Below are 69,371 nucleotides of genomic sequence, written 5' to 3' on the forward strand. Positions count from 1 at the left end.
TTACACTTTGTCATAAAGGGTGTAGAGGCAAATATTCCCAGATACATATTCAGACATATGGTTCATCAACTCAGAGAGAGTCAACTGAATAAAAGGTCTTGGGTACCCTATGGAAGACTACTCTCTGAGATTTTCCATCAGGGAGGAATTATTGAGATGCTGAAAGAAGCTCAGATCTTCACAGATGAACAGTTGGGAACTGTTAGAGGGAAGATTATCAATGGTGAGACTCTAAGGGCTATGCATCTGATTAAAGCAAAAGATGTGAAGAAGAGTCCTACTGACTTGAAACCTTCTGATGCCAAATCAGATCTTATCCCAAACTTTCCTCCCATCTGTAAACAAGATCCCTTGGAGGTTCAAAGGGCATATATCATGGATTTCTACAAATCCTATAACCAGAAAATCAGCTTGAAGGATGTTCCTGACCAGATGTATGGTGGTGCTTTGCCTGTGGCCAAAGGCAGGAAATCCAAGACTAAGCCAATCACCAAGGAAGAATACCTTGCTGAAGATGCTACTGAGGTGGGTGCTCAGAAGCATAAGAAAGCTAAGAAGGAAAAATCTGCTATGTCCACCATTCTTGAGGAAGTGGAGGATTTGGATGATGTCCCTCTTATCAGAAAAAGGACAAGGAGTACTCAAGAAACAGCAGAACAGCCTGCTTCTGAACAAGCTGGTTCTGAACAAGCTGCTTCTGATCAAGCTGCTTCTAAAAAGCCTTCAAGTCCCAAAAATAAAAGAGAAGCTGCTCTTCAGACCATCAAAAGGAAGAGGTCTAATTTAACAAAAAATCTGAAGACAGCTGAAGGAAGGAGGGAAGAAATGTTGAAAGAAATGGAAGAAAATTGGGATGAAGACTCAAGCCCCAAGAAGGCAAAAAGGACTGCAACTTCTGAGCCCATAGTCATGCCCAGTTTCGAAATGACTGAAGAAATGAGGCAGTATGCTAGGGAGGTTTCTGCATCCAAGATAGCAGAAAAGAAAAGGATGAAGATGTTGTATGAAAAAGAAAGGGATGAGCATCTCAAGGCTGCAGGGTATGTGCCTACTCCTGACATTGCTGCTTTAGCGTCTGAGTTAGAAACTGTTCAGTATGGAGCAACTCTGTTTTCTCAAGCCTTGAAGAATAAGCAAGCTTCAGGAGCAACTTCATCAGAACCTGTTTCAAAAGCTCCAGAAGCAGTTCATCCAGAAGCTCAATCTTCAGGTAATTCATCCAAACCTGACATCTATACTCAGATTCCATCTCTACCCTCTTCACCCTCTTCATCATCCACAGAATCAGATGACCAACCCCTTAGCCAACATATAAACAAGCTTCTAAAAACCAAACCTACCAAACTAACAGAGTATGGAACACTTGACTATGAGAGTACTCAAATAGAATTTTCAAAAAATAGGATAAAACTTTGTGAGAAATTCAATTTGCCTACTACTCATCCACTATATCCAGATACTCCAGAACCTGTTAGTATACAACAACCTGAACCTACCCAAACAAACTCACCAAATAACCAATCTCCACAAAAAGCCTCTGAAGTAGCTTCAGATGCAACTACTTCAGAAACCCCCCAACACCAAGAATCCTCAACCCTTCACAACTTAGAAAAACATCTAGGTGGTGAAATTCAACCAACACCCACTAAGGCCTCTAAGACAGTTTCTGAGAAGACTGTCTTGGAAACCCAAACAGAAACCCAAACCATCCCTGAGCAAACTGTTCAGGAGCAAACTGCTTCTGAACAAGTTGCTCCTGACCAAACAACTTCTGACCAAACAACAGAACAACAACAACAACCAGACTCACCCACTATAATAGACTTAACCTCTGACCAACCTTCCACATCACATACAACTCAAACTGAACCTTCACCCATCCCTGACCATATCCTGGAGTCTGAGTATATAGAGGAACAGCTGATTAGACTTAGTGATGAGATTCAGGCACTGATTCTTCGCAGAACAGTTCCTGCACCTCCTATTCACTATTATGATCAGTGGATGGATCTACAGAAGAGCTTTGATGAGCTGCTGGATCAGCTTAGAACTAAATGTGTGTCATCTCACTCTGCTATGCTGAAAAAGCTTTTGGATGATATGCATGAAGCAGCTAAGGAGAAAGAGCTGAATTTTGTGCCTCTGCTGGACATCACTCCTTTCTATCCAGAAGAAGAGTACATCACTAGGGCTGCTAGAATTCAGGCTGGATATAAACGAAGAATGAGGGAAAAGGATGAGCTACTTCAGAAGAAGGATGATCAGATCAAGTATCTCTTAGAACAGTTGTATAAGCAAGCCCAACCTTAGTTGCACACCCAACTCTAGCTTGTTTTTTACTTTTGTTCTTAGTAGCTGTGTCCTTGTATCTTAATCTTCTTTATATATATTATCATTGTTTCTGGATCTTGTGCTTTTTCACCTTCAATATGTTTTACAAGCTTTAACTCTGATGATATTTACTGTTTTTAATGCTGCTTGCTCTGATACTCTTTCTTTTGTTTCTATTCTTTTTGTTGATGACAAAAGGGGGAGTAAATGTATAGTATTTGTTAAGGCACTGAGCCCTACTATAACCACTTCTAAATTTCTTTTAAATACTTCTGATTTGATTTTATAAGTATTTTATTGAAATTTAATTAATAAGAATAGAACTTAGGGGGAGCTTACAAACCTCACCTTAAAGAACTATTAGACTCAGGGGGAGCTTACAAACCTCTGTCCCAGTAGTCAACTTATTAATTAGATCAACAACAATTGAACATTTTAAATACTATTGTTTGTCATCATCAAAAAGGGGGAGATTGTTGGAACAAAATGTGTTTCACAATGAACCTTATTAAGTTTTGATGATAACAAGGTATTAAAAATTGTCAATTGGTTATTACTAATAATTGTTCAAGTGTACAGGACCAAAGGCTACTCAAGTTATTTCAATAGGTCTTGGAAGAACAATGGAAAGAAAAAAGAAATTCTGAGCATCTGAAGAAAACTGCTCCTGAAGCTAAACTGCTCCTGAAGAGATGACGTCATCAGAAGCAGAAAGTCATCAGAAGCAGAAAGTCATCAGAAGCAAAAGTTTTCATCAGAAGCAATATCTTCACCAGAAGCTACTTTTGATCCTTTAATCAAACTGAAGATTCAAAGTTGCTGATTCTCAATTCAGTCTTATCAAAGAAGAACAAAGAATTGAAAGGGAGGTATCAACGGATATATAGATAGCACTGAGCTCTTGTCTCTCGTTAATAGAGTTGACAAAGTACAAGTGTACAACCACTACCTCCACTACTCTGTTTTCTGTCTACGCTACAAGACAAAACAACAGCCATGCCTGCAGAATTTGTTCACTCAAGATGGGAATGAATTTGAAGCTTATTCTTCAAAGGACTACACCCAAATCAGGCAAAGGATCACTGGTGGATAATCAAAAGATTTCAAACGACTCTTTAGACGTGCTGATTATCTCAACGTCTCTTTCACACCTCTATATAAAGGAATGAAGACTTGAAGATTTTAGATAGAGATACATAAGTTCAAAAGCGCCAAAACTCTGTCAATTTGATTCTACAAAGCACACTGAATTTCTGCACTGATTTGATACATCTTAGAAATTCAAAGTCTAGAGTCTTTTCTGTATTGTATTGTGAACACCACTGATTGTATATCAAGTGTTCAATTCAAACTCAATTCTCTGTATTTTTGTTTGATTAGAAGTCTCTTGCCTGCGTGCTTGAGCATTAGAAGTCTCTTGCTTAGTGCTTGAGCATTGGAAGACTCTTGCGTGTGTGCTTGAGCATTGTTTTGTGAAGTCTCATACTTTGAAAGTATTGAGCAGTTGTAATCTTGTGATTATAGTGAAATCTCCTTGGAAGTGCAAGGGGGACTGGACTACTTCCGTGTTGTGGAAGGAACCAGGATAACTGCCTGTGTCTTTGTCTTTCTTTTCTCTGCTCTGTTCTTTTCCGCTGCAATCTGACTCTGATCATTTCATCAGAAGCAATCAAACTGCTTCTGAAGTTTTATCAGAAGAAGAATCCTTTTTTAAGAGAAAAAGAAAACACAATTCAACCCCCCCCTTCTTGTGTTTTTCACCTTCAGGGGGATCTGAGTAGATCCGACGGTTTAAGGAACAATAGACCAGAGAAGAGGACGATGGTGATGGTGGTGGTGGTGGTGAGAGGTCGGTTGGACAGTGACGACGTGGTGAGAGGAGGACGGAGGAGGGAGTAGGGGAGGCAAAGAAGTTGACGGAGACAACGATGCGACAGGGCGGGTAGGACGGAGAGTCGGAAAAGAAGTGGGTCGGCGGCGGCGGTAGTGAGCTTTAGGGTGAGGGAGAAAGGAGGAAAAGGGAGAAGGAAGAAAGAGACAGAGGGGAACACTTTCAATTTATTATTTTTATTTTATTTTCTGATTTTTTTTATTTGTCACTATTTATTACTTTTTATTTAGTGACGGAATTAGAGAGGGATTTTACGTTTTCCCTCACTAAATTTAGTTTTTTTAGTAGTGTACCTATACAATTGATCGCATTGCTGTCAAGCAAATGAACCTCTCTTCGCCTTTTTCTTCGATCTCGCCCGAGTTTGATGTCTCCATTAAGGCTGATAATGGTAACCACAAGCTTGGAATCTACTACGAGAATGATAGCAGCGTTGAAATATTTTACAGAGACGTTAGTCTCTGTAACGGCGTGCTACCGGCGTTTTATCAACCATCAAATAACATGACGGTGTTTCACTCCGCGTTGAAAGGTAACGACGTAGAACTTGCGGAAACAGACCGAAGAGCGTTGATGAATGCTGTTGCGAAAAGGAGGGTGCCTTTAACGTTCAACCTTAGGGCACCGGTAAAATTCAAAGTGGGATCCCTTGTTAAGAGTTGGAAGATCATGTTTAGGTTTGAATGTGATGTCACCGTTGATGAGTTAACAGTGGAGGCGAAGATTCTTCAGAAGAAAAATTGGTGGTATGGATTTGATCTTAAGGGATGAAAATCGTTTGTTTGGATTTAGCCTTTAGGGTTTGGATGATTGTTTTTAGGTTTTATTGAAACTAACGAAAATGACCAAAATGTGTAACGGAGAGAAGTTAAAGGACCAAAATAAATCAAATTTTAATTAAGGGACCAAATCGATACTACCTAAATAGTTAAGGGACCAAAAATGCAATTTAACCTTAATTCTATTATTTGATTTTTGGAATATCATGTAACCTTTCTTAATTTTAGAGAACCGGTCATATGACCATTTTTTTTTCTCTAATATCTTTAAGTCACTACATTTGTCTAATAGTTTTCTTGATTTGGTTCTTCATGTGATATATTTCAAGTCAAGTATCATGTACACCAACATTGTCCCGTAACTCGACATTCTCATCAAGTAAAAGAAATTCTTCACAACTTTTATAATTTCTTCTAATTAAACTGTGCAAAGTTATACAAGAGCTACAATGATACGAGTCATAAATTTCAATAGAAAACGAGGTATGCTGCATAATATTTCTATTTAGCTTTACAACACCCAAATGAGCAAATGACATTTTAATCACTTGAGTCAAAATGATCGACACAGTTTCTTCCACAAGCTCAAGTATCCCCTAAATTAGGATAGCCATTAGCCAACATCACCAAGTTCAATTTGGCATGACTTAATTGATATTAGGTATATGTCTTTGGTAAATAAATTTATAAACTCAATTATATATATTAATGACTAATTAAACATGAATGAAAGACAAACAATTAACAAACTCTGTCGTTATACTTGATGAGCAACATGTCAAGGTATAGTTGAAACATCGAAAGTATATAATTGATTAAAATGATACATTAGATGTATAGCTCGTGATGTCAAATCCTAAAACGATTCTCTTTAAACATGTTATTTTCATTAATCTTCGCGGTCGATCTTTACAAACAATTTCTCAACCAAACCATTATCTTAGAATATTAAATGTTTTTGAACAGTTTGTTTCAAAAAAAAATATAAAAAATGTTTATGAACGGTTAAACAATTACAAAGTCTACGTGGACGCAACAATAATCTACAATACTTTGATACCAATATATAGAGTTATCACCCATACCTGTTTTGTACAAATGTAAAAGAAACATCAGTCAAACACAAAAGGGTTTTTTATTTTTGTTAATTTTCTCTTTATATTCAGATATCTGTATAAATAACTTTTTTCAGGGGAGCATAAATAAAATAACTTCATTATTGTGCAGTATTTATTAAAATTTTGGTTTAACAAACTTCATAAAACTACAAAAATCGTCTTTTTTTTTTTCTTTTTTTCCATCAACCAAATAAAGAAAAAAGAAGGTAGAGATTATGTTGTCCTGTTTATTTTTCTACAAATTAAAATGGCTTTTATTTCTTTTTAGGAACTAAGTTGGGTCTTTCAATATTTCTTAGGTTCTAAAATGGACCACCTTTAATTTATATGTAATGACAATGTCAAATAATTTTACAAAAACATTCAATCAAACCTTAACAATTAAAAAGATTTTTTTTTTTAAATGAAACAAGAAATCTTTTTTTTTTAAATCTTAAAAAAAACGAAGATATTTTAAAAATGATGATGAAACACTAAACAAAGATATCTCAAAAAATAGTATTTAACACTATTGTTCCAACAAAAACAAACTAATGAAAAAAACGAAAAATGCTATTGATAGCAAATTTAAGGCTAGCAAATCATTCAAGATACGGTTGGCATTGACATATTTTCATTTCATACTTATTTGTTAACACCATGTTTTCCGCCATACCTCCAACAGTGAGTTGTGATTGGTTTGTTTCTTATTTTGGATGATTTTGCAATGCATATTCCTGTATTTGAATAGTTCATAGATTGATTTCTTAACACCTAATTCACATTCACATATCCAAAGTGTGCAAATTATTACCCTCACCCCAATGGATGATCAATTTTACACCAGCAACACTCAACCCAAAAGCCGTTGGATCCGGTATTGTTGTGGTCTATGTGGGATTATCGGCCTCATTTTATCTCTGATTGTGCTCCTTCTCCTTATAGGAGGCACTTTATACTTGATTTACCGACCTGAAGCACCTAAATTCGCAATTGATAACGTCTCTGTCAAGGGAATGAGCCTCACGTCTTTGTCTTCTATTTCACCGGAGGTTGACGTCTCCATTAAGGCTGATAATGTCAACAAGATTGGAATCTACTATGAGAAAAATAACACTGTTGAAATGTTTTACAAAGATGATCAAATCGGTAACGGCTTGTTGCCCACATTTTATCAGCCGAAAAATAATGTGACAGCGTTTAACATGGTGTTAAATGGTAACAACGTTGTACTACCGGATGCTGATCAGAAAGCATTGGTGAATGATATTGCGGTACGGAACGTGACCTTAACATTGAAACTGAAGACAAGACTGAGATTCAAAGTTGGATTTATTAATATGGGGAAGGTCGAATTTATGATTGAATGTAATATGACGGTTGATGAGTTAACCGAGCAGGCGAAGATTGTTGACAAGAATTGTTGGAAGAAAAATTATAATTACTTGTTTGGAAGATATTAAAGCATAACTTCGTTGTGAAATTAGAATCGTTGTGTTTACTGAATGTATATTTCCTTCTTTTTTTTGTTTGAAGGAATGTATATTTCCATTTATAATTTATTTTTGGAAAATGTTATGATTCTAATTGAAGAAAACTGGAGTCATCAAAATGTTTAGAGAAAAAGGACATGTCACTTGATGCAAATGATTAAGGAATAAAGTTAATAAAAATATTCTTAACTTTTCTATAAAATGGAACAATGGTTGACAAAAAGTGTTAAGAAAGTTTGATGAAATCACTATTATCACTCTTTGATACACCCTTCAGTTTTTTGTTGCACCTTAAATTGACAAAAATACCTCTAACTCCTTTTTAAATTTTCAACCATTATCCTTTGTCTCTTCTCTTATGTATTTTTTCTCCCTCTCCCTTTTATTCTTTTTTCTTCTTTGTTCTCCCTTTTGTTTTGAATATGGTGCGTTCCATTTTTAAATGTGATAGGGGATCACATAAATACCACCCAATTTTAAAGCCCTTGTAACTCAGACGAACAAATTTATTTGGAATTAAAATTCTTTCAGATCAAGTATCCTAAAGACGAGGCTTTGAATTAAAAAGGAGCACAAGATGGGTGGGGTGGAAAAATTGTCATGGGGAATCACTAACTCCCAATTGTATAAAACTTAGGTTATTTGAATTAAGGTCTGTTTGGATTGATTTATTTTTAAGTTTATGGAATTTTTTCGTGGTTGAAGGAGATTTTTTTTTCAATTCTCTTTCAATTACCATGGTTGGTGGCTTAGTCCCCTCGCTATGTTGGGCTACACTTAGTTGTTATTTTCTTTCGTTGTTTTTTCTTTTCCCGGTTGTAAATATTGTACAGATTTTAGTGTTTTTCCTTTGCACACCTTGTGCTAGAAAAGACATTTTGTGTTGATAATATATTCCATTTTAGCTACTTCAAAAAAAAATGTAAATAAATAAATTTTTATGTTAATTTATAAGTCTTCACTAACTAAAATTGTATCTTCATAACCTTTTTTTTTTCTTTCATAAATTACATTGACAATCTTATAAGTAATACCAAAAAATTCATTTATTTTCATAAACTATTTTACATAACCTCAAAATAAGTCTTATCCAAACGGACATTTAATTCACTAAAGAACATTTAATTCACGGAAGTTTTACCCTATACCCCGACATATGTACCTTCACCCCTACAAATTTTTAAAAATTTCAATTTTACCCCTTTTACTATATTATCTTTTACACATAAATTTTTCACCTTCATTCTCAACATCTCCTAATTTAGGATAAGTTCACCCCCACATGATATTTGTCCAGGTACGTATTTCCGCTTTTATTTTTTCTCACTAAAACATTTCCGAAAATAATTCGGAACACTCATATATACATTTCCGAAAAAAAATCCGGAATAGTCGTATGCTAAGATTTCCGGTGCATGCTAGTTTCTTACAATACCAAATAATTTTCTCTCTGTCGAAAACAAAAATAACCGGAAACGTTTATAATTGTTTTCCGGTGCATTTTATTCAATAGTTTCTTATTAACGTTTATGCTAGTTACAGTTTAATAGTTTCTTATTCTTGATTCTGTATAAACGTTTATGCTAGTTACTACAATACCAAATAAAATATTTTTTAAAACACTTAGTCACATTAAAACAATAGCAAATATCACTTTAACAATATCACACACTCTTAAACAGTAATCAATTACTAGACCAAAAAAAAAACAGTAATCAATAAATTATCCTAATAGTTCTCTTGAAGAGCTTCGAATGTTTTTAAACAGTATCAAATCAATGACATATTGACCATTATCCCTAACTATCTTCCCATTTGATTAGTACATGAGTGATTTAATATGTTTCTGTCTTGAGCAACAGTGACACAGCTAGAAAGTTCAACAACATTTGCCCATTCATACATATGGTCTGCATGCATCCAATCTACTCTTTTATCGTAACAGAAGTGTTTACTATGAAACACACCTTTCATCATTCACCCCAATCTTGTCACATATATGAAAACTTGTGATAAGCATCAAATTTGGTGGGTAAAGCACAGATCCTAAAAAAAACATTTCCTAAGCCTCAAACTCAAACATTTTTTGAACTCATTCATTCATTAAAACAGATTTGAGTACAAAGAAAAAAATTCCTGAACCGGAAATCTTCACGCAACCTTTTCGAAAAGAAATCGAAACCATTCCGGAAAGAATTCGAAACCATTCCGGAAGACTCAACCGGAATGCTTTGCATGCGATTACCGGAAAATCAACCGGAACGCTTTGCATGTGTTTTCCGGGAATCAATGATTCAGAGATGATTCTGCAAACTCATAACAGGATTCTATGAAGGATTCCGGTAACCCACTACCCTAACAAATCCTAAAAACCTTAAACCTCAATCAATTAAAAAATATTAACAGAAATGTGTTTGCTGGGAGTGGGGATCGAACAATTAAGAGCAAGAAGAAAGAAAAATGAAATGGTTAAACTTAATCGATTGGCTAGCTTACTGTTTCCGTTTGTTGGGATTGGGGTTTTCCTTTTGCAGCAACCGTTTTTTTTTTTTTTTTTCTTTTTCTTTTAGAGATGTGGGGTAAAGATGGGGTGAATAAGTGAGAGGGTGAAATGTGTTTTATTTTTTATAAAGGGTAAAATTGGTAGTTTGTTTAAAATGTTGGGGTGAAGGTATAATAGTAGGGGTATGGGGTATAACTTCCTTAATTCACAGAGAGATTATATGATCAAGAACATTTTTGGTATTCTAATTAGATTTCAAACTTTTTTGTTTTGGATGTAATCGTACATATTTGGGGTGTAACTAGAAAAACGCTTAATGTTATTAATCACAAATTTTTGACTAAATTATATCAGAGGTTCTTTAACTCATTTAATTTTTTTTGTACCACTTAAAACCTAAGTGGTAAAAAAATATTGTTTTTATACGCATTAACGAAATAAAATAAAATAAAATAAAAAGAGGATAGATAGACACGGAGTATAAATAACAAAATTTAGTAAAATCTTTATCATCAATTTCTTTATCTATAGAACAGTTTCCTTCAAAACATTTTTTTTAAAGGAGTTTCCTTCAAAATAGTTTTTTTAGAGGAGTTTCCTTCAAACCTTTTTTTTTTTTTTGAAGAAATTCAAACCATATTTTTATCTTTTCAATAACTTATTTATTTTTTAAAGGAATGCATCATTTTCTTGCTAACTGAAAAACTTCATTTATTGACTACCCTAAAAAAAACTCCATTTATGGCAGAACTCAAAATCTTATTTTAAAGGTTGCATATATAATAATAATAATTTAATTCAAATTTAACTTCCAAAATATTAAGGTCAAGTTTGTTAGGCTCAGTGTGCAAGTTTAAATAAGAGGGGAAGGGAGAGTAAGGAGAGAAATAGATAAATCTACTATATGTTTTAAGAGATTATTTTTTGTAGAGAATGATAAATGAAAGTTTATCATTAATATATTTTTTTATTTAGAGAACATAAATGATTTAAAGAATTTAGCTAAACCATCCTTCAATAAAAAAATTCAGTTGCCCCATTTTGAGGAGATTTTGTGTTATTATGAAAAACAAACCCCCTGTTTAAGTTTGGGGAATATCTTTTCTTCCATTTCTCTTTTCTCCTTCCTTTTACACAGTCATCCCCACAAAACTCGCAAACAGATACTAATAGTATTTTTGACTTGCTCCAAGCCTCCAACCCTCTGGTTGACTGTACTTACCTTTTGAAGAGCTTTATTCTAAAAAACTGTTTTGGCGCTATTTATCCTGTCTTAGGAGAAGACAAGTTGAGGAAAAACTTGGGCATACATACCCTTAACTAACCTGTACATGAACACCATGAAAGCAAAAATTTATATTTTTATATCGGTAACGAAAATTTAGTACAAGACATGCTGTGTACAAAAATGACACTTTACAAGTTCCTTCTTTTTGTATACATCTCTGCAACAGAACCCAGTAATTACAGCATTTATCTACCCTGTAATTCATCACTCCCTTTTACCAACCAATGAAGTTTTTATTCTATCCTCATGTGCAAATGCTACATCCAAAAAGGCTTATATGAAAGTAAAAAATGCATTTGTTCATTGTAGAGCTATAATACTACAAACTCCCTTGTGTCCAATGCAGTTATCTTTTTACTGTTAGGAATTTTTATTCTCAGATTGATCAACTTGAGATTCTTGCTTTGAATGGTCATCTTGCGTCTGAGAATTAGATTTATGATGGTAACTCTTGGAATGCTGAATGGCTTGTATAAGTTCTGTGTACATCTTGACAGAAGACCCAGAAAAATTATTTAACTGACCAAGAAATCTTATAAAGCTTGCTCGAAATTGATCAAAACCCGACATCCAGTCCTCTGAAACGTCATCTCTCAATAGATTGTCTGATGACTCGTTTCCGATGTCAGCATTCCAGGATGCTAGATGAGGATGTTTTGCGACTTTCGCATGATTCTTCTCTTGGCGCGGTAAGAACCGGGAAGTTTCATTTGCTAAACTCTTGATGGAATCCACAACTTCCTGGGTAGGTAATTCTCCAAGCTTTTCCAGCCAGATATCACATGTGGCATAAATTGTAGGACCATACATTCTGAGCAGTGGAAGTTGAGGCCTCCTTTTTTTCTTGGTTGTTTTTTGTTGAAGAGAAACACATTTGTTTAGCCATCCATTTATAGCCTCTAGATAAGTTTTTTGAGCTCCAACCCATTTGTTAAAACTTGATGCCAGATAATCGAGTTCACCTTCAAGATAGGAAGCAAATTGTTTACGAAGTTCTGAATGCATGGTGATTCTAGCATGGTTATTGTAATATGCTGTTGACATAATCTGAAACTGGAGCTTGTGGCAATCAAACATCACTTCCCACATCCGACTTAACCTGGCACCAAAGGAAAATAGGAACATATGAAACAACAAGCTCATATATAGCACACAAGCAAAATACATTTTAAACTTACAAAAACACAAGTAACATGCTTATCCATATTCAAAGGTATTAGCAATTTAGCATAGTTTCTGAAAGGTCTTACTAATTTATAAAAACAGAAAGCTAGCAGCTTTGTTCAACCGATTACTGAATTAAAACTTAGGGTGTGCTTTGTGATAGCATAAGCTTTAGCAGAAAAAGGGCTGAAATGTAATATAGTACAACTTTTTAGAGCTTTCTTAAGTCCTTTAGTTTATGATATAAGTATTGATCCTGTGTGTTCCTTTATCTGGTTTTTACTTTTTTCCTTCAACTTCTAATTATCATAAAAACAAATTAACATGTCAGTTCAATAAAAAGGTTTTTCCTTTTCTCATAAAATGCACTCCTTCCGTCCCTAATTATAATATCCCTTTAGAACATTTGTTTGGCCCTAAATATAAAATCCTTTGCAATTTTCAAGATACAAGTATTTTTGTTTTTCCAAATATATATCTTATAATACTAACAATTTGTATTGGAAAACGAAAAGTCAACATTGGATAGATCTATACACAAAAAAGTTTATCGTTACTGATATTTTGTGAAATTTTTATTTTTGTATATATGTTTCCTAAATGTCGTATCATATCATTTCCAATAAACCACATATTATCTGATACGCGTATCATATCGGTGCATGTAGCTAATAAGCTATCAGATTACTCCTATTTTAGGGCCAAAAAAGTATTCTGCTGTTTATACAAGCAGGACCCATTGCCTAAGTGTTGACACCTGTGCTGTATCCCTATGCAACCACTTGAAAATCATAGAATGATAATAATCATTTGACAGTGGTGAGCAGAAAAAGAGAGGAAGAAGTAGAGTCTTTTGCATGCCAGAATAACATGAAAAGGTTTGACCTATATAAATTATTTTTCAGTGAAAAATGGATAGGAATTTGAAACAAATCATCATGTTTTGTGAGCCAGACCTAGAATGACTGTCACCAGAAGCAATAATATATATAATTTGGTAACTGATCATTTTGAGGCATCCCTTAAGATTGAGGAAAATAGCAATTTGAAAAAGTTTCAATGAAGACATGCATAAAATGTTTGCAACATTTACCAAAAAAAAAAAATAGAAATTAGAAAATTCCTCATTAATTTTTTCTTCAAAAATCTTGTTTGTCACTAAACATAATTTCCAATAGAATATTATGAAATTGATTGATAGATGTAGCAAGTCTACCAAGCTAGTGCTAAAAAACTGTTTTACATTTAAGTTAAACGAGACACCTCAATTTCTCTTCTTTGATGCTGAACCTTTTACTCCATAGAAAATATAGTGTACTATGAGGCTAATACATAACCATATGAAACAGAGTCTTCGTAAAAACAAGAGGAATCTAAATAATCATACCCGTCAATTAACTCCTCAAGTTGTGGTTGAAGCTCTCTGTCCCGTAATTCCTCAATTCTCTTAGATATAGAGTCTATCCTAAGAATAGCAACTCTGATTCTTGAATGCAGATCCTTGACTACAGCACGGGTTTTATCAACCGTAGAGGTTTTTTCTCCTTTTGATTCCAGTTGCTGTAAGATTTTACACTTCATGTCATATTCCTTTCTGATCACCCCACTAGCCTGCAATTACCCGAAATGAACAAGGAAATTAGCAAATATATAGAGAAATGTTCCTCTTAAATCAGATCACGAAGCTATAGAGAATTAAGAAGGTTCCACTTTCAAGGCAGCATACCAATGAAGAATAACAGCTATTTTTGTGTCAATTAAGAGTTTAGTAGTGGAGGGTAAAAGTATTAGCTTCAGCCACTCAAGAGTCATTATTCTATGTATGTATGTATTGGTAAGTTAATTAAGCCTATAAAAGTTGAGAGAGAAAACTGGACAAGCAGAGAATAGGCATAAATGAATTAGGTTTCAGACAAGGTTTTAGTAATTACTGCCGAGAGAGCAAGGTATGCAAATCGGACAATAATAATAGAAAAATATATAAGACACTGTCCTATTTCAATACGAAGTTTTATGATTTTATTTTGTTACAAATATTTCGTAGTAATTGATTATTCGTAACATTACCATCCCGTTTTGGAATGAAAAAAAAAAACCTTCCACTAAGCAATATAAAGAGTACACAATACCTTGACTTCATCATAGAGTTTCTTTTCCCATGCAAATAATCTATCCAAGGTCGAGGCATGGCTACCAGAGTTCATACAGAAATTATCGAAGAGATTATTGGTATGGTCGTCTGTATCATCTTTTGAGTTTGCTCCCAAAGGGTTTCTGGATGAAGAGGATCGAGATGACATTGTCCTATGCCAAGTTAAGTACTTAACCGAGTTTTGAGCAGGTTCTAAGAAAATTGAACGAAAATGTTAGATACGGAATTCATGTAGCAGCTTTCAACAAACAACAATGAGTATGATATACATTGCATTTTATAAGCTTCTATTCTCTTAACACGTCACATCAGAGAGCAGTTAAATACCAAGATGAGCATGAAAAAAGTTAAGAATATGAATCATATGAACAATGACAACCAAGGTGGAAGAGAAACACTCTAAGATACAAATTTAATATAAAACTTCCAATAATATTTTGAACAATTCCAACAATATCAATATTTAATAAAAGTAAATGCAATGCAAGATGGTTGGCAACGTGTTGGTAACTTGAAAGAGCAAAAGCAAAAGGAACGATAAAATACCTTCTGGAACTTGACTTGGGTCTTCCCCACATGAGAAACAGGCCTTCAAAAATGAGGATGTCATTGAAGCATCTGTTACAAATAAGAATTTCATGGTTAAACTTTCATGTTGAAGTGAATTACATAGACAAGTAATGAAAAAAAAAACCTCACATAAACATGAACTGTTTTTAACCTTGAGAACAGGATGTTTTAGTCTGACACACATCAGGATCTCAATAATAGACATTCATGCAATATAACCTATATGGTAATTCCCTTTGAATTCTTGTAGCCAAATATCTATATAGTGTATCTTAATGTAGTCTATAGAAGTGGCATAGTTTATAAACTACAAGCAAAAGGAAAGTGTATCATAAAAAATATCATCAATTTTATATTTATTGCACTTCTCTGCAAATGGATTTGGATGTTCTCCTGCAAGCGCAGGGCTCTGTGTCCTTTCCAGGATCTCCATCACTATGTCACCTTTCAAGTGCAAAATTCAGAAGAGGGGATCCATGACTAACTAAAGAAATGCTAAAAATTTAATATTTCCCATATGAAGACTGATACATAGACATAAGAAGAATAAAGAGCTATAGGACTTACTTTCTTTGCCCGGAAATATAGGACGAAAGTGCAACTTATTTGCTTCAAGCATTCTTGGAACCTCTTTGCCAGATTCAGATGCTCTGACAAAGAGAGATTCAATTTCTTTCATGCTTGCAAAGAAGTCCTTAGGTACAACTTTATTTTCAGGGTGATTTTCTGTCTCCACTGACTTATTTGTTTCAGCTGGAAGCACTGACACAGTAGTTGCTGTCTTTAGTGGTGAAACATAAGGAGAGGCCGAACTCCCCTTCTCACCATTCACAACCGAATCCCCTGCTTGAGGCTTATTTGTACCAGGAAATCCATTGGCTTGAACATGGTCATTTACTCTATTAAAATTTTCAAATTTTCGGACGAGGGTATCTGTGGCAGGCTCATCATCAAATTCATCTTCAGAGTCATGAGAGACCTCACTTTCTTGAGAAGAAATCTTCTCTTCATCATCCTCCAACTCAGGAATTCCTTCCTCATCCCTTAATCTTGTTATATCACTGGCAATTCCCATATCTTGGCGCATGCCCTTTCCTTCTTGAAAAGAAAATTGATGGTCAATAGGATGAAAAAGACCAAAAAAATCCCATGGAGTTTCATTTGGAAGAGAAGAATCTTCATATGCTGATGTTTCAGGCCTTTCAGTAGAACGAGGTGTGGCATTTTGCGGAGTGCCTGATGATGTTACTGTTCCTATAACAGGTACCGGTGGTTTTTCTTCTACCTTTTTAGATGAACTACTGCTAAACCTCATATGATTGGCTTGGAACTTAATAGAGCTGGGAGGAGAGGGCGTTGGAGAGAAGGTTTCAGGTGGATCAATGCGTTGTGATGCAGATGGTGAGGAGAATGAGAACTGAGATGGGGTCTTCTCATTAAAAGCAAGTGGCTCGGGCGTTGCATTGGTGGAAGTATACAAGGAAGAATCAATTGGCGCTTCAGGTTCTGTGAATTTCCTCAGAGCTGTTCCTGTAATTTTCAATGACTGAACATATGAAACATAAGCAGCTGCTAGCGAGCATCGCCCGTCAAGTGCTTGCCTAACAAATTTCTTCCTTTCACGGCATAGTTGAAGTGCCTTATCATCATCCAATTTGGAGGTGGAGGCCCCCATTATTAGCCCAGATGCAGCTTTCCTTTCTCTTTATGCAAACTTTGGAGTGAGACGTTTATCTGCAGATTAACTCAATATCAAATGTATTCGAGAAGCAATAAATATATTATATACACGTAGGAACAACACGAAAACTACAGCTCAGGACGTGTCTTTATACGACTGATGTGTTTATCAGATTTTTTCGATCATGAAATATTAAGCATTTATAGCTCAGCTGACGTGTTGGTCAGATTTTGTCGATAATGACTGGTTTTGTCGTTTCAGAAACATTCTTTATATGACTGATGTGATGGTCAGATTTTGTCAATTAAGAAACATTCTTTAACTAGTATTTTGTCAGATTTTGACTTTATAGCTCAGAATGTCTCTCTCCAAAGGCTTTTTTGTCGATTATTACTTGTGGAGAAAAGTTTTAACATTCTCCACGACTAATAATCAACAAAAAAAAATTAAATAATGTTAAAACTTAAAATAACTCTGCGAATTTAAACATTAACTTCTCATATAAGTTGAAATCAGCCTTTGCATCTTAATTTGTTTAAAAGTTCTATAATCTAACTTGTACACAACATAAGCCATGAGTGAACAACCATAAACATATTTTAATTAACAAGCTCCTATATGCTAGAATTTAAGTCAACAGCACAACAAGCACCACCATCAATTGCTGAAGGCAAACAACCACAATCAAAGTAGAAATATCACCCGCTCCCCCATATCCCAAAAACATATTTTCAAGCAATGTTTTTAATTTATCTGAAAAAATATCAAATAAAACAGATTTTTTTGGAAACTCAGTATCCGAGAAAAGACTAATCCAGATGACCAATCCCGTGATCCACTGACGCGGCCAATCGAAGTATGGACTTGCCCAACACAGTAATTTTAGGCACCTGGGGGACTCAACCTAAGACCTAAGCAAACTCCTAGGTCTCAAGCCTTCTTAAATAACACAGATAACTAATACGCTCTGACAAGAAATGAATATTACCACAGCCGAATTACCCAATCTAGCATAGAAACAAAGACCAAACACGCATAACAACAATTGCAAATCAAACATGCATAAGCAATATCACAATCATCTTCTATAAAAACTACTAAATATGTATAGTGATAAAATAAAAAAAAGGACAATCCAAACCAGAATAGCCAAACAAGAGAACACAAAATTTGACAACCCAGTAAAAAAGTACAGAGAGCTTGAAGATGCATAAAGAAATAAAATTTTACAGTAAAGGAAGCAACTTTAGTTAAAGAAAACACAAACCCATTTACAAAATAGGAAAACAAAAAAAGGGTAATCTTCAAAAACTTAAAAATGTTGAAAATTTCAATCAAAGTTAAATGGTACAGTACATGTATTTATTGGAACAAAAAGAAAACTGAAAGAAGAAGGAATGGAATTTGATAAAGTTAAGAAATTTGAGGTACCGAGAGAGTGCACTGAATCAGAGGCGCATGCAGGGGAATTTGATTCCGGTGGTGAAAATCATGGACAGAGAAGTGTTTTTTTGTTCTTTCTAGAGAGAGAGAGAGAGAGAGAGAAAATGAAATTGTAGTGAGAGAAAGAGAATAAGATGGAAGAGTTTGATGAGTGAGTCAGCCTTTGATCGGTCCATGCAAAAGGCATATAAAATTCACATCTCATGTTATGTTGTAGAGTTTGTGGAACCCACAAGAAGAGTATAAAAAGGAACTTAAGATCATAATCACACAAGCTTTGCCCTTTTCAATCTCATAAAATGGTGTTACTTTGTTTAACCATCATCTATCTAATGTCACTTTCTTTAACCATTCATTTTCATGTATGTCTTTTTTGGAAATGGATTTTTAGTTGTAAATGTGTGTTGTTGGTACAGTTGTCAATCGTTGAATCTATATTAATAGATCATATTGTTTAATTGTGTGATATCAATTATATTATATGGGTTGTCTGATCTTGATCAAAATCAAACTGTGTGAAACTGAATTCGCTAAGAAACTATGCCCATTTTTTATGTGTGTTTGAATTTAGGTTTTTTTTAGATTATCTTTGAAGAATGGTGGGTAATTTACCCACCAATCAATAAAAATGAGCAATTTGTTGATGGGGTCAAGATAGTTCATGGATATCACTTAAAAATATGCTTATGTGGCTAATGTGTATTAGTTGGGATAAATTACCCACCATTCTTCCATGGGTACCCTAGTTGTTACCTTGAATTTATTAATTAATTAAATATGAGAGTCAGGCAACTAATAATACATGAGTAGTTTTATTTGTTTATCTCACGATAAATTTAACAAAGTTTGAGGTCAAGCTTTGTTCCGAACAATCAAGTTTTAACTTGTTTGAGAGCAATGCATTCAACTTGGTAGGGTTTCATTATTGTAATATTTAGATATGTTAATTTACGTACTACTAGGTTACTGTTGAAGAAACACACGCCAATGTTGAGTTGAACAGACAAAGAAAGTTAGTGCCTTGAATCAACTAAAGAGAACTATATAAATGATACGCTAAGTTCGACTAGAAGGGGGCACAACATTTCGGGGAGCCGAGTTGAAGAAACAAATATAACTTCTGTCGTTTATCGTTATGCAAATTGCCATACTTAGAAGACACCACAATGGTGGATAGCAAGTAGGGCAAACAAGGTCCCTCATAAGATGCCCTATTTGTTTGTGGTAGAACCTTCCTTTAGCACAATGGTGGAGCTATGGCCAATTTACGAAGGTTTGGAGCTGGTTTTTGTTAGGGGTTTTAGAATCATTGGTATCATATTTGACTCTCAAGTTGCAAAGTCCTTGATTATAAAGAATTATCCTTTTAGACATGTTTGGTATGGTTTAGTTTCTCACATTGTTGAGTTGTTTGTTGAGTTCTCTTATTATAGAGTCCCACATGTCTACTATGAAGTCAGTTAAGTAGTAATATTATTTTGCTAAGTTTGCTCTTAGTTTGTCCAGTACTTTTTATGTGATTCGTGATTTTTCCTCTTTCTCCATGTTGGTTGATATAATTTATGTCACATTTCCAATAGACTTTGATTTTCCTTGTCGTTTTTTTTATTTGGTGTGTTTGTTTTCCGTTTAAGTTTTTCATTCCTTAGAATACACACGTAAGGAAATACTTTTATACCAATGTTTGTTACAATATTGATAAACAATTATTCACTGAGATAATTGTTTCCGTGAATAAAATAACTTCTCATAACTTTCAATATTTCTATAAATGTATTTCCATGTTAAAGGGTGGGAAAGTAGATTTCTATGGAATTTTATATACTTTTTTAAATAAAAAATATAACTTTAAATTATCCTAAGAATATTAAAGAGGTGCAAAACCAATTTTTTTTTAAAATATTTAGGAATCAAACTTCCGTCTATATTCTCAGATACCATTATTCCTAGAAATGGTTGCTGAGCCTGTAAAACAAACGTTCACTTTAAGGCTTGACACCTTTTTTGTCAAAAAAAAAAAATCACTAGATAAAAGTGAAAGTAAGTTCTACTAATTTTTTGTCGAATGCCTGGCATTGATAAAAATGTGGATTTGGAAAATGTATAAAAGGAAAGAGTTCTTATACACATACCATCTTAGGTACCTTAGGTGGCAGAACCACTCCATACCATCCTTGTGTGGCATTTATAACAATAAAAAATGAGTGTTGACCACTTTGACCATTAATATATAAAAATAAAAAAACTGCCAGCTAACAAACAAACATATTATTCATCTCTCTCTGCCTACACTGCTCCACCGGCTCTCTTCCGTTTCTGACTTCGGCGACGGTAACAACGACGATGGAATACGACATCGACGACAACAACTATTCTCATGTATTTCGCCACCACAATACACACTCAGATCTGTAACACACTTTGTCTCCCCCGTCGTCCTTTTCATCTCGCCGCCCCTCACCACCACAGCACCGCCATCCACTGTCCTCACCATCACTACGACGTCTCATCCCCACCACACACACTCAGATCTGTCACAGAGAAAGATCCAAAGAAGGATTGAAGAGGCAAAAAGAGAAGTGAGTTTGAGATAAAGGAAAAAAGAACGGGAGGGAGGAGAGGAAGAAGACGACAGTGGGTGAGGAAGGGGGCGGTGGGTGGGGAAGGGTGACAGAGGGTGGAGGAAGGGCTGAGGGAGGGTGATCGTGAAGAGAGAGGAGAGTAAGAGAAAAGAGGAGGGTGAGAGTGAAAAGTGATAGTGGGGTGAAATTTCTATATTACCCCTGCCACATCAGCAGTGGTACAAAGAGTGTACAACATTGAGATGTCTATCTATCATTTTCCAAAAGAAAAATAGCTAGCTATATCTATAGAATGTAGTCCTGCAGAGTGTTCTGGTTTAGTCATAAAAATGCCCACGTAGTGACATTGTTTGGCTATGATGTAACCTTGCAAACAATAAACCACTCAGAAGTTTAAATTATCAAAATCATCAACTTAAGCGATGTTTGGTATCACGATAAGTACTTCAGTATCACGATGACCTATCGTAATTTAGATATATCTACCGTATTATCAAACATACATTTAAAAAAATGTAAGTATTTTGTGTATTAAAAAAGATTTTGGTAAAGGAGAGAGATATGTTTGACTTGTGGATGACATTCCATTTAGTTTGGCTTTTCACTATGTTTAATCAAAGGGTTGTTTAACTAGTGTCTCTGGGACACTAGTTAAAAAAGTAAAAAATAAAAATATTTATTTGAAAACAACAAATTTTTTGACTTTTAAAAAATTGAACATTTTATCAAAAAAAAAAGTTAAACATATCACTTTTTAACATTTCCAATGGAAAATTTTTAAATTAGTCTCTTTAACTCGTGTTCGAAGCAATAGTTAACAAACCATACTTTAGAGGTAAAAAACGACATGTAATTAGTAGCTAGAACCGGATGAGAGGAAAGCTGCTCTGCTAGAAAAGATACAACAAAGTATAAGAGCACGTGGTTTAACTTTTCTTTCAATCCGCTCGTGAGATTTCATTATTATGTTCAAGAAATGTGCCAGGCCGTAATAAAATAGACAAACAATCGGTCTAAGGAGTTTTTTTTTTAGAAATGATATTTGAACAAACATTTTTTACAATTTTAGTGACAACTTTCTCTCTCATACTCACATTATTTTTTTACTTTCTCTCTCTATTGTTTTGGTTTTTGTGTCACTACCTCGTTTCCTTTGTAAAATTTTGGTTGTCACAAAAGTTGTCACATATATGAATATTCAAATAACACAACTTTTTTTTTCACTCTTTTTACCTAATTTGGATCATAAAATTCAAAATATGATAAGGTATTGAAGGGTGTTTTTAACTTATTACGATGTTCTTTAAAAAAAAAAAAAAACACTTTTTTTACACTGTTAAATTATATAATATAAAATATAGTTGAGTGTACAGAAAGTCTGAGTAAGAAAATAAAATCATTTGTTCATGGAGCAGCTGGCCATTTTGCCTACGATATTTTTCCAATCCTATTTTACTTTAAATTTACGCCAAGGCAAGGATACAATAAAACACATATCTTCTCCTATAATGTTCAAATTTACTTATCAAATGTTACCTTAGTCCCGCAGTATTCTTAAACAAATGAATGTCATTAGACATCTATTTTTATTGTTTAATACAAAGCAAAATAAATAAAGTAAGGGTAAGCTTTATAATAAAAACTAATGACACGATTGAAGATGCATAACACTATTAAACAATATCAAGGCTGTAACAACAAAAAACAATAGCAAAGTTGAGCATAACATCAATGCCCCTACCTCAATGGCATTGACACGAATATACAAGCTGATATTTAGATCACTAGAAGGTTTGTGTTTCGAGCCACAGGTCAGTCTACCACAACAAGATATTGCTAAATTTTAAATAGCTACTCAAAACTACCTAACTGCATCACTAGTAAAAAAACTAGTACAGCACAATTATACATATCAATGAAGCTCCCCCAAAAAATTGTCAGCAGCAAAATATAGTGCATCGCCTAGCAATCCCTAGGGCACTGTTGTAAGTTTAGGTCCGACCGGAATATTTTCGGGTTATTCTTCGCAGATCAGAGACACCTGATGATGATTGAGATGCATCAGGGCCTACTGTATCTGCTTCAAGTGTGCTACGTGACCTAGTCCTTGTTTGTGCCCGTCCATTGTCATGCTGGCTCTCAGTAGGTCCATTCAGCTCATGCTGATTGCTGCATCCAACTCCGTCATCCTCAACAATTGTATTGGCTCTTCGCCTCTTTCCTTTAGAACCAGTTGCTCGTTGACTTTGCCTAGGTCCAGTGTCATCTTCAGTCTCTACGGCTTCTGCTTTGGGTACTGCAAATGGCCATGAAGTGCCACAACTTGGGCAAGCTTTTGCAGCCTAAACACCAATGAGTAGCAGCAATAAGACAGACGGGAACAAAACATTTCTAAGATGGTAAAAATGGAACTAGACTTCATACCTTTATCTGCGAGAAAATTTGCTTCAGGCAGTAGTGATGAATTCGTACAGTACAATTTTCATTTTTGCACAGCTCTGCCTGTTAGGTATTGACCAATGAATTATCAGACCCAGAAATAGCAACAATTTAGCGAAAGTACAACTGGTACTATCTGCTTATTACAAATTTTCCATCTGTTCCTTGTAATGGCAGAAAAAATTGGTGATTGTTTGTCTTAAGGTTCTCAATGCCTCCCTAAAAAGATTACTCCATAAAATTAGAAGAAAGCTATATTTATGAAAAATATAATTCATGGTCAATATATTAGTTTAAGAAAAATAAACCCTTGAACTTGTTAAAGATGTTTAAAATGTGATCAATAAATAACCACACCACTAGTCTCTTTCAACATTTTCCCTACAATTTCGGTGGTACAGAATATTTAACACCCAACAGAAGGAGTAAACAGAAAGCTCTGTTAATTCAAAGTGGTCACAGCTAATGATGTGGAAAGGAAAAAGAAACTTATAGAGTAAGATTGTCAAAATGCAACAGGGACAACCTTTATTCCAGCTTCATTGCAAACGTGACAGGATGGAACATCATTACTTCGAAACCAACTGCGGAGATCAAGGAATGATTTTACACCAAGTCTAACATTACCATCTGCAGGCATGTCCAACCACAAGTCCCTCGCAAGTTCTCTAAGAGTATTTTGCTTTTGAGTCAAACCAAAATTCTTCAATGCATGTGGCACATGTGGTTGGCTTCCTTGAGATTCTGAATCAGTCACAAGTGTAACCTGAACATAGATCATAAAACTTGCTTTTGTCAACAATCACAATACAAAACAATAAAGTTAATTTTAACGGACACCAGCACCATCTATGTTTCAACAAATGTACACAAACATTCTGCTCAGTAAAAGGTGTAAAAGTTTTCTACGAGCAGATCAGATTATCTTGTTATTCAATATGGACATCTACTTTCAGTTTGGCGGCATACAATAACAAAATAAACAATTATTTTCTTTGAGACAGGTATTATGCATGTTTCAAGTTTCGACAAAATATGAAAATGTGTAGAAGACAATTGTAATGAGTAGAAGCTTTGACATTTCGGAGTCTTTTGTTAAAAATTAAATATTTTGTAAAAGTTAATAATATTTATGTCTTGAAATAATTTATATACTATCTTCTTGCCCTCATTGTAGAAAATTTCTAGATCCATTATTGGAGACAACAAGCAAATTCTCAATATGAGCTGGGAAGAAGACTTTACAATCAAAAATCTTTCATTAAGTAAGACTGTAAAAGCGACATGAGTATCTAGACTCAAGTTTAATGAGATGAGAATTGGCAATGTTTGAGATGAAAACTAGGGATCACATAGTAAACGTTACATGATATACAAGAGATTGCATCTATATACAAGTAGATTCTCGCTAATTTCAGTTGTTTGGCTCCATCCACCAACCAAGAAAATCTCACTAATCTACTTTATAAATTACGATGCTTTACCTTGATATGTTTGATCATACTTCACAATCTCAAACACTAGTATGCTAAATCAAAATTCAATTTTTGATGAGCAGAAAAATGTAGGCAGGTGAAAGTTTATAACCTGGCTTTCCAAATTAAGATTGAGAGCACCAATGCTGGAGATAAAACCATCTGCAGTGGCATCTTGAACTATTGCTTCAATCTGTTATTTTTTTATTAAAGGAACATAATAAGTGTTTTGTTTTGAGATGTCACAATATCAGGCACCCAGCTATTAAACTGAACAAACAAATGATATTGTTCTGCATACAAAGAAACATGCATAATTTTACACTATCTATATCTAATCAGCATGCGCAATTGGAAGAAGAGGTCCTAATCCAACTAATAATTATTGAAACCTCCACTTGGATCTATCAGTATGTAGCTCCCTATTAGTAAGAATAAATGAGAATTGATGACAAAACAATCGGATTTGCAGTTTATGGAAGCATCAGAACCTTATTTTAATTCTATTATCTTGTACACATGGATATCATTTGTCCCATATTACATCTGACAACCCAGCAACCCCATCTGACATGCAATCAACATCCTAAACTTCATTTTTTTTCACCTCACCTTAATTATTGACCAAAACCATTTAAATTGTCCATTGTCGAATTTTAATCTTTCCTTATAAATCAACCATATATTAAGACATTTCAAACAAATGACACAGTGTCCTAACATGACACACATGTGGATGTGCACACAGAAAACAAAAAGAACTTCACCCACACTGGAATATGCAAAGCAGCATGTAGAGCCCATTACATCACGTATGTGAACAGATAAACAGGAAAACAGAAGCAAGTTTGATTACACTCACAATGGCCTTATAGAAAGCAATTTGTGGAACTGTATACTTTGTACCCAGCTTGGACTGTTCATCTGAAACAGTATTAACTATTCCATAATAAACTTGGCCATCATATTGATCAATGCAGCCACGCAACTCAAAGTTAGCAAAAGTAAGGGCCTTGTTCATTGCCAGAATAAACGCATCAAATAGCCGACGATCAGTGCCTGTACTAGGAGAAACCAATCAAATCAAGACCATGATAAAAGAAAAAGCTAACAAGGACAAATGAAACACAAATAGTCCCAAACTAAAAATTATAAAAATGAAAAATATAAAGGCATTTATGTCGCATTTAAAACTGAAACTAAAACTATCATGGAAAAAGAAGGTTATAATTTGAATGTAAAAAAACTCGAAATTAAAAACTCTAATATAAATTAAAATAAAAAGCGGAGATGTGAGAAACTAAAAATGAACAAACAAAGGAACTATTCAACAAGAAAATACAATTTGTAAACATTTTCAGGGAAAGGAAAAAGAAAAACCTGGATTTTTCTTAGTGAGATCCTCGAACATGGAGTGTAAGTCTTTCTCCTTGAGCGGGCCCCGTGACAAGAGAGCTTGAATTATAACATGATGCGGTACGCTTAACCCACCCGACATACTTCTTTCAATGGCTCAGTTTTGGAAAATTAGGGTTCAAAATTTGTCCAAAAATCTGCCGGATTTTTCAGGAATAAAAATTATGACAATGACAATGCTGAGTTTATAAGCATTTGAATGTTGGAACGGCAAGCTTTCAGTGTTTAGAAGGATATGTATCAGGAAAATTATATGGTCAGAAACAGAAGTAGATTACTAGAGTCTACCCTTCACACATATGAAAAGGAAAAACTTACCTCTTTCAGCATTAAAGATAAATGATAACTAGTACTCTATTCCTTGCTTCTTTACAGTTTGGACCAAGAAGCCAAGGAACATAGCAATAGACAGCCCTGCAAAAATTCAAATATTTAGTGACTAAAAAATAACCCCGAAGCTTCCTAAAAATCTCAGCGGTAACAAAACAAGAACTCTCACAAGAGCACAAATCATGAAAATGAATGTGACGACTATACAAAGAAATACAGAAGACATGAAACAGGTTTAATTTAGTAAATACAGCATTTAACTAAATAAATTACATAAATGCTGCAACAGAATCATTATTGAATGCATATTTATCATTAATATCAAGTACATAGAGAAATCACTTTATAAGAAACCTTTATAGACTAAGTTGTGACCTAGTTCAACCCCTAATTGCTTCATTTAACAAGCGAAATTGTTGATTAGAATCTGAGACCTAGCTGGAACAACCCATTTCGAATGGGTGCTGAAATTATACCCCCCATTTTCATTATACACACACCACTATTCCTCAATCTAGGTCTTCACAACATAAAATTCGAAAACATTATTACAGATTCACAACAAAGTAATCAGAGAAAGTAAAATAACAATATGGAGTTGTGAAAAATGAAAAGTTGAAGTAGGAATTAACCTGAGTTATTAGTCGCGGAGTGAACGAGAGAAGAAAACGGTGAAATTAGGGTTTAGGGAATCGTAGCGGAAAAGGAGGAATTAGGGATTGGAGAAACTGAATCGTTGGGTTTATGTTATGGTCACCGAAAATAACTCAGAAAAAAGAGAGGGAAAGGAAATAAAAACATCTTTTTCACCAAATTAATTGGGAAAAATAAATATGCCTTTGGCGGGATACAACACAACATAATGTAATGACCCATTATGTAGTGGTTTGGAAATAAAATTGCATTGCCATCATGGCATTAAATTAAAATAAAAAATGTTTTGATTTGAGTCATTTCATTTGGATAATATGTCATATGCTTTATTAGAGCTTCACCACCTCATTTGGATAAGTTTCCCAAAACTTCAAAAAAGTTGTTAATGATCCCAATAATAACTCAATATCTTTAATTGTAACAATAGTTTATAAATTCATTCATAATTTCTTATTTTGAATAAATTTATGTATCGAATGCATTGGAGATTGAAGTATTTAATTTTATAAACAATTAATTTTTAAATTTTTAAAAGAACACTCGTTAACAAGATAAAAAAAAACAAAAATTAATTAATCGTCTCATCTTAGTATTTGATACTTATTACAATAAAATAAATATATATGTAATAATAATTTAAAAACATGTTGATAAAAATATTTTATTAAGAGATTCTATATTTAAGAAGGGAGATAATACTCTGTATAAAAAAAAAAAAAAAAAAGAGTTGCTAATTTTTCATTAACTTTTTTGGACTTCGGAGCATTTCCAACAAGTTTTTATCATTGAGTTTCAAATAATAGGCAACTATTTCATAACTTTTGTTTTCACTGGAGCTAGAGCTGTCAAAACGGGCGGCCCAGCCCGTTTAGGACCGGTTCTAACGGGCTTCGGGTTTTATCGGTTCAGGCCAAAAACTCTGGTTTAAAAACGGGTTTGAAATATACTACCCGAGCCCGGCCCTACACGGACTACGGGTTTAACGGGCCGGCCTGTATTAAAAATTATATATTTTTTTTTAAAAAAAGTACTATAAAATACTCCTATAAAAAAAAAATTATAAATAATATTTTTAAATATGTTTAAATAATGCCTGGAACAAAAATAAATTGTAAACATTTTCGTACAAACGTCGTAAACTAAAACAGCGAGGAAAGCAATTTTAAATAAATTAGATACGTTATGGTTATAAATATTTATATATTCGATCTTTAAAATTATAAATAACGAAACGAGTAAATATAATTTTATATTACATGTATATTTGTGTTAATTCATTGAATTTTCACTTTTATTTATTACTTTGATAATCAACTAAGTAAAGAATTATTTGAAAAATATATATAATTTATAGGATTTTTTTTGTTATGCGGGCTAGCGGGCTACCCTCGGCCCGTTCGGGCTAGCCCGTTCGGGTAGCGGGCTTTTTAAGGTCGGGCTAAAAACCCCTATTAAAATTCCGGCTCAATATTTAAGGCCCAAGCCCTATAATTAATCGGGCTAAACGGGTCGGGCCATATGACAGCTCTAATTGGAGCACATCTACTTGGCAATCCGAGTTTCATACAAAATTGCAAAGTACCTTATTTTTTAAGTTACCGTTCCATACAACTAGACTATAATAAGTCAAAAACATGTTCTTTTTCTATCTCATTCTACATTGAAAAATCCTTGTCTCCTATTCTAAGTTCACGACTACATCCCTCCATATTACAGATTTTCCTCAGTCCTACACTAACACAGCAAAAATAGATAACCAGAAAGAAGCACACGGGACACAATGGATGTTGTACTCAATCAATGACTGATCCATTCCTTCCTTTCTGGCTGGTTATACGACAAACCCTATGACATGTGAAGCCTTTGAATTTCAAGCCAACTCCATTTAAGATGTCTTGTTCATAAGTATAGTAATCATTCAGCATTTCAATATTTTATGCAACAGGAATTTTAGGTTCTCCCAAGTTCACAAAAGCCTCTCCCCATGTCAAGCGTTCCGTTGCAGCATTCCAAGACACAAGGTGGTTCAGAAATACATTCACATACTTTGCTCTGTCATTCTGTCCAAAAGTTGCACGACATGAGAATTGTTAAGTTCATGTTTATCAAAAAATAAGCGACAATATATGATGGTTACATACCTTGTAATCTAGATAGTATGCATGCTGCATTGGAGTAAAAAAAAAAAATGTCAGTGATGTCTAACATACAGATTTTTGCTATGTAATATTAATGTGCATCTACTTGTCTTGTTTTGAGTTGTAGGTAAGAGAGAGATAACCATACCTCCCACAAATCCAAATTGATAATTGGCTGCAAGAGAAAAGACTGTCAGCTCTATTTCAAATATTAAATAGGACAAATTTTACAAAATGAAGGGAAAATAACTTACTATATCACCCCACACAATTGGGCAAATGGAATTTGAAGTTTTAACAATGGCTAATTGTTTCTCTTCTCTCTTCACTAAAACAACCAACAAACATTTGCAACAATTAACCACCAGCAATATCAAACAATAAGGTTTCGCTTAAGATAGTATACATCAACATAGTTCTACACAAGTCTGGAAATGCCATTATTGTAAAACTAAACCGCCAAATGACAGAAGATAAGTGACAGCCTCAAGCATAAAATATGTAAATATTCCCAGTGAGATAAAAACGAGAATTTAACAATTCAGAAAAACAAAACCTTGGTTCTTATTTTTAAATCAAATATTTATTTTAGATATTCGCTTGTTATAAGAGAAGTCCAATGATTTTATGGCATATTAAGAAGATAATATGGGATTTGAATAACTCACACATCACTTTAGCAAGACAGAGAGAAGGGGGGATTAATTAGGAAAGGACTTACAAACTAGCCAAACCCAGCCAGAACCAAACAATGTAAGTGCAGCTTCTGTAAACTTTTCTTTGAAATTCGTAAATGATCCAAAATCCTTTTCAATCTGTTGAAGGAGACCTAGTATGGGTATATCACCTCCTCCCGGTTGCATGGATTCCCAGAAGAAGTCATGATTCCAAACCTTTGCGGAAGAGGAAAAAATAATTAGGTACTACAATTCACAGACAGTATTTGAATATAAAAGCACAAAGCTACCACAATTGTAATTTTGTTATTGTTAGTTATTGTAATCCGACGAACAGCCAAGAATAGCTACATGACACGGATTGGGCAGACAACAACAACCAAGCCTTATCCCACACAGATTGGGCAGATAATTTCCAATTTCATGCAAGCTAGGTAAAATGAAAAGAACCAAATAAAAATCATTTATCAAAGAACCAGAAGGAAAAATCATTTATTTAAGACACGTAAAAATGGAAAAGAGTGCAGGAACCACAGAAAGAGTATTCATTTATTTCAACTTCTACCTTACGTTGATATAGTTTCAAACCCACATTCTACAATTAAATACATTATGATTAAATACATTTTTATGGTTTCAGAAGAGTTTCAGACTCTAGGGCACAAGTTTCCAATTATGAATGGGGGAGATGCCAATATTATCAACACTTGGGAGTGTGTATCCTAATTTTATTATGTAATATACACTGAAGCATTTTGAATAGGTTTATGTGGAAAAGTAAGCCGCTACAGAGCCATAATCAAACTTTAAAAGATCAAATCCAGTAAGCTATCAATAAGTCAGTACCTCAGCTGCATTGTTGAACTCAGGTGAAGGATTGCCATTGTTGTATGTCACTTTGACCAGTTCATCCAAGGTGTAACCATAAAGTATATCATCCTTCCCGAGCTGTTTGTTCAAACCTTCAATAAAATTCCGATGATGCTCTCCCCAGTGCACGTCAATTGTCTGCTTACTCATATATGGCTCTAATGCATCCTATGAGTATTGAAGCAACAAATAAAGTTAGAATCATGATATGAAGGTAAGTTACATATTTGAGTTTGTTAAAGGTTGGACTTAATTGCAGGTTTCATCAACGAAAAGGAGGAAATAAATGAATAACAAAAGCAATGGAAAGGACTTAATTGCATGCTGTCATGCCTTTGTCGATCACTAACGTTTTTCTCAGTTCTAGTTTCTTTCTTTATCATTATATTGGTTAAAATCGGAATAGCTATGTAACTAGCCCAAATAAAGCAAAATATGACAATGCAATGTATGACAGCAATGATTTCTCTGATAAGCATTGCGCAGCGTTCAACTAATCCAAGTATATAGGTTAACTTAAAACAGTATATCTCCAATAAAACATGGATTCGGGTAACTATGGTTCACTTACATGTTCGTAGGGAGGGGTCTTCAAGCCATAAAATGCTGTAACTTTTGAAGATCTGGGCAAGACACCAAACCTCTTTTTCTGCTTAAATACAATTGAGGAGGAAAGAGATAGCCACAAATCAGAAAAAGAAGAAAAAAAAATTGCCACTAACCACAGAGAATAAATATTGCTTGAGGAATCAGAAACTATAAAAAAATCAAATTTTTCTAAAACAAGTAGTCCACAGCATAAATGAAACTCATTAAACTTTTCAAAGTGCTGTAAAAGTAAAACTTTAATGACTCAACACGATTTTCTATGTTAAGAAATACTAACAACACACACATAATCTACACACAAACAACCAACACTACAGAGCTAAACTATTTCAAACATGCCTGTTATTATTAATCATTACCTCCCTAGTAGTGTTAAAGCCCAAATTTTAATAGTCAAACATTTTCTTGCAGAAGATCCATATTTATCAATGCAATAATATACCATGATGCTTTCAAGAAAAATTAAACAGTTTTACTTTAGTGTCAGTAGCTACATTTATCAAAGTTAATCGAAAGCCATATATTGCAACTGAAAATTAGGTGAATATAATTTATCCTAAAAGTTAAATGGAAAGTCATGTTTATTAAGAAGGTCATCAGAAAAAAGAGATAAAGAAATTAGAGTAATTCAAAATGAAAATAATTTACCCTGTGAAGAAGCTTAGGAATCTTGAATTTTGTAGATAAGTCTGGTGAAAAGAGACGAGAGCTAGTCGGAATAGGGTTTAAGTAACAGGAAGCCATAGGTACTCTGTTCCAACACCTAGCATTTACATAACCATATGAATTCATAATTTAGCATTCAATTGTATTACTAAAACAGAACATTAAAATCCAAACATTATATTTAAATAAACGTATAAAACTTTGTAAAATTTGGAAGAAAACTGTGTAAGGTGGTTGCAAGCAGAATTTAACAATGTTGACTTAGGCATTTAAACAAACAGTTGATATACTGATGGAAAAACAAAAGGGAGCCAAGTAAGAAAGCGAGGAAATAGAAGAAGAAAAAAGTTGATATATATTAAATAAAATAAAAAAGGAAAAGGAGAGTTACAAGATGCTGAAAACGATGCGGTTGAAACACAAACACAAGCTAAGGTGAACTGAAAGATGGTGGTGGTGATGAATGTCTTGCTTCTTCTCAGACTATTTGCTTTGTTTCTCTGTCAGTAAAAGATAACGTAACCAGTATTCAACTCCGACCGGACACGACCCCGGTTCGGTTCAAGTTAAAGCGGTAAAATTAGTTATAATTTATCTTTTTTTAAAATACTATATAATCTTTTTTTTTTAAAGGTTAAATGCATCTAAAGATCTTTTAAGTTTTTCATTTTGCCTAAAGTCGTCATTTAAGTTTCAAAAATGTCAAACAAGTCATTTTAGTTTTTGAATCGTTTCAAATAAGTCCTATTGTAGATAGCATAATTGGTAATTGGTTCCTTGAACTCATCTTTGGTACCAAATCGGACTCCTAACACCCACTTAAACTTAGTCATCTTTTTAGGCATGACAAATGGTGGATAATACTCTTTGTTGCTATCATCTAAATCATCATCATAATCCTTTAAAATGACTTGTTTGAAACGATTCAAAAACTAAAAGACTTGTTTGGGAATTTTGAAACTTAAAGGACGACTTTGAGAAAAACGAAAAACTTAAAGGACCGTTAGATGCATTTGACCTTTTTTAAATGTATTAATGAACAAAATTTAAGAAATTAGATCCATTTTCATATTTTTTTGAACTCATAAATGGTGATGTGGCACATTTTAAATGAATTTTCATACAACATCATAATGTAGAATTATCATCAATTAAAGTTACCAGAAAACCTCTGAAAAATTATCTTCATCTAATTTTCAGACCAGAAAGCCTCTGAAAAATTTCAATTGAAATATGATATATCACCATTTTAAGTTCATAAATATGATAGAGGGGCCAAACCGAGTGATTTTTAAATTGGGGGGACCGATTTCGCGAGTAATTTTGTCTTATTGTTGGCATTTTTTGAGAGGTGGTTCACACAAATTAAAAGTTTTCATCTCCGGGTTAAGGAGATGATAATGACAAGAGTGTATATACTTATTTTGATGAACTTCGTCATCGGGGTGTATATATTTATTTTGATGAACTTCACCATCTTCTTAGACAAGAGCGTCCACATGTTGATGTGGCGTGCTTGGAGTTATTAAACCTAAAGGGGATTAGTCTATATACACATTTGCATATGGTTGACTTAAATTGGTGGGGGGTGAGTCAAACTTAAAGCATAGTATGTTCACACATGCCATGGATTTTTTTTTTATTGAAACAACAAATTTTATTAAATAGTCAGATTCCGGCTCAAGACGAACAATACCGGTGAAATTGAGCATACAAACGCAAGATGCATCATGTTACCATCTTCTTTTTGTTTAAGTTATTGCAGCAATCCTCTAACGCAAGATCTAACAATTCCATGAAATGCTTCAAGCTCAGTTGTTGACAAGAACAACGATCATATTGGTTGTTTATATGTTGTTTTGGTGTCAATATATTAGTAAAATGTTGGGTCTGAGCTAAGTTAAAGTGGATTCGTAAAGCTATCAATTCATTGCATTTGAACATTGTAAACTGAAAATCAAACCAACTGAGTTCGATTTCTTTCGGTTCGGTTCAACTTTTGAACTAAATAAAAAAATATCAGATGATAATCGGTTCAATTTAATTTAGTTTTTCGATTACATTAGTTTTGTTTGAATCGTTTATTGCCTTATCTATTAAGAGTGGTATGATGACTATTGGCCCCATAAAAGAACAACTGTTGTTGTCTAGATCATCTAAAAAGCGTGTATAATGTTACAAATGATAAAAAAAAAAAAAAAAAAAAAAAATTACTTTTTGTCAAAAAAAAGATACTAATTTTAATTACTTATTAATTTTTCTAAATTTTATTACAAATACAACTCAATTGTAGGCTGGTGTTGTTTGCGAACGCAACTGCAACCACAATATAGCTGCCACATCACGCGGTCCACAATTTGAACATTACTTGTTCTATGTAGATTCTATGACTAAATATTTATTCATTTTTCTTGTTTTGTTTGGGTTGAATAATTTGCTGCTTTGTGCATCCATTGGCATTAAGTTCTTCTACATACTCAAACATTGAAGATCCCTGGGAACATAATGAAGCATTTCTTTTTCAACCAATTTTTTGTGATGTAGGGTTGTGGAAAGTGTAGGGGAGTGTATAGATTGCAAATCAACCAAGAGCAACCGTTGTACTAATTTCCCATTCAAAGTTTCTCCTTGGTTGCCTAGAAATGGGAACACTAGATTCACTGACCTAAACGGAGAGATCATATATCATTTCATGTTTATTTCAAGTTTCAGTGAGTATACCGTGGTTGACATTGCCAATGTACTAAAGATTGATCCACAAATCCCTCCTCATAGGGCCTGCCTTCTCGGTTGTGGTGTATCGACAGGTAGTTTCTTTATCAACGCAAAAAGTAAATTTAGAATATAGATAAGAACAATGATGATGGTCAATTAGGGTCAACTTAATTGGTCGTGAATAAAAGAAATATTGCTTGTAGTAAAAGTTAACCACGTTAATCCAATTCAATGTTTTGAAATCTTATTTAATAGTTAAAACTTGTATTTGTAGGGGTAGGTGCTGCTTGGAGAACAGCAGGTGTAGAGCCAGGGTCATCAGTTGCTATATTTGGGCTAGGATCTGTTGGATTAGCAGTATGGGCTCTCTAAAACTCAGATTTGCCTTCTGTGTCTGCGCCTCTTTATGGTTATGTGTACACTAAAATACTTGTTGCAATTGATTGATTTCTTAGGTTGCAGAGGGCGCTAGACTTTGTGGAGCAACTAGAATTATTGGTGTGGATGTCAACCATGAAAAATTTGAAATTGGTAATACATTGTTTGCTCAATAACACTATATCAACCATTAAGTCCAATATTTTGTTGCTAACCACCCTCATGTTTCAAAGCCCTTCACTAGAAAGAGGTGTTATAGTACTAAAGGTCTTTTAGATTGACTTGTTTGAGCTTATTATTAAGAATAATAATATAGTTAGTTAGGGTACTAGTTTAGTTACTATATAAGTCACAAGGTTGACTCATTTGTACATCTCTTATCATTTGTAATTTTCAATTTTATCATCAATAGAAGTATTCTTTGAGTTTTCTCTCATTCCTTCATTGGATATCATGTTTCCTAACACTTATCTAGTGGCATAAGCACTTCTGAGAACACTTGGAACAACTTTTGACATGTCCTTATGTTGTTTTCAACTTATTTTCGTAACTTCTTCATAGGAACTTATATGATAAACGCTTAAAAATGTTTAATGAATTTATTTATTGTAATCAGAACAGGTCCTAACTAGGGGAATTGTACCACTTCTGAGGCAATTATGCAAGAATTCTGAATTTGATTTCATGTTCCTTTTTCTTTCATTTAATCAGGAAAGAAGTTTGGACTCACCGACTTTGTTCATGGTGAGGAATGTGGAAACAAATCTGTGAGCCAGGTCCACCCTCTTGAAACTTCAATCTTAACTTTGATTTATGATATTGTCTCTTTACAAGAGATCAAATGAAAAGAAAATATAACAAATTTGTAAATTTTGCAAGCATGTTCAAGACAAAATTTTATTTACTAATGATCTGTTAAACTAAATCAGAATGTGGTTGCGTAGCAGATTATCATAGAGATGACTGATGGAGGAGCAGATTATTGTTTTGAATGTGTCGGTATGGCATCATTGGTGCATGAAGCATATGCTTCTTGTAGAAAGGTATAATTCACTCTCTCAAATGTTTCCAACACATCCTCACACTGTCATATAGAGACAGAAATTGATAATGTAATTTTGACTAATCACCCTTCCATATAAAGTTTGATAGACCACTTAAAGTGGCGAGTTCTTAATATTTTTTAGGACGGTCGGAAATAAAACTTGACAAATAATTGTTTCAGCCAGGGATCAAACTCAAATATACCTAACCTATTCGACTTTAACTGAAACATTTTAACCAGTTGCCTTGACCATTTTGCTTCTAGGGTTGGGGAAAAACAATTGTTTTAGGGGTGGACAAGCCAGGAGCTAGGTTGAGCCTCAGTTCTAGTGAGGTCCTTCATGATGGGAAAAGCCTTATGGGATCTGTGTATGGAGGACTCAAACCCAAATCTCATGTACCGATTCTACTTAAACGTTACATGGACAAGGTGCAATAATATTAAGTTCCTTTTATTTTATTTTTGGACTATTATACTCAATAGTAAAATAATAATCAAGTGAAAAACATGAAAGATCAAATGATTTGTGACATTTTCAATGTGTTAAAGTTTTGGCCCTTTGATTAACTGCAGGAACTGCAATTGGATGAATTTGTGACTCATGAGTTGGAGTTTAAGGACATCAATAAAGCTTTTGATTTATTGAGTAAAGGAGATGTGTGATTTGGATGGACAAACGAATGCATTCTTATGTAATACCATATAGCCTTTTTGAATCTAGTGACTTTGATTAAAACAGTACTAAAAATAAGTTTAGAGACCAAAAAATCCCTCTTGTCTATCTAGTCAATCTACTACTACCCTAGAAATATACTTGCGTTGAGAAGACTTTGATTGTATTTAGAGAAAAGCCTAATTCTTCTCATATATCTTAAATGGACGTAATTTTCACTCTTAAAAACTAGCTCAAGTTATGAAGTGTCAAAGCACGTGCATGTATAGATTCAACAATTTAGGAATTTTAACAATGTGCCAGTCCAACATAATATTTAAATGTTTATAAAAATAATTTATGAGTCATTTATTAAAAAATTAATATTGCATTTCATGGTCTATCTAAGCTTGTAAACTCTTTTTTATGGAGATGAAAATCAAAAAGTGTTTAAACATTTTTAAAAAAAAATCAAGATAAATCACTAGGTTGACACCAAAAGAAGGTAAAACCGTGTAGTGTACCAACATGTGTTGAAAGAGTTGATAATAAGACTCTCCCTCTACAAAAATAAAATCGAGTTTGATTCCTGCAGTCATCCATCAAACTCGATATAAAAAAAATTAGTCTATTAGGGACTCGAGGATTAGTAGTCTCATAATGGAATCAAAGGTCTAGGACGTGGATATACCTTGGGATCATATTAGATCAAATACTCCCTCCAGTCCTTTATACAAGAAATAAAAGACATAAAACATCAGGACCAAGGAAATACATTGAAAATAGTTATCTTCATTTAATACACCTCTACATTTAAAAAAAATTCCATGAATACCCCTAAATTAATTACTCTTTATTCCACCAACTTATTTACTTTTAATATTCTCTCTCATAATAAATAAGGGCACAAATGAAATTTAGCTTCAAACATACTTGAAACTTGGTCAATATTTCTTATAAAAAGGACCAAAAAAATTCTCACTTTTGTTTCTAATAAAAAGGACCGGAGGGAGTATATTTTTTTTGTCTATAGATGAAGCGACAAACACCATCAGAAATGCACATAACTCGAACCCGAATGAAGATATAAATACTTTAATTAATGCTAAGCATGCACATATATTATATGCACCTACACTATTTTAATTTTACCTTGAAGTGAAACTGATTTGGAAACGAATAAAACGTTGAAAATTTTCAAATGCTTTCTTGATTTATTTCTGTCATTTTTAGGTATAGATATTTTAGTGGCTTCAACCACTATTTGTAGCATGCAGTCAATGTTGTGGAGAGGAAGGTGAATGGTTAAATAAAGGATGGCAGCAATGTTGTCCCATCCCATAAATGAGTGAATGAATTCATATGTCCTCCCAGTTAAGTTTCTGAACAGTTCCACTTCCACAGTGTAAAGCCAAAGAGAGAAACACAGCTTTTGTTGTTGAATTAATGGCAGCAACATCAAGTGAAGGAGAAGGGAAACCTATAAGATGCAAAGGTATACTCCATTCATTCATTCATGCTTCATCAAAATATATACATATATGTTTCTTCTTCCATTTATTTCTCCTTCTGTTTTTCAACTTCTGATCATTCTGTTTTGATCACTGCAACACTATATGTAGCGGCGGTTGCAAGAAGACCTGGTGAGTCACTGGTGATTGAAGAGATCATGGTGGCACCACCAATGCCACGTGAAGTTCGGATCCGTATCATATGTTCCTCTATCTGCCACATCGATCTCACTTTTTCCGACATGCAGGTTTCTTTCTTTATTCATTCATTAATCAATAATTTGTTTGTTAGTGATATTTTTTTAGTTGATTTATAATTAAAGATGTATTTTTTTAAAATACATTGAAGGACCCTCCTGGCTTTTTTCCAAGAATTCTGGGCCACGAGGCAATTGGGTGAGTCTCTACTTTATGCATAATCTCATGCTCAATTGTTAGTTTGTGATTTTTCCCAACAAGTGTCTTTATGCATTTTGATGATTTAATGGAAGTGACTTGACCATTGATTTATGATTTATAAAAATTTGTGACTGTTTATGTTTCTTATGTCATATAATCATATTGGTAGCAAATGATTTGCTACATTGTGCATCAATCAATCTTTTCTGCATAATCAAACAGTAAAGACTGAGAGCTGATGTATTTCAATCAATTTTTATGTGACATAGGGTTGTGGAAAGTGTTGGGAAGAATGTAACTGAAGTTACAAAAGGAGATGTGGTTATTCCAATTTTTCTACCAGATTGTGGAGAGTGTATAGATTGCAAATCAACCAAGAGCAACCTTTGTACTAATTTCCCGTTCAAAGTTTCTCCTTGGATGCCTAGACATGAGAACACCAGATTCACAGACCTAAACGGAGAGATCATACATCATTTCATGTATGTTTCAAGTTTCAGCGAGTACACTGTGGTTGACATTGCCAATGTAACAAAGATTGACCCAGAAATTCCTCCCAACGGGGCGTGCCTTCTAAGTTGTGGTATCGGAGCAGGTAATTTCCTCAGCAATGAGAACACTAACTAATCAAATATAGAAAGGACCAATATTAATTCTAAATTGTGGTCAAATGAATTGATCATGAATAAAAGAAAGGTTGCTTCTATTACAAGTCAACAATATTCATCTGATTCAATGTTTTGAAATCTTTATTCAAAACTTCCATTTGTAGGGGTAGGTGCTGCTTGGAGAACAGCAGGTGTGGAGCCAGGGTCTACAGTAGCTATTTTTGGACTAGGATCTATTGGATTAGCAGTAAGGACTTCTCAAACTTGGCTCTCTTTTTATTTGATTTGATTGTTATTTAATTTGTCTATCAAAATTTTCCATGAGGTGTTAGCTTAGCATCAAGAGTTTTGCATTATAACCTCAAGGGACAAAGTTCAAATTCCCTTGAGGACGGTTATAAAATGACCATTAGTGCCACTTTAATTAATAATAATTTGAAAAAGAAAAACTTGTCTATCAAATTACTCATTACTTCTCAATCGGTTTGTTTCCTAGGTTGCTGAGGGAGCCAGACTTTGTGGAGCAACCAAGATTATAGGCGTAGATGTCAACCCAGAAAAATTTGAAGTTGGTAATGAACTGTTTTTTTACTAAGGTCAATCAAATAACATATTGTTAGCCACCCTCCTGTGTCACACTCACAGGTGGATACTAGAAACCTTGCAGATTACTAGAATTGGGAAATTATGGTTTTATGAATGCAATAGCACATCAATTCCAGTTTCTATCACACATTATGTCATGATTTTCTTTGCAAGAATTCAGAACTTGATTTCATGTGTTTGTTTTTATTTAATCAGGAAAGAAGTTTGGACTCACAGACTTTGTCCATGCTGGAGAATGTGGGAGCAAACCTGTGAGTCAGGTCTAGCCTCTTGAAAGCTTCAATCTTTATTTTAATTTATATGCTCCAGAGTCTTTAATTTCCCCTTTTGTTTCTGAGGGAAGTAGATATGATATTTCATTTTTGCATTAGATCAAAGATTACAAAAAAATTAATATTTTTAAGCATGTTCAAGAATTCAATGTCTTTACTAAACATCTGCTGAACTAAATCTGAATGTGACTGCTGAGTAGGTCATCACAGAGATGACTGATGGGGGAGCAGATTATTGCTTTGAGTGTGTCGGTATGGCATCATTGGTGCAAGACGCGTATGCTTCTTGCAGAAAGGTATATGTCATCCTCTTGGATTTATTTAGGCAGGCAGTAATATTGTGATTGAATCTATAACTAAATTATGATTCACAGTTTTTGGCACTTCACGTTCTCAAAAGCTTCAAAATTTCAAATATTGTATAAGCATGTAATAGTGGAAAACCTATGCTTTGCCTTCAGGGTTGGGGAAAAACAATTGTCTTAGGACTGGACAAACCAGGATCCAGAATAAGCCTCAGCTGTAGTGAGGTCCTTCATGGTGGGAAGACAATTCAGGGAAATTTATTTGGAGGACTCAAACCTAAGTCTCATGTATCCATTCTACTCAAAAGATACATGGACAAGGTACTGCATGCAATTTCTTTCTACTCATTTTTGGATTATATTCTTTATACCCTCTACTATGATATATGCCACAAGAAATGCTAGCAAAACGCTCTGACACATTTTTTATCACACAAATATTGGGTGAAGCGGATCAAAAAGTGTGTTTGCACTTTTTCTAGGATTCTTATGATACATCATAATAGTATTAATTGTGTAAAAACAGTAATAATAATGACAAAATATATAAAATTCAAATCATTTGAGGCATTTCAAGCTTGCTGAGTTTTGCGCCCTTAATTAACAGGAACTGCAGTTGGATGAGTTTGTCACTCATGAGGTGAGTTTTAAGGACATCAACAAAGCTTTTGATTTATTGAGAAACGGACAATGTCTTCGATGCATGATTTGGATGGATAATTGAGTAAATTTTTATGTATCCTAGTCCTCGAATCATTGTATGCAACACTCTAAATATTGAACTGTGATGTTTCCTTTTGTATTTTATTAAAAACATCCAATAATATAAAGATATTATTTTATTGCACTGCAAATGCACTTGAAGCACCGGTAAAGTAATTGATAGGGGAGACTATGGTTTTCTTTGATGCTCCAAAGTGTTTTAGTCTGTACACTCCAGAAATAGCATCTGTTGGTATTTCCCATTCTATGGCAGCGAAACCATGAAAGGAAGTATTGTCTACTTTCCACCTGAAAAACAAGCTTAAGTCATCATCATCTTGAACAGAAATCCATCTTTCCCCTTGAAGCCTTTCCACTACAGCATATGTGCCTTCTGTTAGAAGATCATATCTTGGATTTGCACTCCAGAATGTAGCACTTGGTTTATCTCCCTTTGTAAAATAACCGCTTCCTGGAAATGCTATATCTTCTTTAATGTCACCGAGTTTAATTCCGTCAGGAGTTGTGTCTCCAAAGGGATCAAGTAAGAAGCTTTTTTGTACAGATAAAAGATCTGGTGGGGAAGTACCATTTCCATAGATTTTATCGCCTTTAGCCATTGCTTGTGCTAGTTTGTTGAATTCTTGGATGTACGCTGATAATGTGTGAGGACCATATAGTGTAGAGGCAGCCTGCACATTTTATACTTTTTAGCAATAAAAAGGATAAGTCACCTTCAAAACCAATTGCTTATGTCAAATATGGATTTCCAATAGGTTTATACTTTATAGTAACTTGGTATCCACTTCTGTTTGGCCTTACCTCATACCGTTGTTGATGATATTCTTCAAAAGTTGCAATGTACTGTGAGTAAGTATTTGTCAGTCCTGCAATAACGACATGCGTTTCATTATTGAATTCTCCATTGCTATTGGATATTAATGTCTCCTTCACTGCCTCCCTTAGCCTTCTACCAGCCATTGTTGTGAACTCTGAAATTCAAAAGGATCAGAACATATATTTTTTCTCTCTTACATTATTTATTTAACAATGGTACAAATCATGCTGAATCCATATTTAGTCTAGAAATAGTATGACAGTGGCAAGAATGCAAACCTCCTGGTACAGAAAGAATTATCAGTTTTCCCAATCTCAGAATTTGAATTGGAAGAATTGCTGGCTATACAAATCCAGGAAAGAAACAAATATTTTGATTAGTACATTGTTTGCAAGTTGTGTTATGTTTATAGAAATAACTTATAATTACTTAACTGAAGACTTACCGCCCAAGGATAAGGATCAAACATTTCTCCACTGCTCAACAAAACTGGCTTAGGGTTTTGGCAGTCCACTTGATATTGACTTGGTTCTTTTAGAAAATCTCTTACATTCTTCCAAAAGGGACTAATCTGCAAAGATGCATCTTAGTTAACAATTCATATGAAAAAAGTAAGTTGATGAGCTTTTTCGTTTATGTTCTTCCATTGCTTTCTTTGTTGATAATTTATTTCAACAATTAGTATTAATTCATTGCAACTAAAAAGCATAAATGCATGTGTTGTGTGCAAAGAGTGACTATAGGGACACTTACTTCTGGATCACCTTGTTGAAACCCAAAAACACCTGGTCCATCTGTAGTGCCTGCTGCAAAACCAGGACCAAGAGCTGCAGGGCATGTTTTAACCACCTTCTTGTTGTCCAATTCAACTTCAATGTTTGTAAAGTTCAGATAGACGTGTCGATAATCAATCTTCCCTGTAAGTTCCTCTGAAGCAGACCCAAACAGTTCCACAGCACTTCTGAATTGCCTTTCTCCTATAATCTTTGTACTTAATATTTCATTTGGGTACCTGCTCCATATGATAGAGAATTAGAAAATAAGCATGTGTTGCAACTAATTGGTTAGAGAGGCTCATTACCCTGGTCCCCTTCCTACACAAAGAAGGTCATTGCCATTGCATGAAGAATGGTTGAAATCACACGGTTTTCCACTGTCGATGCAAAATGCTCCTAATACATTTGGTGACACGTCTCCAACATTTGATTGGCAAAATGCTCCAACAAATAAGGATCCATCATTTTTCCTCACCTTAGATGCTTGACTGGATTTTTCGTTGCAATCCTTTCCTCCGGTGGCTTTAATCAATTGCGCTATCTGCACTAATTCTCCTATATCTGTTCATATAATATAACATACAACTCTATATCAATCTCTCCATAACACTAGTTGAAACAAATAAGTATTGATTAGATTTTTATCATGCCTAGTTCTGTGGAATTGCTGTTTGGGGATGAAGATTTATTTTGAGAAGTAAACCAATCTTCAAAGAGTCTTGCAGCAACACCCTTGTTATCTCCGCTGATAAGCTTGTTGTTATTGCTCATGGAGGTTCCGTGTGTCGCAAACCAGCTGAATGATCCTTTACTTTTGCCACTTGCACTGTCCACAAACTTCAAAAGGGTCATCTGTGTGTCAACATTGGAGGGATACCTTGATCTCTCCTCTGCAGGGTTCAGCAGATATGCACTTGGACTCCTGTTTATACTTGCTTCCTTCACATCTCCTAAAGGAACAAACAATCACATGAAAGCGAGAAAGAATTGCTCAATTGGTCATTTATTATACAAGTACTATACTTGTTGACACAACAAAGTAAGTATTCAACATGCATTAAAATAATAAAAAAGATAACGAAGTCCTTGTACAAGTAAATATTGCAGTCAGATAAGAGGTTGATTCATTTATAAAGACAAACTGCGAAAATTTTCACCTGTGTTTATAAATATGGAACCAGGCTTGAGATTATTGTGAGCTTGAATAATGCTTTGTTCTACTGCATTAGCAATGGCATCAAAGGATTGTGTCACAAAACCAAGAGAAGTTACAGAGTAAACCACATACTGCAGATAACCGCCAGGGCCAGCATGTGTATGAATCCCGCTGATTGCTACATTTTCTTCGGTATACAAATTTCCAAACCTTCAAAAAATCAATCAGGACCAAAAAAGTCATGCTATTTTTTCACATATTTATATGTATTTTGAGTTTAATTAGATTCCTTGGGCCTTAAGTTACACACAATGAAGCATTAATGAGGAATTTTTACCACCCACATTTTTAAAAATCATACGTGTTTTCAGAAGTGTACTTTTGGACGACATATTTTGTCTGAAAGTTTACTTTCAGACGATACAAATTCTACGTTTCAATTTAGTTCTGGTGAAGTTTTAATTTAGAGGAAAAAGTGATAAGTGATTCATTGAATCATGCAATTAATTGATGTACATATATAAAGTGAAGTCTAAAAACTCTATTGGATATATGTTCCTGAGAGAAACTTACAAGCTCAAATTGTGTACCTTGATTTAAGTCTTTCAAGGAGCTTAATAGTTAGAAGCTGAGAAGCCATTCCAGCATCTAGATTCACAAAAACAAACCTAGGACCTTGAAGGTTTTCAGCAACAATGAAAGTTCTAGCTCTTAGCCTAAAATGAATACCGGCTGTGTTCTGTTCAATGTTGGCATAACCCATCATGTTCACATCAGCAGCAGGACCAGTCATGTCATAACTTCCAACTCCAATTAAGTACTCACCATATGTACTTTGCATCCAACTCCAAAAACATACCAAACCCAAAACAGTAATAATTGGCCTCTGTGCCATTTTTCTGGTGATTCCCTTAAGTTTGTGTCAATCTTCTTATATATATGCATTACTATTATTTACTATAGTAGCTGAGAATTTCTTGGATTTGCATACAACTTGAGCTAACTTAGTTTGTTCTATCCTAAGCTTTTCATGCTGGCATTAATTAACTACTACTGTTGCTTAGTTAAAGACGGATTGGAAGTCAAATCCAAAGTATTATTTTGTCTCTTATTGTGGGATTTAAGTGAACTCAGTCGCCAAATGTAAACTTCACTTCAAGGACATGGAAAAATGGTTATGTGGTTCTGTTTCTTTTTTGCCTATGCATTGCATTTTAAAATGTTCATTTTAGTAAAATACAACTAATATCTATCATATACATCTTTTTGACAAATACATGTGAATGTTGATATACATGTATGATTAGAAAAATAGTTTTATTGATGAGAATGATATTTTGACATCACATGCAATGTTATCTATTTTTTTGTCTATTTCTGAAATACGTGTAAGATATAAAAGATAAAAAATAAGATCAAGATAGAGATAAGCATATACGGTGTCACATATGGTAGTTGTATTTTGATGTTCAAATAACGCAAATTTTTATTGATTAGTAGTAATAACAATGGTATAACTCATTGAAAAATTAGTAAAATAAATCTCTAATATTCATTTTTTTTTTGTCATAACTGTCAATAATTCTTTTTTCTAGGCCTTTATGCCATAGAGCCAAATCTACTCTAGAGTAATCTAGAAGCTCCACCCATAGTCACACGATCAATCAGGTTATGATTCGTATATCGCGGCAAGTTTTCTTGCATTTTGTTACAATTGCTCCGCCAAATTAGATGAACAACTTGACTATACAAGGCAATCTCTCCCTAAAATCAGGATACACATACAGTATACACCTCTCACCCCATGTCAATCGTTTAATGGCTTGAATTGTATAGTGTTTGTTGGCACACTGTCACCGTTTTGTGTCGTGTGTCGCGCTCTAGACATTTCGGCCAGCTCTCAGAGAATCACAATCTAATATTCATCCAGAAAGAAACACCATTTCAAAGAGGAACAGCCTAGAATATTATACTAAAACAGGCAATGTTCATTTATTTGTTATGGATACGTGATGGTTATAATTGGAGTCAAGTTTTACCATTGAGTATTCAAAGATACCATGTCACGGACGGGGACTCATCTTTCATCAAATGCGTATGTGAAAAATCCCAATCCCTTTAGCTTTAAGACAATATGTACACAAATATAAAGATTTCCTGTCACTTGTATCATCTGTGTCAGACTTCATCATTCACAATTGAGTGCTAAATACAAAAATAACATTTGAGCAATTTAAATGTTGGTTGTGTTACTCGTGTTGGTTATGGAAATAGTTTTCCTAAAAGGTTGTGGAAATAGTTATAAAATAACAAAGGTTTTGACGTTTTCTGTGGGTTATGTAAATAGTTGTAAAATAACACAGGATTAAGCGTAAGAGTACAAAATAGAGGGGGATAATTTTTTGAAAAAATCTAACAACGTTTTGTAATATAATTTAGTGCAACGCATCCAAAAGCTGAGCCTGGGCATGACAATGATCTAGTAGTAATAATGAACCAAGAGTTACAAAAGCACAAAATCAAAGCATAAAATAACTTGTTCAAGCTGCAAGGCAAATGAATATCAAGAGTTACACTGCCTGCTTGAGCCAAAATATCTTCCCTGTCAACATTGGTAATTCAAGGAAAAACTTTGCATTAAAATAACTAGAAATATTACTATCTAGGCGTTATTATTGCTCCTGTGACCCTGATGTCGATGTTCCAGTTTCAGCTGGTGCAGACCCAGCTTGTCCAGACCCTGTCTGTGAAGAACCTGGTTGCATAGGATGTTGATAGGGATGGTTTGCAGCAGGAGGTTGGGGTGGAGGCATCGCAGCATTGTATTGTGGTGGGTACTGTTGATAAGGGGGAACTGGAGGCATTGCAGCATTGTATTGTGGTGGGTACTGTTGATATGGAGGATAGTACTGATGATGATACTGGCCTTGTGGAGGTGGCATCATAGGACGACCATAATGTTGCATTTGCTGCTTCTCGGAACTAGGTTTGTTCTCCCCTGATCCAGAAGGCCCACCAGGAGGACCATCTTGAGATGGAAGAAGAGCACCCATTCTTTGGGGATCCATTGAAGGGTAATAGTTCCTTTCCTGCTGAGGAGGAGGTGGATTGTTATAGTAAAGCATTCCTTGGGTTTGATCCTGGTTCTGCTGCTGTGATATAACTGCTCGAGGGAACAATCCACTATGAGCCACAGAAGCCTGCTGCCTTGCTTGATCCAAGCCGTCGGACTCAGGTTTTGCTGACTGAGGCCTTCCCCACATCAATTTTAGCCTAAGGCCCTTAATGACCAGCTTGTTTGAGAGTTCTTCAGCTGCCTTTTCTGCTCCTTCTCTGGTTGTATAGGTTACAAAAGCACAGGCCCGTTGGAGAACCATTTTGACTGATTCAATTTCTCCATGGGCATAAAAGTTGTCACGCAGATCCTGTTCAGTGACCCTAGCATCAAGTCCACCAACATAAAGTGTTTTAATGCTCTCATCCTCGGGAACCTCCAGAGAGCTCATCTCGCCTGCCTTACCAAGTAGCTTCATAGCCACCGGATCATTCACCCTGCAATTCAAAAGCATGATCAGCAAAATTTTCTAAATAAAAATGAAGTTAAAAGCATGAAGCAATATTAAAAATGTCACAAACTACACAAATGAAAGTGTCGCCAATATCCGAAGTTACAAGGAATTTTTTAATAACTAAAAGTCTATTCTCATTAGTTAGGGTTCACTAACGCCACCAACTGGGCAGTTACGTAAATAAAACTAACAAGTATTCGCAGTTGCTAGGAAATTTCGCAGAGCAAGTGAAGAATAAGAGAAGTAGAGCATATGTTAATATACAATGGAAAGATAAAATTATGTTTTTCGAACAAGCAAAACCAGCCACCAAATTTGGCACCGGGTGAATCGAACATGAGACCTTGAGAGGAGCACACTCCAAGGTCCCAAGCCAACACCACAACCAGGCCAACCCAAGTGGGTTGGAAAAATAAAATTATTGTATCCATGATGGAATAAAACATAGGAATCAGAAGTTTATCACCACAATGCATTTGATACATGTTCTTTGGCTAATGGCCGTCTCCTATATCATTTTCGGCAACATTAGAGAAATAAAGGTAGCATATTATAAAGGCATACTCCAGCACCCATGTCAAAAAAATTTCTCATAATACATATTGGCATGTAGGATGCAAGTAGCAAATTACAAAATAATTGTTAAAAAAAGGCAAAGTCACAGATTAAGAACCTTAGAAGTTAAATTATGTGTTTCCATTTCAGCAAAAACCAAGAAAAGGAAGAAAATGATTAATGACTTTGGCCCTATGCCGAAGGAAACAAAGAATGAGGCAAACTTGCAAGTGAACAGCAGTTGGAAATTTGCAATCAAGTTTGCCACACATTGGATCCATAAATGTCAAAAATTAAGATTAATGAATTATCTGACTCGTATATCCCATATATCCGACCCAACCTAGTATGAGGCTTGACTGTTGTTTGAAACAAGGTTCCTACACGCACAAGCATAGCATGCTTTGCAGTATAAAAGATACCACAACATTGACTTTGCAGTAAAAAGAAACCATGGTGTTGTTACGTGGATATTGGATACACACAGGTAATTATGTGGAAAACTAACATAGAATAAAGTGATAAACATCGACTATCACCATTACACACAAGAAAGCTCAAGTTTCTGACATTAAATGGCAAAACTAAGTAGGAAAAAGTAAAAGCAATTGAAAGAGAGGAAATCAAAAATCAAATAAAGATGTCATTGACAACTATACGTACCCATAATAACGATCTTTGATATTTTGTTGAGAAAGTTCCCCAGTTACTGGCATCTCATGTCTGTAAGGGCACTCGGCTCCTCTAGTACACTCACCCCTTGTGTAGAAACTGCAAATATGTGCCCTGTTTCTTTTGTAATAAGGTGTTGTCCTTTGAAGCTTCAAGATAGTGTCATTTGGGCGTGCTTTACCAAAAGAGGATTCATAATCTATACCAGCTCTAGCCTGCAACATACTTAAATAATTAGTAAAAACTAAAATGATCACAACCTAAGGAGCAAACAATAAACTATAAATAGGGTTCATCATAATAAAACATACCTTGCGGTCATGCTCTTCAGCAAAATACTCCCTATTGACATCACTTTTAGGAATAGCATCATTGGAGCTAATGCTCAGAGCCGTGTCACGGACTTGAACCGGAAGACCGTATTCAAGATCCAACAAGCAAACTTGACAAACATTTTTCAGTTTGCTACAAGTCTGGCAGATCTCTGATTTCTTATATCTTGCATCCCGACCAGGTCTCCATCTAAAAACAGTAAATGGCCTTGTACAAATCTTGCACTCTTTGTCATACTCAGCCTTTGTCTGCATCCATAGATACACAGAACATAATTTCAATTACACAAACAAATGGTATCCGACTATTTCATATTAGATGAAACATGCTGATACAGTAAAATTACTGAGTAATGGGTAAAGACATATTAATGAACACGTGAGGCAAATGTTGGAAAATGAACTACAAAGTGCAACAAAATGAAAACCTATGTAGCAAAAGCCTAATCCGAGGGGTGTCTGTGCTTCATAGATGAAAACTATAGCTATTGAAAAATTTACTTCCCAATTCTAATTAGTATCTGTTTGGATTGACTTATTTGAGCTTATATATTGACACTTGAGACAGTTTGGTAGAACTTTTGAAAACAGCTTATAAAAAATTTAACAATTTAATAAGCTTTTTTCAACTTATTTTAATAAGCTGCTTATACAAAGACAATGTAAGGTTATTTTATCTTTAGCTAGAAAAATAGCTTACGCAAGCATATATGAAATCACTTATGCTATAAGCTGTTACTAGGAATTTCAAACAAACAAAAAAAAATCAACCGATTCACTTTCCTACAAAGGCTTTGAAGTAAATCGATAGGATTAAATAGAAAATAGAGAGAAAGTAATGATAGAAAACGGAAGAGATACGTACCATTCGAACATAAGGGCTATCCCCTAGACATGATTCGCAGATGATGGGAAAGTCGGAACGTTCCCATCCATCGGCTTCGTGATCCCTTAGCAATCGATGCGCCATGGTTTGGTTGTTTAGGGTTTAACTCGCGAAATTGAAATTGAAATCGAAAGAAGAAGAAGAAGAAGAAGAAGAAAAAAGCGTGAAATGAAATAATAGAAATTCTACTGGTTCTAAATTAAATAGATCGGGTTCAGCCACCGGGTACGAAGCCCAATTTATTTATATTTTTCGTCTTTTATTCTTCACTAAAATTTGTTTTAATCTTTTATATATTTTTTAAATAGTTTTAATCCTTTATCTTTTTAAAAATATGCTATTTTAGCCATTATATTAATTTTTTTTGTATGTTTAAAGGATTAAAATATCACCCTTTTCAAAAGATAAATGATCTAGAAAAAAGATTAAAAAATAATAAAATGATTTAGACAAAAAAATAAAGGACAAAAATGAATTTTTAGTAAAATATAAAAGGACGAAAAATATATTTAAGCCTTTATTTTTAGATCTATAAACTGAAAATTTTACCCTATACATTCCCATTTGTATCTTCACCCCCACAAATTGTTAAAAAAAATACAAGTTTATACTTTTTTCTATTTCCAAGTTGAAGGTGAGTTCACCCCGCATGAAATTTCAAGTATGTATTTTCCAAAAAAAAAAAAAACTACACAGAACATTCATAGATTTGTTAAAATTTTCGAAAAACTCGTATTTCACATTTTCAAAAATCAAACCGGAAACCTACTAAAATTATTTCCAATGTGTTTCATTTTTTTGAAAATCCAACTGTACATTTTCGAAATATAAAGCCTGAAAACTCAAATGGAACACTTTCGATTTAGTAGGGATATACCATCTGAGGTTTAAAAACATAAAATCGGTTTATCATTTAAGTTAATTGGTTTAAAATTGGTTTGTTCAACTCAAGAATCACAACTGAAAAACACAAACGAAACTCAAAAACCACTACAAACTTCTCGGTCCATATCACAACTTCCAAATCACAGCGGTAACGGTGAACGTATCAATGACGGTGATAGGCTAACAATAAGAATAGTGGCGATAAATGAAACAACTGCAATGACAACCGCACGGTGGTAGAAAATCTATGTCTGGTTTTAATTGCGATGGAGAGAATTGGCGGAGGCAGAGTTCGACGTAGAGAGAAACAGCAAACGATGGCAATGTAGAGAAAACCTAAACAATATTTTACGCAAGTTATAGAACAAAAATCAAATTACATTTGAGATCGGCTTTTAACCCGACATAACCATTTTAAAAGCAAAAATCGGGATTTCAAAAAAGTGGTATAGTTTATGAAACCCAAACCAAAAAAAACAAGGGTAATTTTAATATTATGATTGAATTTTAAATAAGTTAAATATAACCGAATATTTTTAAGGTATAACTAAAAAAATTCAAATGTTAATTTTCAATTTTGAGAGGGGAAATGAACGAATGATTGAATTTTAAATAAGTTAGAATATAACCGGATATTTTTAGGGTATAACTAGAAAAATTCAAATGTCAATTTTCAATTTTGAGAGGGGTAATGAACGTAATAACAGACCGTTTAGTAACAAGGAAAATAATATTCATCACTTGTTGGATAAAGTTAAATTTCACTCGTATTGGTTGTTGAAGACAGCTAATGCCGTTTTTGTTTTAGGTGTTCATAGTTGGATGGCATGCCCGCTTGCTTGTTTGGGTATTGGTTAGTCATTACTGTTCTGTGGTTTGGACTCTATTGTAAACTTTAATCGCTTTTTTTTTGGCACGTCTTGTGATTAAAATGCGACTTTGTTGTTCTTAATATATGTTCCGTTTTTGCTTGTTAATTTTTTTTTTTTTTTTGAGAGGGGTAATCCATGACCCTACCATTTCCGAGGATATTTAACCATTCACTCGATATTCCTTAGTGCAAAATGGCTACTGATTCTACAACCAACTCGTTATAAGGAGTGGGCAAAAGGAATGAATATATAACTCATTTGAAAAAACTTCTAGTCCCTAAAGCTTTATTCTGCATTTGCATAATTGTTCATCAACACCGAAAGCCATTCATAATTTAATGTATGAGATTCTTGCCAATAAACTATTTCACCCAAAAAAAAAAAATGATCATGGTATTTTTCTTATATATATATAATATAGTCTATTCGGTAACCAACAATATCATATTTAAATCATCGACAAATGAAATGTCATATTGAAATAAAATATTATTACAGATATAGCAAGAATGTAGTTGGGAAGAAAAAATAAGAATAAATAGCACATCACCAAGAATGAAGAGCTCGGTAGTGTTGTGATGTAGGTCCTAATTAAAGTGTGTAATATTCCACTAAAGCAAAGCACTCAATACACAAAAAGGAAGTGAAATTAAGATATATGAAACTAATGACACATAGGATAAATGTGAACTGTAAAATCAGAAGAATATGGTGACAGAGAGAGTGGACAGTGCAAAAATGAGAGTCAATGCAGAGGCTTGAATGCTTGAGGCTCCTCCAATTTTGCTTCCAGAAGGGCTTAGAACACCTGCATAATTTTGTAAAATACATCAATTTTAAGATTTTAGTACTGTATGTTATGTTGATGGAAAATTCTATATTTGGATATCTAAATTTTGATGAAATGTTTTTTCCATGCACATAAAGGTTAATAAGGAGAGTACTAAAACTAAACTTGCACATATTTTGTGTGTCTGATTGATATTTATGATCATTAGCTAAATTGGTTAGTTATAAAATCAAACTCTAACTATAAAATGAGAAAAATTAGAATGATACATACCTGAACTATCAGATGAAGTTGAAGGACTTAGGGCTAATCCTTTTGGTGACATTGCCATATCTTCATTATTTTATCAAACAAACAAATTTAAGTTACCACAGATGATCAAGGTAATTTCAAATAATTGCTTAGCAACAATAAATTAACTTATGGAAAACTTACTTGGTGACATAGCATCTCCACTCAATGATGGAGGCAAAGACACAGGAACTCCAATAGCTGTGAAACATATATATATAATAGTATATAAGAAATTGAAACAATATTGAAATAGTCTTCAACATGTAATTGTATCCAAGTTCATGTAAATGTATCCAATTTGGAGTTGGTGTTACAATTATTTATTTTGGGTCCTACATCACTTATTGCAAATTTACTGCTGAATGGTAAAGGGCAATAATCCCTATCTTACTAGTAATTGCAATATTATTGCTGTGGTTGGCTAACTAAATATGGTGCAGAGGTGTTACTGTCATTTTTTGAATGTGAACAATTAATGACAGACATGGTTGCATGTGCAATATTATCACACAAAATAACACAAGATAGCTGTTTATTTACTAGCATATTTTTTTGAATATTGTTTATTAGTATATTTAAAAAAGCAAAATAAAAATAAAAAACAGAGTCACGTGTGCACTAACGTTCACATATGAATTATTAAAAAATAATTTCTGATTTAGATAATATGAACATAGTTAGTACAATTATTAAATTCAAAGATCGCGGTATCAACTACGAAGGAAGTCAGCTTGACTAGCCAATTCCATTACACATGATAGACCGACATTGGAAGTTTTATAATTTTTTTTTAAGAATAAGCATTAACATTTAAGTACAAACAACAAATTTATATTGTTAAAATAATGTTAAAAAAAAGTAATACTTGGTAACTTTTTCTCTTATCTCTTATCAACTATGTCGGATTTCGATTATTGATTTTTAGGTTATCAATGATTGAGATCAATAGTAGACCATGACCAATATAAAAATTAATGATCAAATTCTCTATATTATTTATAAATGCATGTTTAAATGTCTCTTTTATTATAATTTTAAAGATTAAAAAATCCATTTTAAGATCAAAATAATTAACAAAATGCCTAACTAAATAAGACACTTGAAGATCCTTTTGTCTAAAAAAATAATTGAGGATGTGTGCGTAATATAGCTATTATAATGAAACAAAATCTCTTAGCCCTCTTAACTCGTCTAGGTGATCTTACTTTAATCACATTCAATCTTCTAAATAAATCAAGTCACCAAATATGAAAGACATAAAATTTATTGCTCCAATAACATCTACAATTTAAAAATCATAGCATCTTATATTCATTTTTTATTATATCATATATACATACAAGTAACGTTTTTACAAGATCTACAAGTTAAAGATAATTCTAGCAAAATATTTTCAAATTTGAACAAGAACCTAAAGCAAAACTCATAATAAAGACATGAAAAATTTACCTGAACAAGCACTAACAGGAGGAGTAGTAACACCACAAATAGTTGGAAGCTTAAGAGCTTTATTAACATTAATCTTGATACCAAAAGAATCAGCAGTGTTACTACCTAACAGCTTACACAAACAAATAGGGTTACCATCAATCAACCCTGCTAACTCAGGACAACATCCTTTGTCTGGTTTTGTCAACTTACTCCCATCTTCCACAAATGTTAAACAATCTGACATATTTGTTAGAGCCATCAAGCATCCATCATCTGCCGGTGATGGCGCTAAAACTGCGGTTTCCGGTGCCGGAGATTGAGCCAAAGCAGCAGCAGATACTCCATCTCCATGAAATGAGAGTGATGCAAAGATTAAAGAAACAATGGCTACTACTAATGTTGTAGTGGCCATTTTGGTTTTTGTGATAGGTTTTGGTTTGTGTTATGTGTTTTGTTTTGTAGATCTATTTTGAAAGTTTGTGTTAAATTGAATATGTGTTATTATGATTGGTAGGTTATATAGTTGGAGTAAATAAATAGAGGGACTTGATTTGGAAAAATGAGTTTCTAACTTTTGGTGGCAGAATTTAATGGATTGTAACAGCTACTACCTAACTAACTTATTTTGCACCGTTTATTTATTTTTGGATCCAACTTCTATCCTCTCAAAATTAAAGATGGATGTTATTTTTTTATGCCAAAACTGTGATCCAATTTATAAGTCATTTCAAGGCAAATGATATTGAGAGTTTCTATTTCAACATACTTTAATTGATTTATCTTGATATGTATGGTAAGAAGTAGCAGATAATCGATGATAAACTGATAAAGAATGAGCTGAGAACTATATTATCAAATTGAATTTGTAATATTAAAAAAAAAAATTGTGTTTGAATCGACGGATAAATATGTAATTACATAAGAATATATTCTTGATTCATATTCAATTATCGTTTTTATTTATATTTCATTTCATTCGCAATTTTTAAAGTAAGTTATAAGCTCAAAGTATCAAAAAGACTCTCTCTTCAAAAAAATTGTTAACCAAGTAGAGCCTTAAGTTACCTTCTTTCGGTTCAACGTTCACATTTCTGGTTGGCTGGCATTCTTGGTGTCAATTAAGTTATGCTATTTTGATTTTGCATTATTAGTGGAAACTAAGATCACATTCACATGTACTAAATCAAGATTGATTGACAATGATGGAATTATTAGTTTTGGCATGGGAAAGGAGAAAATAAAACTAACTACCAAGGAAAATGACACATATTGCTAGCTAGGCTCTATCCTCTTAAGTTATGTAATGGACAAAGGATCTGAATGATCGATAATAACAATACCACGCATCATGTGGTTTTGATTAATTGACTATTTAGAGAGTAGGATGTCCATTTTCAATAGGGACTATCAGACATTGCCATTTTATACACTTTAATTTGTTTATAATTTATAGGCATGTTCTTTACAACTATAGTTTAATATTGAAGTGTCATAAGAATATGTACCGAGGAATTCATAAAAGAATATTTATGTTTGTTAAGGATGACCTATCAAACTTTGCATAAGGTTAGTTTTGAGACCGAGAAATGTATCTACATTATCACTTATATAGAACTACCTTCAATAAAGAGAATAAATAGAGTCTAGAAGATTTAACTCAACTAATAAAAATGTCAAAGTTATTAGGTTGGACGTCGTGATTGAAGTTTGAACTTCTACTCCTCCATTTATGTGTATATTTTTAAAGGATTTGTGACCAAAATAAGGATATTTTTAACTAGCTTATTAATTAAATTTATATTTGTTATGTCATTTTATATTTATCAACTAATTTAACCATTAATTTTATCAAACACCACAAATTTAATCAATTAATTTGCTATGAGAGTTAACTCAAGATATCCAGTCCAATCCATCCAATATTTTTAACTTAAAACTCTCACCAGTGGTCCCGCATGAATTATGTCCATACCTTTTGCTAGTGATTGGCAAGAGACGAGAGGTTTTGGTTATGGTGGGTTGGTTTAGAAATAACTGAATTCTGTTCTTTTTTTTTAAGCTGTAAGTTGATGATACTCATTGAGAAGAAGAAAGCATTTATGATTGCAGACTTTTGTGGGACTAAGAGTTATATGTTCTACCATTTTGTTAATGGACATCACATGTTTTTTTTCTTCTTTTTTTGTATAAAATGGACATCACATGTTCACTAATTTATTTCATTGAGGTAAGTATATCTGTCCTACTAGTATTTTTATTATAAACACTTTTTACCCATTTCTCATTTACCTATACTTCCCTCCCAAATGAAATAACTATAAGCAAATAAAAGTATCCTGCTAACATGTTCCTTAAAGTACTTATTAAAAAATAAAAATAGAACTTATGCTTTATAAAAACAATTTTTTAAATTTTCAAAAAATTAAATACAGAATTTCCAATACACTATTTCTATATGAGTGGTAATCAACTGTCTTTGAATCCAATCATCAACTGAAGCACGAATACATCATTGTTGTAGGCAGTGTACATTTTAAGCCTGGTTTAAAAACAGAAGCTTAACACCAAACCCAAAAAATATGCTTTGAAATTACATTAGTATATCACCCCTCATTTAAAAGAGCTGCTTGCAATACATCTTCAAGACGCTTCTCAGCAGCGGCATACTGCCTTTTTTTATCTTCAATTGCTAAGGCAGCCAGAGCTTTATCCTGGATAATCCCAACCCGCAAGCAAAATGTAAGAATAATCTCAACAAACTTTAATATTACTCCGGAACTAAAACAGACAGAAAGCATGAGAAATATGAAATACCGGAGGCAAGTCTTGGTAACTCCTTAGAGTATCAAGGATGGGCTTAGTTTGCCTCTCCAGCTCCTTCCTATGCTCCGCCATGTCAACCAAAACCCTATGGCTAATCTCTGGGGTATAGCCCACACGGTTGAGCCTCGTCTGCACCAAATGTTATTCAGCATTCAAATTCAAAAGACCAAAATATAAAAAATCATAATGCAAAGACAATTTTAAATAATGTTTAGTCAGTTAATAATATGTTATCCGTATTGGAGAGGAGAGAAGGGGATTAGAGGGAAAGGGAGAAAACTTCCATCTTTTTTGAGTTAGTTTGCAGACAATGATAAATGAAATACTTAATTGAAAAAAATTAATTTTTAGAATATCATATTATCACAACATAGATTGGGTTTAAAGAATTTACCTAATCCTTCCAAAACCCTCCTCCAGTACATTTTTTTAGTTACCCCCCCCCCCCCCCCCCCCCCAATTAGGGGGTTTTGAATTATGAAGAAAAATGAAATCCCTAAAGCCCTCCTCTCCCAAATACTTCAATTTCTTCCACTTTCTCCTTCCTTATTTTTTTCCCCCCCAAATCCTCCCCTCCAAACTCCCAAACAGACCCTAAAAGAATTAATATTTCCATGATATTATTAAACTTTGGTTACCTACTGAGATTTCTGAATAATCTCATGTTACAAATTTAATTTGTCCAATCAAAGGTGAAGCATAATATGCAGCAGAAACTACAGATTTAACTAATATTAATATGACTTAATACATGCTTTGGTCCCTTAACTTATTTTTGGATTTCATTTTGGTCCTATAACTATAAAATGTCTCAATTTGATCCCTTATGTTTTTTGCCGTTACCTATTTTTGTCCTATCCGTTACATTTTAACCATAAATGTCTAAGGTGTAACAACATTGCAGGTGGTCTACCATAGACCTATTAAATTTTTAAATTTTAATTATTCGATATTTTTTTCAAAATGAAAACTGTTGGATCACGTAGGTCTATTATAGCCTACGGTGAATAATTAACACCTAATTTTTTCTTTTCATCATCTTCATTACTATTCTTCTTCATCATCTTCTTCATCTTTGACAATTATCTTCATATAACAATCCCAGAAAAACAAAATATTAAAACTCAATTTTTTTTTTTTTTAAATGGCAAACCAAAAATCAATCTCCACCACTATTCTATCTCTCTCTCTAAAACCACTTTCTCACAAAACCACTTCCTCTCTCTAAAACTTTCTCACTCCAAACCCTTACAACAACAATCGCAACAATGTCCTCTGCACCACCCGTTCTCCCTGCACCACCGTCCCTCCACCATCAGCCACCGTCCCTCCGACGCAGTATAGGGTTACATAATTATATATATGCTCTTGTATAAAACTGCTTGCTGAAATATGGGTCAAGCATAAGGACCCTCCTAGCTAAAGCCATTTGAATCAAAGCAAGTGCTGTTATCGTACTAAAGAGAAAATCATTATGTCTCATGTGTGAGTGTGACTGGAAAGATAAGCCAACCCAATCACAAGCACCTTCTTTAATGTTCATGTTCCACAAAAGGCAAATATTGTGTGTCTATTGAACCTAGTCAAAGCGAAAGTGCAGGTCATTTCTAAGAAGATTGATAGATACCAATTCAAATGCCGTAGTTTTTTTTTCTTAACCTTCAAATTCTCGTTGAAAATGGGGTCATAGTAATCTAAAATTTAAGTGAATCTTGAATATTATATGTAAAGATCTTTGCTATTTTTTTATTTTGTAATATACTGGATTTGATTATGTTGTTGATGGATAAATCAATTTTCTATAACCGATTTAATCATTCTGTAATATTAGCAAGCTCTAGGTTATATGATTTGGTTGAGAGAGTAAAAATTGTTGAGGTTGTTGCTGATATTGTTGTTGAAAAGGTTGTTGTTGCTGTTGACGTTGAAGAAATTGTTGTTTGTTGTTGTTGAAAAGAGAGGATTTACTTAAATCTTGAATATCTTGTTGGAATTGTTTTGAGAAAAGAAGCGGAGATGAAGAGAAGATGAAGATTGATACGTGTTGCTGGAATTGTATGAATTTTTGCGTTGCTGGCTTTTTTTTGTAACAGTCAATTCTGCAACTGCCCACTTCAATTCTATGTATTCTATCTCAGTGGAACTCTTTGTTCCCTGAGAATTTCATCAATAATACTGCCTCTATTCAATGGATTTTTAATTCCTGATTTACTTAACATCCTTCTACACAAATTTTCTAAATTCACATATATGCCTTCTTCCATCCAAATTTATCCTATTTATACACGACCTTCCCTCTAACTACTTAGCTTCTCTAATTGTTCCTTATTGAATACAATTCTGGGTAATTGGTTGGCTTCGCTGGTTGTCCCTCATTCCTTTACCCTAACAACCTCCATGACATTAATCGTCAATTCAATATACAACTTGATGACAAATTTAGATATCAGCAACTAAATCAATAAGCATATTAAAAAAAATGTGTTATGCTTTCTCTTTTCGTATAGCAATGCAGTTTGATAAATCCATCATCTGACAAAAATTACAGCTAAAATACACTTAACGAATTATACCACATTGCAGTGTATCTACCACAATCTTGCATAATACAAGTTTGTAACATGAATAGATAAAACAAAAAAGCACACAAGTTTGCAAAGTTGCTATATTTTGCTCATGCCCTTTTGTTTCTCATGTTCAAGTTACTTTTGTTATTTCAATATTCTACTTTTATGCAATAAAACCAGTTTAATGAGTACAGGATAATTCACCGCTTCCTTTTCTGTCCTTTTTCTAACTATATCTCTTGCATGCTAAGTTAACCCTACAGCCTTTTATCTAACATCAAATTCATTCACCCATTTTTCTTGTCGCTCTCAAAACACATCTCAATTAAGAACCAAATTGAATAACACCCCCTCCCCCCTCAAAACAAATAAACTCAGTACCTCATAGTTGGCACATTGTTGCACGTACTGCCTTTCTTTTTGAGCCATCACTTTCAAGTAATTGCTCCAACTTTCCATCTGAGCCTCACACGGAGCTACTTCATCTTCCAATTGGGCTAGTGTTCTGCATAAACATTGATTCATACTAAACTAGTGAGGAACAAAAGAACATCGTATGCCAAAAGCTTTCTGTCCCCCTTGAGCATATTAACGTAATTTTTGGTAGACATATTAAAACTATCTAGGTTTATGTCGAGTTCCTAATTAGTACTCTTACTTATATGTAATATTTTCACAAAAAATTTCTACATTTCAATATGCTGATTCTAATGTATAACTCTTCAAATTATTTAATACTACCAAGTTAAGTTATGTATCAAATATCAATGCTCAATTTTAATAAATTCCTCAATTTATAGTTCGAAAACATACCTTTTCAAATATGTTAACCTCGCAATAGCCTTTCTAGTATAATCAAGAAGAAACTTCGACTCCTTATGCACTTTAGCCCTTTTCTCCTCCACACCAGTTTTCCTCAGTGAAATATCACCCATTGCCACAAGAAAGCTAAAAAAAGCCACAATTCCAAAATTCAAACTTTTTTTTGAACAAGCCAAAATGTCCAAAATTCAAACTTTAACACAGAAACTAAACAAAAAATCAAAAATAGTGAGAGTAAAGCCCACCTACTAAGTTCCGTATCTCTTATATTCAACAAATTAGAAACATTTGCTAGAACCTGCGCCGATGCAACCACATTGGACGGTAAACTCTCCTGAGCCAAACCTACATTCTCCAGAATCTCTCTAATCCTTGCAGCTACAATGCAAAATCAAATTGAAAGAATAAGTGAGAATCTAAACCTAACCCTAACCCTAATTGGTGGTAATGGGAGTGATTATCTTACCTTGGGATCGATATTCCGCGGCTTTGAGGCGAAAATCACGAGCGACGAGACGAGCGGCTTCGTCTTTGGCTTTGGAGAGAGTAACGAGATGGTGCAAGTGAGAGACACTGCGTGGTGTGTATTCGAATTCGGGAACGGGTTTTCCTGCAACTTCGAAGGTTTTGGATAGCCATTCTTTTACTTCGCTGATTCCAGAAACTTCTGTGGAGACTGATCCTTCTTGATCGGACATTGATTCTCGAAGTCGGGATCGGAGAGGTGGTCGGAATTTTGTTCGCCGGCCCGGTGGTGATTGGAAATGGAGATCGATCGATCTATGATGTGGGGGTTGTTTCCTACTCGTGTGATTTGAATTTTGAACCAAGATAAATAAACCGGGTCTACAACGGTTTTAAACTGTTTTATTAAAATAAACCGGTTCGTCTCAAATGGTTTCAAAACCATTTCCATTTTTTGGCTAACTTTTTTTTTTTTGTTTTTTAATAGCCAAAAGATAAACATACAAAGTGCCGCAAATATACGGAACATCCCCACCCCTCAAAAAACAACACCTATGATGGAACCCGGACTTGAGGTTGACATATACTAAACGAAATACTCGCAAGCATATCCCTGCCTCACAACCTAACCACCTGAATAAAACAACTCAGCCAGCAAGAAAAAACAGAAAAAACAACTGCCTAGACCACTCCTCACTCCTAACTTGTTAAAAAACTTACCATTACAATTCTTACATGAACTCTTACCCAACACATCATTTTTACACCCAACCAATTAAAATCAAACACCTAATTAAAATAATAAAAAGAACTAATATCATAATTTTTTCTTATTATTTTTAATATTTCTCTCTTCTTTTTCCACTTTTTTTAACCGGCAAGAACCACCCACCACTATTTATGTTTCCATTTCCTAAATTAAAATCACACTTTTTTTAAAGTTAATAACATGTGTCATATTTTTATTGGTTGGGTGTAAGAATAATGTGTTGGGTGAGAGTTCATGCAAGAAAATCTCTTACAAAATTACTTTTGGTTCAACTTTTTTTTTTTTCCATACAACAAAGGACATTCTGACATCTTAATACCCCTACTTAAGTCATAAGCTTGCGTTACCAAGCCCAACTTTGATTCAACTTGTTAAAAAACTTATGATTACAAAATTACTTTTGGTTTTATTTTACAGAATTATTTCGATGAAGAGATATTAAAACAAGAGCATTAGTATCTAAGTGGTTGTGTAATAGTTCTTTGGATAAAACAACAAAGTGGATTGTAAGGAGTTGGTAGTGGTTGGTCTTGCAGTACATGGATAAAGGTCACCCGAACTATCACATCTCGTTAAACAGTATCCATGTCTGAAAATTCTTCAAAGAAAAACCAAAGTGATCAAATTCAATAGAAATATCATTATCAATGGTAAATTTCCTTAAAGAAACATGGTTTTAAATTAATTTGGTGCATATAAGACATTGTTTAAGTTCAGGGAATGATGACAATGAGGATTAGGTACTAATGCATTTCCACAACCAATATTTGAAATATTATGACAACTGACAACATTAATATTATTGTTCATATTAGAATAAGATATGAGATTACCTCCATTTACACTCATGTGAGAGGTTGTCCCAGTGTCCATGTACCATTGATCATCATGAGGAGTCCTAGATAAAGTATGCATTGTAGATTGAATGGCAATTGGTGTATAAGATGGTTGGACATTATTTGTTGTCGAGACTGTCATATGAGCCTATTGTGGCTTGGACCCAAGAGGTCTTGGTTGACGATGAGATGTAGACTGATTATGTCCATTTATTGTTGTTGGTTACATACAAGATGATGTTTCCTAAGGATGCCACGACACATCCCATGGTGGAAAGTCCAATTGGTGTTGATGTGATAAAAATAGTGGTCGTTGTTGATGTTATGGTCGATCTCCACGACCACTGTATCTACCCTTACCACGACCACTGCTGGTGTTCGCTCTATTTGTGATGTTGATTAGGAGAATAGTTTCCAACATAATTCTCATCTTTAGATGAGGGAAACACAAATTTTCCCATGTTAGTTGCTTCCATTTTTATCATTGTCGTTTCCTCCAAAACTATCATTGAACGAGCCTAGTAAAAAGGCAGAAGTGTATCTCCATGACGAATTTGTGATGTGACAGTGTCATAAGCATAACTCAATGACACGACTAAAGTTTGTGATATGTTTCTTTGATAGAAGGATTGGTTGCGTCATCCTTGGAGGAAGGAATGATATGGTCAATGACTTGGTAGATTATGGCTTGAACCTTAAGGAGTTTTGAAATGCATTGTAATAATTCTTTTTTTCATGCCTAGTCTAATTTTGATGAAGTTGATGATATTAGGGATGATGGAAAAGCATGGGCATGAGTTTACGTTTGAGTAGGGATCGAAAAGGATTTTGGAGAGGGAGGATCGACCCAATCATCAGGGAGAAGGAATGCAATTTTGGTCGACATTTAAGAGGAAACGATAGACATATGCATAAAGTTAAATAAACATCCATTCTTATTATATCATATTTTAAATTAGTTGATTGATTTTATTTTATTTTTGGCTTTTTTTTACCTAAAAATTTAAGGTCTAAAGTCCTTGCTTTAATAACTTAGCAGTTGGCCAACCTGCGACCAATCTTTGTATTTTCTTTTTCAAATCTAATTTCAATTTCGCTTAAAAGAAGCAGAAGTTCGATAACTAAACAATTTAGTAAAAAGAAAAACTGATAACTAGTGTTGAGAATAGGCCAGGCCGGCCTACAGGGGCCACAAACCGGCCTGACCTGACCTATTTATTAAAAAGATTAGGCTTAGGCTTTTAAAAAACATATTTAAGGAAATATATCAGGCTTAGGCTATTAAAAAGTCTACAAAGTCTGATAGGTCGGCTATGCATATCATTAAAACTTTTTATTTATTTATATTAAAATATAATTCATATTAAACATAAAAATGAAGAAACAACTCAAATAATGAACTTTTTAAATAGGCTTTAAAGCATTATAATGAAATATGTTTTTAAGGTCTTATAGTGATGGACATGTCTTACAGTGAAATAGTTTTGAAGCTGATTCAACCTTTTTAAAAGTAGATAAAATAAACTATTTAACGACTTTAATATAAAATAGACCATATTTTTAAGGCTAAAATATGCTTTTGGTCCTTGAAAATATAGCAAGTTTGAGTTTTGGTCCTTGACATTTTATTTTTTTTTAAAACCATCCGTGCAAAATTTTTTGTTTTTTAAAAAAGTTCTTGGCCCCACTTTCTTGCTGATTTTGCACTATTTTGCTTAGGTGTCACTTGTTGACTGTACGAATTCATTCACATGGCAAATACATGGCATTTCAAGTTTTTCTAAACATTTATAAATAAATTAATAATAATTAAATTGTTTTTCAAAATTAAGAAAGCATTTAATTAAACTAAATAAACAGAATCAGAAAAGGAAGAAATTTTTTAGGGTTTCAAATTCCCCCTTTTCTTCATCCATCCCAATCCCTCATCATTCTTCATCTTCTTCAATGGACATTTTTCATTTGATCTCCATCATTCTTCTTCTTCGCATATCCTTTTTTTTTTCTTTCTCTTCTTCGTTTCACTTCTTCTTCACAGAACCTCTTCTTCTTCGTTCCTCTTCTTCGACGTTTCATTAAAAATCGAAACCATCATCCAAATCAAAATTCTGGAAAACGGCATGGGTGAAAATCTAGACTGAAATTCATCCAAATCAAAATCGAAATCTAGACTGAAATTCATCCAAACCTTCGTCCAAATCCAATTTTAAAGAAGGGGATGTTTGTAATTGTGCTGCCTCTCAATTTGTACCGATAACAACATATTTGACTCCAAGAGAATATATTAGATTTGACAGGCTTCAATTGTGATTGTGGCCTGGAAATGCAATGAGAAGATTATGGAATTATGTCAATGAAAGTTGGATTTGCTGAATGAGGTTTATGTTGTTATTGTTGCAGATTCTAGAGATGGATAACTGTGGATCTGAAATAATTTCTTGTTGTTGCTATTGCTTCTCTCTTTGTGATTTACTACAAGTGAATTTCTCTATTTAACATGAAGATGAGTTAGTGGATGAATTTGGGATGAATTTTTAGACTTTTCATTAAAATGAAATTCTTAGTTTAAAGATGAATTTTTTTGGTTTGGGATGAAAAGGAATTTCTATTAGGCAGCATGAATTTTTTATTAATGAAAATTGTTAATTAAAATTAATTGGGTTTTTTAAATTTCAAAAATATATTTTTGATTTATTTTAATGCTTATTAATTAGTTAAATAAAATAATTGCGACATGGATACCATATGTACAAGGTAGGAGAGTCAGCATCTGCCACATATGCAAAAATGAGACAAGTCAGTAAAATAGTGGGCTCAGCGACTACTTTAAAAACAAAAAATTTTGCATGAATGTTTTTCAAAAAAAAAAATTACTAAGGACTAAAACTCAAACTTGCTATATTTGTAGAGACCAAAACCATATTTTAACCTATTTTTAAATAGTTAAGCGGAAAAAAAAGTAGACCTACCAAAAATTGTAGACCAAACTTAGGACCTATTAAAATCTAGTTTGACACTGCCCTATTCCCACACTTATATACCACCAACTAACTACCATACAAATCTACACAAAATGGCATGCGCGAAGCCAACTCCCCGTCTAATGAATTTCAAAGAAAGGACCAGCCAATACTCCATTAGTTTTTCTTTTTTCTTATGAGGGGGAGTCCATCAATCTATTTATTAGCAATGTTTTAATTCACCACACATTTAGACTCATTATTTAATTATTGATGAAAAAGATATTTTTATTTTTTATGTTAACTTTTAGATTCTTAAGAAATCTCTTGGTAACCAGGAGTTCAATTGTAAAATTGGTAAAATCTGATAAAAAAAAATTAGTATTTCATTAAAAATTGAATTTAGATTCTACCAAATTATTTGTTTTTAATAGAGTTCATAAATCATTTGAGCTCAACCACTTCGTTAAAATATATATTTTTTAAAAATTAAAATAGGTGCATTTTCATAACTAATACCAATACGGATTACTATCACGTAGTAGTGTCTTTTAACTTATGGCTTGAAAAGTCCATAATTAATTATTTAACATCTAACCAACCTTATTTACAATATACTCCATATTGTATTTGTCGATGCCAATAATGCTTCCATTCTTTAATTATAAAATCTATATATAAAAAACAAGCTGAAGGTTGTCAACAAATATATCTTGCTTACAGAAAACATGGAAAAAGAGATTAAAATCCTCAAAACCTTGACAATCTCTTTTGCTTTGCTAATTATTCTCCATATATGTTACTAAAAAACTTGTCCACAATTTATGGTGGAGACCCAAACGTATAGAGCAACAACTTAGGTAACAAGGGGTGAGAGGAACTTCCTACAAGTTTTGGTATGGTGACTTACCACAGATGATAAAGTCTTCTCGTGAAGCATCCTTATCTAAATCCTTGACCTTGAACCACCAAAATATCGTTCCAATTACAAAACATAGATGATTGTGTTACAATTGATGATGTGATTGAAGAATGCAAGTTGTTTTACTTTGCTGGCCAAGAGACCACGACTGACCTGCTTACATGGTCGATTATCGTTTTATCTATGCATCCAAATTGGCAAGACAAAGCAAGAGCTGAAGTACTTGAGATTTGTGGCACAAAAACTCCTGATCTTGAAGCCATAAATCGCCTTAAAATCGTAAGTAAATTTATATGTACTTACAGTGTAATATAAATTGAGTTTAATTTTACATGCACTTGTAAAAAGTTTAATTTATACCGTGGGTACTTAATAATCAATACCTTTATAAGTTATAGTCATGTCTATTAACATGTGTCCTAAGATACATTTTCAGGATTTTATAAATGGTAAATATTGATTGAAAAACTTTCATTTTCAATTATTTTAAAAATAAATTAACATAATTTCTAAGATATAATTTTCATTTTAAATTTTTAACACATGTTCTAAAGGCACATGTTAGTATTTTCTAAAATAAAATAAAAAATTATTATTCAAAAAAAATGTATTTTCTAAAAATTATTATAAAAAAAGTCAAAAACATTTGATATGATTTTTATACTAGCGGTATATAGCTAAATTAAATCGATAAAAATCTCCACAAACATTCAATTCAATCTTATCACATTACAAAAGATATTTATATGGTTAGTTGCCACACACCATTTGGACACACTCGCACAAAAAATACATATAATTAATAATTATTTTAAAAATATATAATATTTAATTATTTTCTCTTCCTTTTTATTTTCCAAATATCCATATCTAAATAGTATGACCAAATAATTGTGATCATATAAGACTTTCTCATTACATAATTGTGCATATATTAGTTTTAGAAAACAAACATGATATTATAATAATAAGCTTTTTTTTTTTTGTGAAGAATTTATAATAATAAGCTATTTTGTAATCTCTTGAGTTTATCTATTTATTTCTGACGAAAAGATTTATTTCTTCATTCTCAAAATTATGGAAAGATTTATTTTTAATAAAATATAATTTCTAATAAAATATGACTTTTGAATAAACTGTGACTTTTAATAAAATATGACTTCTATTAAAATATTCATAAACGAACCAAATCTAAATAGACAATAACATTTTTCTATTTAGTGTTTTAGTCATGGTGATGCGCTACCATTGTCGCCCTTCTTTTTAGTTCTTTTATTTTTAAGACGTAATTTAGTTCTTATGCACTCAATATTTGAGGGAGAAAAATAAAATGCTCTTCTTATTATTGGGATTAATTTCAAAGTAGACAAAATGTACACTGACTAAAGCCCCGTTTGGATTGACTTATTTTGAGCTTATGTGAACTTATCTACTTCCATAAGCCTTTTTAAAGGTGCTTGGGTAAATAAATAAAAATAGCTTATCATAGTTTCATAAGCTGCTTATGTCATATTTTAATAAGCCTAAATTTTGAGCTTACCCTCCTTCGATTCTCTCTGGATTCACTTTTTCAAAAGATATATTTTATTTTTTGTTTTTAGAAACAAACATATATTTTAATTATAATGTTAGTTATCTTTGGCGGTGCATGAGTAACAAAATTGATATATACTTATCTTACTAAAGTAACACACATAACTAAGTTTTTTTTTATTACGTAACAAAATGAAACTGAATAAAAAAAACAAACTTAACTTGTCTTTTTTTGGCAACAAATTGTACACTAATATCTATATATATGGTCATTTCAAAAAAAAAAAAATCTATATATATGGTAAGTTTATTTACACCTCTAATGTTAATTTTGTCTTTTCTATATATATGCTAAGTTTTTTTTTTGACAAAATATATATGGTAAGTTTATTTATACCTCTAATGTTAATTTTGTCTTTTCTATATATATGGTAAGTTTATTTACATCTCTAATGTTAATTTTGTCTTTTTTGATGAAGTAATGTTAATTTTGTCTTATATTGATATTTTCGTCCTTGCAATTAGGCGTCATTTAAAAATTAGTCCCTGTAATCGCTAATCCTGGCAATTTACCCGTGCATTGTTTAATCATTTAAAATTTCGTCCTTTGACAAACTTAATCACTGCCACGTCATCAAATTAGCAAAATGGCATGGGAATGGACAAAAATACCCTCGTATATGCAAAATTAGACTGGCTTTGAGAAAATATGTATAATTTACTCACAATGAAGTGGCACCAATAAAAAAATTATTCACATGTACTCCACTATCTATGTCAAACTTTAGATTATATTTTACGGATTTTAGTATATGGTTTTTGTCCTGATTAAAAAAAAAAATGGTTCCAAACCTCATGTGTATACTCCCTTCAAAGTGTCGTCTTAATCTTATACGACTCTTCTTCCATTTGGCTATCATGATCAAATCTGCTTCGCCTTGTCGAAACCTTAGTTGTGGGTTTATGACAAATAAAATAAGTATACCGAATCACACAAGTAATCAAGTAGTAAGTAGATATTGTTTTTACAGAGATTGTTGTTCGACTCGACAATTATATTAAGCTTAATTAAAAACAATAAATCGGGAGTTTGCATAGGATTTGGTATATGCAAAGAAAGTAAAATAGGTTAACACAAAATGATGACGAACGGTTAGGATTCCTTGAATCCCCTATA

The 69,371-nt window shown here is 33.5% G+C and overlaps 10 protein-coding genes across 11 annotated transcripts; 3 read left to right on the forward strand and 7 right to left on the reverse strand.

The window, feature by feature from the left end:
- Window positions 1-6,922: 6,922 nt before the first annotated feature.
- On the forward strand, window positions 6,923-7,561 carry LOC25489592 (NDR1/HIN1-like protein 13). Its single transcript, XM_013605622.1, has one exon. It carries the CDS (start codon window positions 6,923-6,925, stop codon window positions 7,559-7,561), a length of 639 nt encoding a protein of 212 aa, XP_013461076.1.
- A 3,874-nt stretch (window positions 7,562-11,435) lies between these two features.
- On the reverse strand, window positions 11,436-18,577 carry LOC25489593 (protein ROLLING AND ERECT LEAF 2). The gene is made up of 6 exons (XM_013605623.3): window positions 18,381-18,577; window positions 15,836-17,002; window positions 15,245-15,316; window positions 14,676-14,890; window positions 13,934-14,157; window positions 11,436-12,481 (listed from the first exon to the last, which is right to left on the reverse strand). The coding sequence occupies exons 2-6, from the start codon at window positions 16,941-16,943 to the stop codon at window positions 11,743-11,745; spliced, it is 2,358 nt and encodes a 785-aa protein (XP_013461077.1). The 5' UTR covers window positions 16,944-17,002; window positions 18,381-18,577; the 3' UTR covers window positions 11,436-11,742.
- Window positions 18,578-22,620: 4,043 nt separating this feature from the next.
- On the reverse strand, window positions 22,621-27,500 carry LOC25489594 (non-structural maintenance of chromosomes element 1 homolog). The gene is made up of 8 exons (XM_013605624.3): window positions 27,267-27,500; window positions 26,623-26,718; window positions 26,269-26,441; window positions 25,751-25,947; window positions 25,001-25,081; window positions 23,940-24,179; window positions 23,399-23,476; window positions 22,621-23,316 (listed from the first exon to the last, which is right to left on the reverse strand). The coding sequence occupies exons 3-8, from the start codon at window positions 26,384-26,386 to the stop codon at window positions 22,966-22,968; spliced, it is 1,065 nt and encodes a 354-aa protein (XP_013461078.1). The 5' UTR covers window positions 26,387-26,441; window positions 26,623-26,718; window positions 27,267-27,500; the 3' UTR covers window positions 22,621-22,965.
- Window positions 27,501-28,834: 1,334 nt separating this feature from the next.
- Window positions 28,835-32,802, reverse strand: LOC25489595 (superoxide dismutase [Fe] 3, chloroplastic). The gene is made up of 9 exons (XM_013605625.3): window positions 32,640-32,802; window positions 32,231-32,345; window positions 31,545-31,622; window positions 30,950-31,141; window positions 30,148-30,319; window positions 29,681-29,754; window positions 29,575-29,601; window positions 29,430-29,453; window positions 28,835-29,348 (listed from the first exon to the last, which is right to left on the reverse strand). Exons 2-9 carry the CDS (start codon window positions 32,324-32,326, stop codon window positions 29,223-29,225), a joined length of 789 nt encoding a protein of 262 aa, XP_013461079.1. The 5' UTR covers window positions 32,327-32,345; window positions 32,640-32,802; the 3' UTR covers window positions 28,835-29,222.
- A 2,014-nt stretch (window positions 32,803-34,816) lies between these two features.
- LOC11435949 (alcohol dehydrogenase-like 7) lies at window positions 34,817-37,117 on the forward strand. The gene is made up of 7 exons (XM_024777864.2): window positions 34,817-35,055; window positions 35,238-35,320; window positions 35,419-35,494; window positions 36,053-36,117; window positions 36,289-36,384; window positions 36,651-36,815; window positions 36,960-37,117. Exons 1-7 carry the CDS (start codon window positions 34,941-34,943, stop codon window positions 37,047-37,049), a joined length of 690 nt encoding a protein of 229 aa, XP_024633632.1. The 5' UTR covers window positions 34,817-34,940; the 3' UTR covers window positions 37,050-37,117.
- A 1,207-nt stretch (window positions 37,118-38,324) lies between these two features.
- Window positions 38,325-41,618, forward strand: LOC11435950 (alcohol dehydrogenase-like 7). Of its 2 annotated transcripts, none has more exons than XM_024778460.2 (10): window positions 38,325-38,533; window positions 38,661-38,797; window positions 38,899-38,945; window positions 39,218-39,543; window positions 39,721-39,803; window positions 40,053-40,128; window positions 40,358-40,413; window positions 40,635-40,730; window positions 40,896-41,060; window positions 41,347-41,618. In XM_024778460.2, exons 1-10 carry the CDS (start codon window positions 38,485-38,487, stop codon window positions 41,461-41,463), a joined length of 1,152 nt encoding a protein of 383 aa, XP_024634228.2. In that variant the 5' UTR covers window positions 38,325-38,484; the 3' UTR covers window positions 41,464-41,618. The 2 variants fall into 2 exon arrangements, with proteins under 2 accessions (XP_024634228.2, XP_003601300.2); XM_003601252.3 differs by having other exon boundaries at window positions 38,328-38,533; window positions 40,358-40,422.
- Window positions 41,579-45,258, reverse strand: LOC11438492 (neutral ceramidase 2). Its single transcript, XM_039832075.1, is given in 9 exon segments — window positions 41,579-42,133; window positions 42,264-42,433; window positions 42,558-42,621; window positions 42,725-42,850; window positions 43,033-43,291; window positions 43,361-43,736; window positions 43,739-44,005; window positions 44,213-44,421; window positions 44,802-45,258. Coding segments are annotated over 9 exon segments (2,331 nt in total). The 5' UTR covers window positions 45,107-45,258.
- Window positions 45,259-46,668: 1,410 nt separating this feature from the next.
- LOC11439454 (zinc finger CCCH domain-containing protein 49) lies at window positions 46,669-50,400 on the reverse strand. Its single transcript, XM_003601254.4, has 4 exons — window positions 50,205-50,400; window positions 49,319-49,588; window positions 48,999-49,222; window positions 46,669-47,763 (listed from the first exon to the last, which is right to left on the reverse strand). Exons 1-4 carry the CDS (start codon window positions 50,307-50,309, stop codon window positions 46,884-46,886), a joined length of 1,479 nt encoding a protein of 492 aa, XP_003601302.1. The 5' UTR covers window positions 50,310-50,400; the 3' UTR covers window positions 46,669-46,883.
- Window positions 50,401-52,429: 2,029 nt separating this feature from the next.
- LOC11438493 (non-specific lipid transfer protein GPI-anchored 2) lies at window positions 52,430-55,016 on the reverse strand. Its single transcript, XM_003601255.4, has 4 exons — window positions 54,516-55,016; window positions 53,208-53,264; window positions 53,046-53,105; window positions 52,430-52,790 (listed from the first exon to the last, which is right to left on the reverse strand). The coding sequence occupies exons 1-4, from the start codon at window positions 54,907-54,909 to the stop codon at window positions 52,681-52,683; spliced, it is 621 nt and encodes a 206-aa protein (XP_003601303.1). The 5' UTR covers window positions 54,910-55,016; the 3' UTR covers window positions 52,430-52,680.
- A 1,903-nt stretch (window positions 55,017-56,919) lies between these two features.
- On the reverse strand, window positions 56,920-61,547 carry LOC11432688 (AUGMIN subunit 1). The gene is made up of 6 exons (XM_003601256.4): window positions 61,176-61,547; window positions 60,955-61,087; window positions 60,701-60,835; window positions 60,269-60,392; window positions 57,312-57,449; window positions 56,920-57,208 (listed from the first exon to the last, which is right to left on the reverse strand). Exons 1-6 carry the CDS (start codon window positions 61,405-61,407, stop codon window positions 57,101-57,103), a joined length of 870 nt encoding a protein of 289 aa, XP_003601304.1. The 5' UTR covers window positions 61,408-61,547; the 3' UTR covers window positions 56,920-57,100.
- Between the last annotated feature and the right edge of the window lie 7,824 nt (window positions 61,548-69,371).

Source organism: Medicago truncatula, chromosome 3, assembly GCF_003473485.1.
Source record: "Medicago truncatula cultivar Jemalong A17 chromosome 3, MtrunA17r5.0-ANR, whole genome shotgun sequence".
Classification (NCBI taxonomy): domain Eukaryota; kingdom Viridiplantae; phylum Streptophyta; class Magnoliopsida; order Fabales; family Fabaceae; genus Medicago; species Medicago truncatula.

What these genes read in the sequence shown, in the direction of transcription:
- LOC25489592 (XM_013605622.1), top strand. Translation starts at nt 6,923, where the DNA reads ATGGATGATCAATTTTACACCAGCAACACTCAACCCAAAAGCCGTTGG.
- LOC25489593 (XM_013605623.3), bottom strand. Translation starts at nt 16,943, where the DNA reads ATGGGGGCCTCCACCTCCAAATTGGATGATGATAAGGCACTTCAACTA. An exon ending in AACTCTATGATGAAGTCAAG is followed by an intron (nt 14,158 to 14,675) that starts GTATTGTGTACT and finishes GGGTAATTGCAG; the next exon opens with GCTAGTGGGGTGATCAGAAA. An exon ending in CTTGAGGAGTTAATTGACGG is followed by an intron (nt 12,482 to 13,933) that starts GTATGATTATTT and finishes CTTTGGTGCCAG; the next exon opens with GTTAAGTCGGATGTGGGAAG.
- LOC25489594 (XM_013605624.3), bottom strand. Translation starts at nt 26,386, where the DNA reads ATGTCGGGTGGGTTAAGCGTACCGCATCATGTTATAATTCAAGCTCTC. An exon ending in TCTCACTAAGAAAAATCCAG is followed by an intron (nt 25,948 to 26,268) that starts GTTTTTCTTTTT and finishes CTCCTAGTACAG; the next exon opens with GCACTGATCGTCGGCTATTT. An exon ending in ATCTTAATTTGGAAAGCCAG is followed by an intron (nt 24,180 to 25,000) that starts GTTATAAACTTT and finishes ATCTATGTTCAG; the next exon opens with GTTACACTTGTGACTGATTC.
- LOC25489595 (XM_013605625.3), bottom strand. Translation starts at nt 32,326, where the DNA reads ATGGCTTCCTGTTACTTAAACCCTATTCCGACTAGCTCTCGTCTCTTT. An exon ending in TTCCTAAGCTTCTTCACAGG is followed by an intron (nt 31,623 to 32,230) that starts GTAAATTATTTT and finishes GTATTTAAGCAG; the next exon opens with AAAAAGAGGTTTGGTGTCTT. An exon ending in TCAATTTGGATTTGTGGGAG is followed by an intron (nt 29,454 to 29,574) that starts GTATGGTTATCT and finishes ACTCCAATGCAG; the next exon opens with CATGCATACTATCTAGATTA.
- LOC11435949 (XM_024777864.2), top strand. Translation starts at nt 34,941, where the DNA reads ATGTTTATTTCAAGTTTCAGTGAGTATACCGTGGTTGACATTGCCAAT. An exon ending in GAAACAAATCTGTGAGCCAG is followed by an intron (nt 36,118 to 36,288) that starts GTCCACCCTCTT and finishes GTTGCGTAGCAG; the next exon opens with ATTATCATAGAGATGACTGA. An exon ending in CATATGCTTCTTGTAGAAAG is followed by an intron (nt 36,385 to 36,650) that starts GTATAATTCACT and finishes TTTTGCTTCTAG; the next exon opens with GGTTGGGGAAAAACAATTGT.
- LOC11435950 (XM_003601252.3), top strand. Translation starts at nt 38,485, where the DNA reads ATGGCAGCAACATCAAGTGAAGGAGAAGGGAAACCTATAAGATGCAAA. An exon ending in AAGTTGTGGTATCGGAGCAG is followed by an intron (nt 39,544 to 39,720) that starts GTAATTTCCTCA and finishes TTCCATTTGTAG; the next exon opens with GGGTAGGTGCTGCTTGGAGA. An exon ending in TCAAAAGATACATGGACAAG is followed by an intron (nt 41,061 to 41,346) that starts GTACTGCATGCA and finishes CTTAATTAACAG; the next exon opens with GAACTGCAGTTGGATGAGTT.
- LOC11439454 (XM_003601254.4), bottom strand. Translation starts at nt 50,309, where the DNA reads ATGGCGCATCGATTGCTAAGGGATCACGAAGCCGATGGATGGGAACGT. An exon ending in ATAGCCCTTATGTTCGAATG is followed by an intron (nt 49,589 to 50,204) that starts GTACGTATCTCT and finishes CTATGGATGCAG; the next exon opens with ACAAAGGCTGAGTATGACAA. An exon ending in CTGAAGAGCATGACCGCAAG is followed by an intron (nt 49,223 to 49,318) that starts GTATGTTTTATT and finishes AGTATGTTGCAG; the next exon opens with GCTAGAGCTGGTATAGATTA.
- LOC11438493 (XM_003601255.4), bottom strand. Translation starts at nt 54,909, where the DNA reads ATGGCCACTACAACATTAGTAGTAGCCATTGTTTCTTTAATCTTTGCA. An exon ending in TCCTGTTAGTGCTTGTTCAG is followed by an intron (nt 53,265 to 54,515) that starts GTAAATTTTTCA and finishes TATGTTTCACAG; the next exon opens with CTATTGGAGTTCCTGTGTCT. An exon ending in TGGAGATGCTATGTCACCAA is followed by an intron (nt 53,106 to 53,207) that starts GTAAGTTTTCCA and finishes AAAATAATGAAG; the next exon opens with ATATGGCAATGTCACCAAAA.
- LOC11432688 (XM_003601256.4), bottom strand. Translation starts at nt 61,407, where the DNA reads ATGTCCGATCAAGAAGGATCAGTCTCCACAGAAGTTTCTGGAATCAGC. An exon ending in AGGTTAACATATTTGAAAAG is followed by an intron (nt 60,393 to 60,700) that starts GTATGTTTTCGA and finishes ATGTTTATGCAG; the next exon opens with AACACTAGCCCAATTGGAAG. An exon ending in AACAATGTGCCAACTATGAG is followed by an intron (nt 57,450 to 60,268) that starts GTACTGAGTTTA and finishes CATTTGGTGCAG; the next exon opens with ACGAGGCTCAACCGTGTGGG.